Source organism: Zea mays, chromosome 6 (assembly GCF_902167145.1).
Source record: "Zea mays cultivar B73 chromosome 6, Zm-B73-REFERENCE-NAM-5.0, whole genome shotgun sequence".
Taxonomy (NCBI): domain Eukaryota; kingdom Viridiplantae; phylum Streptophyta; class Magnoliopsida; order Poales; family Poaceae; genus Zea; species Zea mays.
In genome coordinates, this window is record NC_050101.1 from 29,926,806 (window position 1) to 29,998,894 (window position 72,089).

A 72,089-nucleotide genomic window follows, 5' to 3' on the forward strand; every position below is an offset into this window, starting at 1 on the left:
ATCTGTGCCCCGCAGTAGTGACACTCCATTCCACATGGTGCAGACTGGATCCAATGTATACAGTCACGACACACTTCTCTGTGCCATGCTCGGCGAATTCACGACCATCATACTCTGGCTGACTCCTGATTCCGAGGCGAACTGTGCATGCTCTCAGCAACTTGGGGAAACCATCTTCATTCTGGCAGAAGCTGATTTGGCACCAAACCTTCATCTGACTTCTGAGAGAAGGAAAGGGGAAAACATTTTTGAAATGAAGGGATGAGAGCAAGAATTTTTTTTAAGAAAATAGTTTTGACTCAAAAACTTTTGATCAGGCTAAGGGTTACGTCCTGCGGCCAACCTAACAGCTCTGATACCACCTGAAGCGTCCCCAATCCTCTGGGACTCAAATGTGATACAATTACTAGTCCCAAGAGGCTAGTAAACACATTTATACATCAGATGATTCTAGATCTGCTTAAACGAGACAAACCTATAAAGGTGGCGATCAACTTTAAGAGTTGGTCCACAACTCGGGATATATCATCAGAGTGGGGCTGAAGCAGCCCGATATACGCAGCGAAGCAAATCAGCGGTCCAACAGCCACAGGCAAGGTTGGGAACAGTCGTAACTCTTACCCGATCTCCTTTTTCTGAAAAACAACAAATAAGCAAGGGTGAGTACAAACATACTCAGCAGCCCACCTTCACCCACGGAATGGGGAAATCAGATATAATGCATGGAATATGTGGAGCTCAGGATATTTTGCAGAAACAGCAATATTTTATGCAGAGTTGTTTTGAAAAACATTTGGTATTTTTGCAAAGCGCATCCTCTCCAAAAGGAGCAGGAAGTTTTTCAGTATTATAACAAAATCCCCTGGACTAAACCATCCAGGTATCTCAGCAGTTCCCACTGGTTTTCATTTTCAAAAACAGCTACTGGACTTCCCGTCCACCATAGCTCACGGCTCAACCGCCGAACCTTTTAAAAACCACTTTTCAAAAGCATCTCTTTTTTTTGGAAAACAAAACATTAATTGTCATACCATACCAGACTCGTCCATTCCTGTGGACACAGACTATTCGAATAGGTTTTCAAACTCTGCGCAGAGGTGTACACTTTACCCACTAGGTCGGCTCTGCGATCCCATGGCCAATGAGACCTGAATCCGACTCTCTTTCTTTCCCCGCACGTCCTAACCTTAACGTTTATCTGGAAGGATTCAGGCCACCACCATGTCCAAACCAGACCAAACTTTCCCCCTCCTTATCCTCCCGGTGCTCCCCAGCCTTCATAACCATGGGGCTGGACCGTACGAGTTCAGATTGAGTGACTGCCCACACAGTCTCGAGTGGTTGTACTATTAAAGAGTACATGTAGTGAAGTTGACAAACCGATCCTTATATGAGGGGACAATCCTTCTGCTCACGCCTAAACCAGCTGAGCCAACACCTTAGGCCCTCCCCTAAACCAGGGAGTCCCGGATTATCCCACTCACAAGGTGATAAGGGTGAAAACCCTTCATCACACACATTTTGAAAAGCATTTTCTTTTGAAAACTCACACCTGTTCTCAAATCATTTGGAACATATATATCAGGGATTGATTGCGGCAAGCGGCTGGGTGGCCATAATAACTTGTCTCAAAATCATATCATGCATAAAATAACAGGCTGAGGGTTGTGGTTGAAAAATCATAGGTAATTTATGCATCAAAGGGATCCAGTGAGCTTGCCGTGCTTATTCGGCGAAGGGGGAAGGGGAGCTCGCGGAACTGGCTTCTGGCTCCACCGCCTGGTGTAGACTTGCAGATCTGGCCTCCACGAGACGGCACGAACGCTCCGATAACTATGCAACATGAGCAAGCAAACATACAAACCAGCAAGTATACCAACAAATATTTAGTATAGTGGTCAGAATAGCGATATATGGATGGGTAGAGTCTTGAGTAGAATCTGTGTCATGTGGTGTTGTGATATTACTGGTGGTGGAGCGGAGGTGCTTACCAGGAGGGTGGACTGGAGGCGAAGCGACACTATGCGTGTAGCCGGCAGAGCGGAGTAACTGAGTGTGTGGGGTGTTTGCCTTGGCTGAGGGTGTTGAGTGTGTGTGGAGAGGGAGAGGGTAGCTGGGTGTATTTATAGCTGGGTGTATGTGGTGTAGCACAGTGAAGTTCACTGTTGGTGAGAATAGTGACGAATGAATCGTCTGACTTAGTATGAACATGAGAGTTATAGGCAGAATATGGGACAAGAGTATTTTGGGAGTTTTCTGGAATATGGACCATGCTTAAGGGATGACATGGTTGGGTAGGGAATAGTTTGATAAGAATTTAGAAACGAGAATTATTGGAATCTGAGTTTGGGAGCCTGGTTCGAAGGAATCTCAAAGTTAAGCGTGCTCAACTTGGAGAAACCTGGGATGGGTGACCAGATGGGAAGTTCCCACTAGAAAGAAAATCACAGTCACCGGAGTTCGTATGACTGGAATATGGGTCTGGCTGGTCTTAGGTGGACTAGACAACATGATGTATGAGTAGTTGAAATTTGGGGTGATCGGCTAATCGATGAATAGTAACGATGAATAGTGACGACGAAAAAGTTACTAGACATCATCGATGAGTAGTAACGATAATGAATAGTAACGATGATGAATAGTAACACTGAATAGTAACGATGCTGAATAGTGTCAGTGAATAGTAATGATGCATAGTAACGGTGAATAGTGATGGTGAATAGTCGTATGAACGAACGATGAACGATGAATAGGAACGATGAACGATGAATAGGAACTATGAACGAACGGACGAACGATCGAATGATCGGACGAACGAACGATCGGAATTTCGGCAGCATAACGGCAGGACAAAGATTATCTGGAAGAACGATGAATAGGGACCATGAACGAACGATGAACGATGAATAGGAACTATGAACGAACGATGAACGATCGAATGATCGAACGAACGAACGATCGGAATTTCGGCAGCATAACGGTAGGAAAAAGATTATTTTGACGAACGAACGGACGAACAATCGAACGATCGGACGAACGGACGAACGAACCATGAACGATCGGACGAACGATCGAACGATCGGACGAACGAACGAACAAACTAAGAACATGGGACGAACGATCGAAGAACGATCGAACGAACGAACAAACAAACTAAGAACATGGGACGAACGATCGAACGATCCTTGTGCTAGTGTGTGCTTGTGTGGAACATGGAGTGTGTGTGGGGGGGAAGAGAGTTGCCATGAAATGGCTTGGGGTGGGATGAGAGGAGGCCCTTGCCCAACTATTTATAGCCATGGTGGGGGGATTAGGGGGAGGGATGAGAGGATTAGTGGGAGGATGAGATGATTAGTGGGAGATTAGCATGTATTTGTCTTGTATAAGTGAGATTAGCTTGTAGAGCTCACCGTATGACACTGGAGGCATACGTATACGTATGGGCATGAGGAAAGTTATGAAGAAAATATTTATAGGGACTTGAAAAATGGTTATGAAGGTATTTCTTAGGAAGAAAATACTTGGAGATATATCGGTGGAATATTTGGACAATATTTCTGGACAGAACTTGAGGGGGATCACTGGGGAAATATCTGGGCAGTATTTCTGAAAAGAAATTGAGGGTGATCACTGGGAAATATTTGTAGAATATTTTGAGGAGGATTTTGGAGAGAATATAGACCACTACAATTTATTTGTTGATATCAACTTGCAAACAAACATTTTGAAACAAAATTTGAAATTCATTTTGAATTTAGAGGGAGTTTGAGAAAATTTCAGGATTTGAATTTTTGGGATGCTACAGGTTCGTAGGCTGGCCCCCGAAGGGTTCGACAGCCGCCTCAGAGCACGCAGAGCGAGGGATGACTCTGGGTACGTCCGATACATGGCCGAGGCTCGGGCTACGCTCCCGAGGTACCCTAGGACACTTCCGAGACCAGCAGGAGCGATTCTGTAACGGAATCCCACCAGAGGGAGGCATCGAGCCCTCGAACCCTATCAAACGGGACCGGGTCCGGAAAATCACCTGCAGGTACTTTTGGAGCGCGCCTCTGGGCCACTAGCCGACCCTTATCGAACGGGGCACGGGCGTCCACTCGGATCACCCGTTAGCAACTCACTGGAGACACCATGTTCGGCGCCCTCCGAGGGCAACATGGCGCTTTCCCCCCTCCTCCTTGCGGAAAGGCGACGCAGGGGCGTATGAAAAAAGCTGAGTCAATCCTTGACCGTCCTCTCGCTCTGTGCGGAGGCTCGGGGGCTGCTCTCACAAACCCGGCTCCGGCCAAACCGTTGACAGCGTCAACATACCAGCCCGAGAACTTGGAACCTGACTATGCACCCGAGCAACGACCAGTTCGCATGAGGGAACAACCAGACCGGCTGAGGCATCATGAAAGGCATTAAGACCTCGAAGGAGTCAAACCACTCCTCCGAGGCCTCGGGGGCTACACCCGGCGGGTGCGCTCGCGCGCACCCACCGGAACGAACTGCAACCGAGAAAGGCCGGTCCCCTTGCAAAAAATGCGACAAAAGCCTCCAAGCGAGTACTAACACTCCCTTCGAGGAAATGCAACCGAGAAAGGCCGGTCCCCTTGCAAAAAATGCGACAAAAGCCTCCAAGCGAGTACTAACACTCCCTTCGAGGCTCGGGGGCTACTGTCGGGGACCATAATTAGGGGTACCCCCAAGACTCCTAATCTCAGCTGGTAACCCCCATCAGCACAAAGCTGCAAAGGCCTGATGGGCGCGATTCCGGTCAAGGCTCCGTCCACTCGCGGGACACGATCTCGTCTCGCCCGATCCCAGCCTCGGGCAGGAACTTTAGACCAAGGCAGATTCATGCCTCGCCCGAGGGTCTCCTCAAGCAACGGACGCACCTTCGACTCGCCCGAGGCCCAGCTCGGGCAGGCTTCGCGGAGAAGCAACCTTGGCCGGATCGCTACGCCAACCGACCGTATCGCAGGAGCATTCAATGCAAGGATCGCCTGACACCTTATCCTGACGCACGCTCCTCAGTCGACAAGGCCGAAGTGACCGTAGTCACTTCGCCCCTCCACTGGCTGACCTGACAGGAAAACAGCGCCGCCTGCGCTGCTCCGACTGTTGTGCCACCCGTCAGGGTGAGGCTGACAGCCACCAAGACCGGCCTCAGGCGCCATAGGAAGCTCCGCCTCGCCCGACCCTCGGGGCTCGGACTCGACCTCGACCTCGGACGACGGTCTCCGCCTCGCCCGACCCTAGGGCTCGAACTATACCTCGACCTCGGAAGACGGTCTCCGCCTCGCCCGACCCCCAGGGCTCAGACTCAACCTCGACCTCGGACGACGGACTCCGCCTCGCCCGACCCCAGGGCTCGGACTCAACCTCGACCTCGGACGACGGTCTCCGCCTTGCCCGCCCCTAGGGCTCGGACTCTACCTCGACCTCGGAAGACGGTCTCCGCCTCGCCCGACCCCCGAGGCTCGGACTCAACCTCGACCTCGGACGACGGTCTCCGCCTCGCCCGACCCCCGGGGCTCGGAATCAACCTCGACCTCGGACGACGGTCTCCGCCTCGCCCGACCCCCGGGCCCGGACTCATCCTCGACCTCGGAGGAGCCTCCGCCCCGCCCGACCTCGGGCTCGGACCGACCATGTCACAGGGGGGGCCATCATTACCCTACCCCTAGCTAGCTCAGGCTACGGGGAACAAGACCGGCATCCCATCTGGCTCGCCGCGATAAACAAGTAATGATGGCACCCCGCGTGCTCCATGACGACGGCGACTCTCAGCCCCTTACGGGAGCAAGGAGACGTCAGCAAGGATCCGACAGCCCCGACAGCTGTACTTACACAGGGCTCTAGCGCTCCTCCGACGGCCACGACATCACATGAACAGGGCGCCAAAACCTCTCCGACAGCCACGACGGCATGTACATAGGGCTCTGGCTCCCCTTTGCTAGACACGTTAGCACATTGCTACACCCCCCATTGTACACCTGGGCCCTCTCCTTACATCTATAAAAGGAAGGTCCAGGGCTCTCGTACGAGAAGGTGGCCGCGCAGGAGAACGGGCTGGCGCACAAGGCTCTCGCTCTCTCTCTCTCTCTCCCACGCGAACGCTTGTAACCCCCTACTGCAAGCGCATCCGCCCTGGGCGCAGGACAACACGAGGCCGCGGTTTCCCCTTACTGTTTTCCCCCTTGTGTTCCGTCTCGCGCCGACCCATCTGGGCTGGGACACGCAACGACAATTTACTCGTCGGTCCAGGGACCCCCCGGGGTCGAAACGCCGACAGTGTTGGAGCCATAGATGGCAATCTGGATCAAGTCTTGGAGACTTAGAGTTTTGGAGTCCAACATCGACCCCAAACAAGCCAAAAGGGGCCAAACAATGACAAAGGTTAAGTATGCAGGGTTGAGTGTTCAAATATGTTGCATGCACCTTCTACTATGCTTATGGTACTTTGGTTTTGCTCTCTAACCATGTTTGTAGAGAAAGTGTCATTTGGAGCTCTATTTAAGGTGAAACAGAAAAGCAGGGAGAAGATATGAAAATAGGAATTCTTCTGAGACTTAGTCAATTGGTTGGTACTCTAAATATGTTTGTCTAAGTCATAGGAAGGCCCTCCCAAAAGTTGAAGTCAAAAGGAGAAGAAAAGGAGGAAAACACATAAGTGTGTTGTTGTATGGGAAGCACCGGACAGTCCGGTGCCTCCAGCCTCGAGTGTCTCTGTTGAATATGTCAGATAGTCCAGGCCCATGCGCCGGATAGTCTGGACCCTCCAACGGTTATCTTCAACGGCTATTAGGAGGCAACAACTAGCTGACACACCGGACGGTCCGGTGGTGCACCAGACAGTCTGATGCTCGTCATCATAAAAGGAAGGAGGCAATTAGATCCCATGACGAAAGGCTCTAGTGGAGCACCGGAGAGTCTAGTGCTGGCACCGAACAGTTCGGTGCCCCCACAGAAGTGGCGGGTTTTCTAGGATTGAGATCTTCTTTACAAGGAAAGGGGTAACGATTAGGGGCTCATTTGGGGCTATAAAAGGACCCCCTAGGTGCCCATTTGGAGTACACAAGTGCAGCCAACAAGTCCATACATCAAGTGAAAATATTCGTTCTTTCCCTCTCTTGTGTATCTCTCTAGTTTGTGTAGAGGCGCGGTTATAAGCCTTTAGAGAGAGGGGAAGTGCTGCTGAGAGAAAGAGCAAGATCTTGAGTGTTGTTACTCTGTCGAAGTGCTGTCAAGAAGACTGTAAGCAGCCATGACATCATTGTAACCGTCATCAATATAGTGGAAGGCTCTATCTATCACATTGACAGATCTAAGCAAACGGAGGAAAGAGTTAAAATAAACTTCAAGCCAATGTGTGACTAACTACAACGATGACTAGGCAAGAATTTCAGGCTTGGTCAAATCTCGGAATAAATCATTGTGTCTATGTGTTGTGCTCTGTGTTGCGTGTTGTTTCACTGTCTCAATTGCTTTTTATACTTGCACTTCAATACTTATCTATTGTCACACCCGGGCTTTAAGGGGCAAAGCCGGGTGCATCTCATACATGCGCCAAAGAAGACAACATATATAATAACAGAGTGTATAGAGATAAATGTCACATAAATCAGAGTATTTTATTACATAGCGGAAGTCTTACAAAATAAGAGATAAATATCGTAGGATCTAAAATCTATCCTTGGCGCCAGAAAGCTGACTGGGAGACGCCACCTAGATTAAGTCAAATGCCTTAGAGTTAGGCGGATCCTCTTCGACCACCTGTTCTTCTCCTGTGGGGGGTGTGAGACAGCAAGAGTGACCTCACATACGTTCATAGTTGAACAAGTCGTGGGGAATAATGTGGCATGAATTCACCAAAGGTGGGAGTTCATGTGAAGTGTAAGGCTGATCAACAAAGTAAGGGCTTAGGCTGAGCATTGCTTTTATAAGTTGGTCAAAATTTTATTAGCAGTTACTAAGTGTAAGTAAATACCACACCTTAATAATAATAAAGAAAAGTGATAGTAAAATAATCCCAAATGCGATGCAAATGTCAAATTGAGTTTAAGTTCCATAAATTAATCATGTGAGGGTCCGAGCTGCTCATGACCGTGAGCACGGCTAGTATACCAGTTTTACACTCTGTAGAGGTTGCGCATCTTTACCCACAAGTCATGTTACCCATCTGCCAAGAGATGGCCAATCCCATACACCTCTACCGAGGAGGCGAGGCACGGTAACACTACGAGGCCTTTACAAAGTTCCACTAGCTTCAGAAATCCCGCTACAGTTTATAGGAAGCTCCAGTGCAGGAATCCCTCGCCTGACCGCCATCGCAGCAAAATCAACCCAAGGACCTCCCTACACTGACCACTCCCCTACTGCCCTTGCCCCTTTCAGGTAAGAAAGTCATCCACTAGCTTTCCTAGTTAATCAGCCAAGGGCGTCCCATTATACCCTTGTGGTAGCACTGTTTTCCCGGGTGGTCGCTCCATGTTCCCATTAACAATAATGATCTTAACATGAGCAGTAATAATAAAAAGATAATAAAAGTCTAATTATGAATAAAGTATCTCCACACCCAAATCCACATAAAGCAGTAGCAGGTACTACCCAAAAATATTTCAGTGGTAAACAAGGTATAAAGATAACCAAAACTGGGGTAACCTATTAGGTCCCATAAAAATTAACCTATGCAGATCATTATAATTAATAAGAACATGGCTGGGAAAAGTAAGTGATCAAGGGCACAACTTGCCTTCAATGAGCTCCTGCTCAGCAGTCTCTACCAGCTGAACATCAGGATCCTCTGTGACTTGCTCATCTACTCGCATCAACACAATACATACATCATATAGCAAAAATTAACATCACACCAAACATGCAAATAAAATACACTGTAATAATCTAGACATTAAAATAAAATCCTAGGAATAGGAATCATAATTTTTGGAGTTATGCATATTAAATTATGAATTTCCCAAGGTTTTATGAGCTTGAAATAGGATTAAATGAGAGATTAATCTTCTTACTGTTTCCATGTTAAAACAGAGACACTAGATGGTAGACATTAATTTTAAAAAAATTAGAAACTGGAATGGATCAATTTGGATTAAAAATAAATTTTCTATGCATTTTACAAGTTTCTAGAATTTTTTTTATTAAAAAACTAAATTATATAATCATTTCTCGGTTTTTATTATCCCCTGGACTGGGCGTCAAATTTCAGGAAGGTCAGGGGCTCTAGTGTAATATATTTCCAGACACAGCGCACAGAAGTTCAAGACTGCGGGTTGATTTGTGTATTGGTTAGGGTCTTTTTAACAAAATATACCCGTGAAGTGGTACGGGTCAATATTGGCCGTTAGATTAGATCCGAACGATCCAGATTAGACCAGCGCGCTGCGAATCGGTATGCAACCAGGGACCCTGGATCCCGATCCGACGGTCGCAGTTTAATGAAATCCCGATCAGTTTTCCACCACCGGATTCTGCATCAACGGTCACGGTCCGCTTGGATTGAATAATTATCTAGTTCTAATCCTGATCGTAGATCGCCAAACCAACGTTCCAATCCAGCTCGGCCATCCACGGTCGGTTCTGGCGGCGTCGTCCGCCTGACCGCGGCGGAGCATCACCGGAGCCGAGCCCAATCCTAGCGTAAGCGATATGAACTCGAAAGGAAATAGTGCTACACGTTGGTGAAAGCAAGGCGAAACATATGGGGGCGTTTTACCTGCGGTACCGGTGCAGAGGGCCCCAGTGACGAGGACGTGCGGCCCACGGCAATCCGAGCAGCGCCGGCGAGCAATTCCCGGTCGTCCGCCGTGCGATCCGCCAAGCCGAAGTTCCGGTCGTGACCCGCCCGACCAGGAGAAGCTCCCGCACCCCAAACCGAGGCCTAATCGCCGGGGAATCGACCGATCGACGACGGCGGCCCGAATTTCTTCTCGTGCGGTGCGCGGCGGTGTGTTTTCGAGGTATGGGCTCGCGCGAGAAGACATAAGAGGGAGAACGAGTCACGGGGGCGTCCATTTATCCCCTGGGTCTCGGTTCGGAGAGGGGAAAAGATCTTCCGCGTCCCGGCCATGGCGGCGACATTTATGCCCGCCGTTGCGAAGGGGAAGGACGCACAAACGTGCGGAGCCCGCTTTCCAGTGCACGGCACGCGCGCGAGACTCGGTTACCGACCTGGCGGACCCACAACTCCACCAAAGCCTGCGAGAATTCCAGCGGCATCCCGTGGAAGTTTGTTAGTGCGGTCCGAGATTTGCGCCTGCGGAGGAAGACGGACCTGTCCAAGGGGTCCCACCGGCAGCGGGAGTGGCGGAGGAGAGCTGGCTACCGCGCGGGGAAGCGAAGAGGGAAGTGCACTGGCTGACGTGCGGGCCCGATATGTCGGCGCCGGTCACCAGGCAGGGCTGCGCGAGCTGAATGAAACAGTGGGCCGAAATCGAGATCAGGGCCCAGTTAGGGTTAGGTTCACTTTTATTCTTTTCTTTTTTTATTCATTTTACCTTTTATTTTCAAATCTAGGATTTAAATTCAAATTTTGTACTCAATTTATCCTCAAATCATATTGTGAATCCAAGGTACAAATTTTGGAGATATTTTTAGATATATATATATATATATTTATATCATTTCTCTTGTTCTTATTATCATACCCTAAATCCAAATTTAGGGTTTAATCCAACTTTTAGAATTATTATTTTATTATCATTATCCTTATTATTTTATTTAATGCACAAACATACAAAACTCCAACAAGATGCACTTTATTTTATTTTAATATCATTTGTTTTAATTAATCACTCTTAATTATATGTATGTTTTTTTATGATGCAAATATGGCACACAAAATGAGAAGACCTCTATATACTCCTTGTATACAATTTTGAGTATTACAAATCCTACCCCCCTTAAAAATAATCTCGTCCTCGAGATTTAGGAAGATCTAGGGAATAGGTGGGGAAAGTCTATGCGAAGCTCTTCCTCTCTTTCCCAAGTAGCTTCATCTTCTCCGTGGTGACTCCATTGAACTTTGCACATCTTTATAACCTTATTCCTCGTGACACGAGTCAGTGTATCCAGAATCTTGATGGGGTACTCAGCATAAGTCAGATCATCTTGAACACTAAGGTCCTCCATTGGTAGCTGCTCTTCAGGTACCCTGAGACATTTCTTCAGCTGAGATACATGAAAGACATCATGAACATCCGCAAGATGATCCGATAACTCCAATTGATATGCCACCCCTCCCACTCACTTTAAGATTGAGAAGGGTCCAATAAAGCGAGGGGACAACTTTCCTTTGACTTTAAATCTTCTCATACCCCTGAGTGGTGACACCTTCAAATAGACATAATCACCCTCCTTAAACTCTAGCTGTCTTCTCCGGGTATCAGCATAGCTTTTGTGCCTTGACTGTGCAGTTCTCAAATTCTCTCTTATTTGTTGAACTTGTTCCTCTGCTTCTTGTATAATCTCAGGCCCAAACAACTGCCTTTCTCCAGTCTGATCCCAATATAGGGGAGTCCTGCACTTTCTGTCATACAAAGCCTCAAACGGTGACATCTTCAAACTGGCCTGATAGCTATTATTATAAGAGAACTCCGCATATGGTAGACTCTTATCCCAGCTTCCACCATGTTTAAGAGCACAAGCTCTTAACATATCTTCCAGCACTTGGTTGGTCCTCTCAGTCTGCCCATCAGTCTGGGGATGGTAAGCTGAACTAAAATTCAATCTTGTATCCAAGGACTCGTGCAACTTCTTCCAATACCGAGAGGTAAACTGTGATCCCCGGTCTGACACAATCTTCTTTGGCACACCATGTAAGCAGACAATCTGTGCCATGTACAACTCTTCCAACTTGCCTCCTGAATACGTGGTCTTCACTGGAATAAAGTGGGCTACTTTAGTTAGCCTGTCCACAATCACCCATATAGAATCATACCCAGTAGATGTGTGGGGCAATCCAACAATGAAGTCCATGCCAATCTCTTCCCATTTCCACTCAGGTATCTTCAGTGGATGCAGTAGTCCGGCTGGCCTCTGGTGTTTAGCCTTAACTCTTTGACACACATCGCACATAGCCACATGTGCAGCCACATCTCTCTTCAATCCATACCACCAATATTTTTGCTTCAAATCCTGATACATCTTAGTGCTCCCAGGGTGGATAGAATAAACTGAATCATGTGCCTCCTTCAATATGGTTTCCCGAAGACTATCAATTTCAGGAACACAAATCCAATTCTTGAACCATATCGTGCCTTGCTCATCCTCCATGAACTCTGGGCCTCTACCCTCTGTTATCATATCCTTGATCTCCTGAATCTTAGCATCACCAATCTGACCTTTACGAATTTCTTGCTCCAAGGTAGGTTCCAATTCAATGGTAACTCCTTCTGTGTGTGTAACAATCCCCAGGTTGAGCCTCTCAAAATCTTTTGCCAATTCTTCGGGTAGCTGGACAACAATAGCGGAATGAACGTGCTCCTTCCGACTCAAGGCATCTGCAACCAAATTTGCCTTGCCTGGGTGATAGTGAATCTCCAAATCATAATCCTTAATAAGCTCCAACCAACGGCGTTGCCTAAGGTTGAGATCATTTTGAGTAAATATATACTTCAAACTGTTATGATCCGTGTATACTTGACACTTGGTTCCTATAATATAATGTCTCCAAATCTTAAGTGCATGCACAACGGCTGCCAGTTCTAAGTCATGAGTGGGGTAGTTCAACTCGTGTTTCCGCAACCGACGAGACGCATAGGCAATCACATGTCCTTCTTGCATGAGCACACATTCCAATCCTTGGAAACATGCATCACAATAAATGTCAAATCCCTTCTGTAGATCTGGCATAATCAACACTGGTGGTGACATCAATCTCTTCTTCAATTGATCAAAGTTGTCTTGGCATTTCTCGTCCCACTTGAATTCTCTTCCTTTCTCCAAAAGCGAGGTCATGGGCTTAGCAATTCTTAGAAAGTCCTTCAATAAATCTCCGATAATATCCTGCAAGTCCCAAGAAACTCCGAATCTCAGTAACTGTAGTGGGTACCCTCCACTCCATTATCTCCTTAACTTTAGCAAGATCCACTGATATCCCACCATTAGAAATGATATGTCCAAGGAATGGCACCTTGTCAATCCAAAACTCACACTTGCTAAACTTGGCGTAGAGTTGATTATCTCGTAGCTTCTGTAGCACCCATCTCAGATGTTCCTCATGATCACTATCACTCTTGGAATAAATAAAAATATCGTCGATGAAAACCACGACGAATCTGTCCAGATCATGAACACCTTATTCTTCAGATCCATAAAATAGGTTGGTGCATTAGTTAATCCAAACGACATAACGGTGAACTCATATAATCCATATCAGGTTGAGAAAGTTGTCTTGGGAATATCCGATGGCCTAATCTTCATTTGGTGATAACCCGATCGGAGATCAATCTTCGAGAATACCCTTGCACCTCTCATCTGATCAAATAAATCTTCAATGCGGGGTAATAGATACTTGTTCTTCATAGTGACACCATTAAGGGACCTTTAATCCACGCACATCCCTTGAAATCCATATTTCTTCTGTACAAACAAAACTGGTGCTCTCCAAGGTGAAGACTTGGACGAATGTACCCAGCCTCTTGCAACTCCGTTAAGTGCTTTTTGAGTTCTTTTAACTCTTCTACAGACATCCTATATGGCCGTTTAGAAATAAGAGCAATTCCAGGTAAGAGATCTATGACAAACTCAACTTCCGTATCTGGTGGCATCCCTGGTAACTCCTCTGGAAAGACATCCGAAAAATCCTTAACCACACGGATGTTGTCACCAACAAACTTCCCATCGACTAAGAATGCCGCTAATTTGGTGGCGATAGTTACTGCAATTCCAACTTTAAATCTTTCTCCTTTGGAACTGGTGAGTTCTATGGTTCCCTTAGTACAGTGTATATACAAGCTTTGCCTTTCTTAACCATGACATACCAAGGATCACGTCTATATTGTTTCTCTTTTAACAATATAGGGGTAGCCCATCTGGGTTAGAAACATAGGGTAAGAAAGGAAGAATTGTAGACAAGGCGAGTAATTACGAGGAATTGTTACTGCGGGAGATTTATTAGCTAAGTTGATTAGTGTGTCACCTACTAAAGCTAATATATTACCTTATGGTGGTACATGCTAAGATGCCCGTCTATACTATTTCAATCAATCAAAGAAGCAAATCAGGCATTGATCATCAGAACAATCAACAAACATTTTTAAATAGAGAAAATAATTTTAATTTTGTCTTAGGTTTCCAATCCCTTAAAAAGGTCATAAATGTAAGATTCCAAGTGTGAAATCCATCTTGTCTTGAATGATCAGAGTAGAACAGTAGAAGGTGAGACATGATCAAGATAAGTATAGAAAGAATCAGAGTAAGGTAAGTAGGTAAGGGTTTTATCCATTTCTATCTAGGTTTCGTCCTACAGTCAACATTTTCTCTGATACCACTTCTGTCACACCCGGGCTTTAAGGGGCAAAGCCAGGTGCATCTCATACATGCGCCAAAGAAGACAACATATATAATAACAGAGTGTATAGAGATAAATGTCACATAAATCAGAGTATTTTATTACATAGCGGAAGTCTTACAAAATAAGAGATAAATATCGCAGGATCTAAAATCTATCCTTGGCGCGCAGAAAGCTGACTAGGAGACGCCACCTAGATTAAGTCAAATGCCTTAGAGTTAGGCGGCTCCTCTTCGACCACCTGTTCTTCTCCTGTGGGGGGGGTGCGAGACAGCAAGAGTGACCTCACATACGTTCATAGCTCAACAAGTCGTGGGGAATAATGTGGCATGAACTCACCAAAGGTGGGAGTTCATGTGAAGTGTAAGGCTGATCAACAAAGTAAGGGCTGAGGCTGAGCATTGCTTTTAAAAGTTGGTCAAAATTTTATTAGCAGTTACTAAGTGTAAGTAAATACCACACCTTAATAATAATAAAGAAAAGTAATAGTAAAATAATCCCAAGTGCGATGCAAATGTCAAATTGAGTTTAAGTTCCATAAATTAATCATGTGAGGGTCCGAGCTGCTCATGACCGTGATCACGGCTAGTATACCAGTTTTACACTCTGCAGAGGTTGCGCATCTTTACCCACAAGTCATGTTACCCATCTGCCAAGAGATGGCCAATCCCATACACCTCTACCGAGGAGGCGAGGCAGGGTAACACTACGAGGCCTTTACAAAGTTCCACTAGCTTCAGAAATCCCGCTACAGTTTATAGGAAGCTCCAGTGCAGGAATCCCTCGCCTGACCGCCATCGCAGCAAAATCAACCCAAGGACCTCCCTACACTGACCACTCCCCTACTGCCCTTGCCCCTTTCAGGTAAGGAAGTCATCCACTAGCTTTCCTAGTTAATCAGCCAAGGGTGTCCCATTATACCCTTGTGGTAGCACTGTTTTCCCGGGTGGTCGCTCCATGTTCCCATTAACAATAATGATCTTAACATGAGCAGTAATAATAAAAAGATAATAAAAGTGTAATTATGAATAAAGTATCTCCACACCCAAATCCACATAAAGCAGTAGTAGGTACTACCCAAAAATATTTCAGTGGTAAACAAGGTATAAAGATAACCAAAACTGGGGTAACCTATTAGGTCCCATAAAAATTAACCTATGCAGATCATTATAATTAATAAGAACATGGCTGGGAAAAGTAAGTGATCAAGGGCACAACTTGCCTTCAATGAGCTCCTGCTCAGCAGTCTCTACCAGCTGAACCTCAGGATCCTCTGTGACTTGCTCGTCTACTCGCATCAACACAATACATACATCGTATAGCAAAAATTAACATCACACCAAACATGCAAATAAAATACACGGTAATAATCTAGACATTAAAATAAAATCCTAGGAACAGGAATCATAATTTTTGGAGTTATGCATATTAAATTATGAATTTCACAAGATTTTATGGGCTTGAAATAGGATTAAATGAGAGATTAATCTTCTTACTGTTTCCATGTTTAAACAAAGACACTAGATGGTAGACATTAATTTTAAAAAAATTTAGAAACTGGAATGGATCAATTTGGATTAAAAATAAATTTTCTATGCATTTTACAAGTTTCTAGAATTGTTTTTTTATTAAAAAACTAAGTTCTATAATCATTTCTCGGTTTTTATTATCCCCTGGACTGGGCGTCAAATTTTATGAAGGTCAGGGGCTCTAGTGTAATATATTTCCAGACACAGCGCACAGAAGTTCAAGGCTGCGGGTTGATTTGTGTATTGGTTAGGGTCTTTTTAACAAAATGTACCCGCGAAGTGGTACGGGTCAATATTGGCCGTTAGATTAGATCCGAACGATCCAGATTAGACCAGCGCGCTGCGAATCGGTATGCAACCAGGGACCCTGGATCCCGATCCGACGGTCGCAGTTTAATGAAATCCCGATCAGTTTTCCACCACCGGATTCCGCATCAACGGTCACGGTCCGCTTGGATTGAATCGTTATCTAGTTCTAATCCTGACCGTAGATCGCCAAACCAACGTTCCAACCCAGCTCGACCATCCACGGTCGGTTCTGGCGGCGTCGTCCGCCTGACCGCGGCGGAGCATCACCGGAGCCGAGCTCAATCCTAGCGTAAGCGATCTGAACTCGAAAGAAAATAGTGCTACACGTTGGTGAAGGCAAGGAGAAACTTATGGGGGGCGTTTTACCTGCGGTACCGGTGCAGAGGGCCCCAGTGACGAGGACGTGCGGCCCACGGCAATCCGAGCAGCGCCGGCGAGCAATTCCCGGTCGTCTGCCGTGCGATCCGCCAAGGCGAAGTTCCGGCCGTGACCCGCCCGACCAGGTGAAGCTCCCGCACCCCAAACCGAGGCCTAATCGCCGGGGAATCGACCGATCGACGACGGCGGCCCGAATTTCTTCTCGTGCGGTGCGCGGCGGTGTGTTTTCGAGGTATGGGCTCGCGCGAGAAGACAGAAGAGGGAGGAACGAGTCACAGGGGCATCCATTTATCCACGGGGTCTCGGTTCGGAGAGGGGAAAAGATCTTCCGCGTTCCGGCCATGGCGGCGACATTTATGCCCGCCGTTGCGAAGGGGAAGGACGCACCAACGTGCGGAGCCCGCTTTCCAGTGCACGACACGCGCGCGAGACTCGGGTACCGACCTGGCGGACCCACAACTCCACCGAAGCCCGCGAGAATTCCGGCGGCATCCCGTGGAAGTTTGTTAGCGCGGTCCGAGATTTGCGCCTGCGGAGGAAGACGGACCTGTCCAAGGGGTCCCACCGGCAGCGGGAGTGGCGGAGGAGAGCTGGCTGCCGAGCGGGGAAGCGAAGAGGGAAGTGCACTGGCTGACGTGCGGGCCCGATATGTCGGCGCCGGTCACCAGGCAGGGCTGCGCGGGCTGAATGAAACAGTGGGCCGAAATCGAGATCAGGGCCCAGTTAGGGTTAGGTCCACTTTTATTCTTTTCTTTTTTTATTCCTTTTCCCTTTTATTTTCAAATCTAGGATTTAAATTCAAATTTTGTACTCAATTTATCCTCAAATCATATTGTGAATCCAAGGTACAAATTTTGGAGATATTTTTAGATATATATATTTTTTATATCATTTCTCTTGTTCTTATTATCATACCCTAAATTCAAATTTAGGGTTTAATCCAACTTTTAGAATTATTATTTTATTATCATTATCCTTATTATTTTATTTAATGCACAAACTTACAAAACTCCAACAAGATGCACTTTATTTTATTTTAATATCATTTGTTTTAATTAATCACTCTTAATTATATGTATGCTTTTTTTTATGATGCAAATATGGCACACAAAATGAGAAGACCTCTATATACTCCTTGTATACAATTTTGAGTATTACATCTATGATACAAGTTGTCTTTGAAGTGCAGGGTATTTTGAGACAGGAATTTCAATTCCGCTGCGACCTACTTGAAATGTCTTTCGTTCCACTATGATCTAGTCATCGAGTAGAGTAAGAATTTCTAGTTTTTAAGTGTTATTTTTTATTCTTCTATTCACCCCACTCTAGATGACATCTAGATCTTGTTCGCGAGCAAATGGAACTTTTACATCCCTGTTCGGCAACTCTCACAACGACAACCCTTGAGTTTCTTTGGTGACTTCGAGTTAATGTGATTCGCCGGTTATTTGAAAACTGGTAAGTGATTCGAACGAGCAATTATTCTAAAGTCGTCATGTATTTAGCACATAATAAGATCCGTCGGTATAATTAAAGTACTAGAATATTTTTGAATGAATATGAAAAGAAATGGTGGACAATGCTCATTTGTGGAAAACTCACTCATGGCAAAACTGGTATGCGCGATGAGCACAAAGGATGTAGGTCACATTTTTTTTAAAAGGTCATCCTCAACAATAACAATGTCCTAACTAGATCACCAACGATGACAAAACAGATATGCACACACAAGATTACTACGGTATGTGAGATGATAGTCGCCATGAAAAGGTCAAATATACCACATGTAAATGTCTTAAGTATGCTTAAAACTAAATTGAAGGTTCATCGAACTTCTTATCTAAAAGTGACATTCAAAACATTCAGTAAGAATGCTGGAACTAGGAATGAATCCCGACACTTGTTCAAATATTATTTTTTTATTTTCCTTTTAGATTACAAATAAATATGATACATAATCTACTATACAAATATAAATATGTATTTTTTAGCATTACACTTAAGATTCATAAAAAATCAAACAACAAATTTGTCATATATTCTTAAATCATAGATATAAAATTCGAATGCAGATGTGGATTTAAATGCTTTTCATCTCTTATTTTTAGGGAACAAATAATACATAAAAAATACTTTCCTATTAATAATAATAATGACAGTTGACTTTTTTAAAAAAACTTTGACCACTCATCTTATTTAGAAAATAATGAGTTATTATTTATTTTATGATTTGTTTACACATCTTATTATTTTATCACTTAAGGTAGTTTGTGCTTGATTTAAAATTTTACATTTTTCAATAAATATCTTTGAACTAGACAAGTGGCCAAAGTTTTTTTTAAAAAATGTTCATATATTTGTAGGTAGTATATTATTGTTTTTTACAACATACTCGACAACATAACAAAAAATTAGCACAAATTCTATGCATACTTGTTTTAAGATATATTTATTGTAAAATATTAAATTTGGCCTACAATTCGAATGTCTAGAAGACCGACTCCTATTCAGCATCCATCGGATAACAATGCAGGGCAGGATTGTTCAATGGAACAGATTAATCCTTTGGTGTGATACCTAATGTCAATGCCGTACAGGCCCAGCAACATTTCACAAATAGTGCGCTAGAAGTACAATTGGAATGGATCTTCGACACATGCAATATAAGTATTAGTTTGCGACCTTAACCACCCTACATTACAGTAATCATACTACCCAGCGATGGTTGGACACAAGATAGTTTAAGCTCAACATAGGTAACTCATGATCAATATGACCAACATGGCTAAGTTCTTCATCATAAACGTAGCAGTCTTTACTAGCAGACTTCTGAACAAAACATCTAAATTACTGGAAATAAAACTACAGCCTCGCCTCTACCACATGGTCCATTCCCACCTGATTTCAGCGGTACTGCAACAAAAATATAGGCATTGCATTGGTTAAAGAGCAATAGTAAGTCAACCAAATTGGAGAAATTTCAAAAATATTGCCATGGGCAGCAAAATAATTGTAGGCACTTTATGTGCCATAGCCATACATTAATGTTTTCATGTCAACATGAAAAACATGTAACCACAATTCATTCTTTGAATAAAAAAAGACTACCAGCAAAGTGTAGGGCATGTTTCAACAAAATACCACAGCTGCACTTGCAAGAAAGGGAACAAAGTGCCAAAGAAACAGTCTAAATACATAGGAATGCCCTAAACTGCAAGATGTCGCCTAAAAGCTGGCAGTAACTAATTCATTAAAGAATTAAAGATGATAAAACAACAGATAAGTATCAGACACTTTACATCATAGAATCTTGGAGCCTTTTCCATGTTTACGATGGAGGCTAACTAAAAGCAGAATAGTGTCTAAATGGAGCTATTTCACAAATATTAACTAATGGATTTATCGGTCTTTCACTTTTTTCTTGTCGTGTTTTTTGATAGCAACTTTTCAGACTAAATATCCAATACAAAATCATAAAGCATTAATGATGCTAAGCATCATTCACACAGGAGTTTGAAGCTTATATTGCATACCTTGATGAAGCCAATGTCCTTGGCATTGCTGCGGAAGCACTGCCTGCAGCACATCAGCCCGTACTTCCTGATCAGTCCATGAGGGTTCGCACAGACACGGCTGTCAAAGTGAACAAGTTCCGCTAAGTACAACGCCACAATAAGGAGCATACCACTGCAGACTAAATAATAGTGCTTAGCTGAATTGTTGGAACTTATACTTGTGTGCCATACATGACAACAATGAACACAGACAAGTCCAGAATCAAACTGTCTGTAACCTGGGCAAACGATCCATAAAATTGGCTATAGTAAACCGCAATAATCAATTAACGTAACTAAGGAACCCTCGAATACACTACACAAACTCGAATCACATCGATCCAAAATCTAGTCCATAACTATCACCGATCGACGGAGGAACCTAAATCCACACAGAGCAAAAAATAAAAAGAAACTCCTACATCTATAAATTCGATTAAACGCATCAAAAAAAATATGTGCCGGTAAATGGAACACACGTACCAGACGCGGGATCCGGGCCCGTAGTTCTTGGGGTGCGAGTTCCAGACGTTGGAGTGCCCCATCGCCTCCTAATTCCGCCGCCGCCGCAAGCGTTCGTGGGGAAGAGATAGATGGAGTTCGGTGAGCACTGAGTAGCGGCGCCGTTGGGAGAAGCGGAATATATAGCTGACGCAGCGAGCGAAACCCTAAGCCAGGAGCAGACCCGATTGGGCCAAATGGCCCGTAGTTCCATAGTCCTGTAATTGGGCTGAAATGAACCTTCTGGGCCACATGGGCCATATGTGTCTGCGGTTTAGTCCAAGTCTCTCCCCACTCCCCAGGCTCGACGGCTCCGTTGGTTGATTCTGATTCGTCTCCTGTTGGCTGTTGCCTTCGACCGCCTCCACCTCGTCTCCGACGATGTCCTCCGTCGCCGGTGAGGGTACGTTGTGGTCCCAAATGGTGCGAACGTTCCGCGTAGCGCTGCACACCTCACACTCCAGGTTGTAGCTGCTTTTTTCTCTCTCTTTAACATCCGCTCGGTCGCGTCCGTGCGTTTCTGCCAGGGGAAGGAGAGGGAGGAGGACGGCGCCGACGGGAGGAGCCAAGGAGCCAACAACATGAGGACGGGGTCGAGGTGGCCGACGGAAAACTGGATTTGGGTGACCTTTACGGCGCGGCGGCGGGGTGGGTAGAGGCGCGGACCAGCTGCCCGCACCTCGGCACCATGCCGCCCGCTGGTGCTGAATTGCTGATGACCTTGCTCGCGTGCCTCCGCCCGACTCTCCGTGCTCCAGGTTCGGGGCACCTCCTTCCTGCTCGAATTCTCTGTAGATTCTTTGGAATTCCCCGCAGTTCAATTTTCCGGAACAACACTGAGATGATCAGTTTAACATGTAGAAGAACAAAGTTTTTTTAGTTGCTGACAAGGTGATTACTGATTGTGGATTGTCACTGAAAATGTTGTGGCCACACAATTGCATGTTCAGAATCTATCGATTGTTTCTTTGGTTCAACCAAAAGTATTATGTTATCAACTGATACAAATTGTAGTTCAGTTATGTTCATAAAAATCATTAGGTAATTTAGGTCTTCACGATTGGGTTGATCAGTGATTCACTGGGATTGGATGTTGATCTACCTGGGGCGAGCCATTAACTGTGCACTGCTCGGACTGGTGTTCATTGCATTGCTCTGCGAATTGCAAGATTGATAGCAGGATAGCTTAGCCTCTGCATAGCTCTTGCAATGCTTTCAGTGAGAGAATCTGCATTACTTGCTCCATTCATGGGAATGCACTTTGTGTCACTAAGACCGTTTTCAGCAGTTCACCTATATGGTAACCCAAAAAACACTGCTTTGCACCATAGACTGCACTGTTCGCAGAGCGGAGTATGGATATGGGGATGGGTAAGTTGCTGGAGATAACCTAAGGGATTGGTGATGGCGACTTTGCTTTAGGTTATCCTTCTGCTGATTAATTGCCTTGCTCACTAATGGTCAGTTTGAGTTGATATTAATAACTAAGTCTTGATTGAGAACCAATAAACCTGTCAAGAGGTTGCTGAAGAGGGTTCATATTCTTCTCTTGCAATGCTTTCAGCGAGGGAATCTGCATTACTTGCTCTATTCATGAGAATGCACTTTGTGTCACTAAGACCGTCTTCAGCAGTTCACCTATATGGTAACACAAAAAACACTGCTTTGCACCATAGACTGCACTGTTTGCAGAGCGGAGTATGGATATGGGATGGGTAAGCTGCTGGAGATAACCTAAGGGATTGGTGATGGCGACTTTGCTTTAGGTTATCCTTCTGCTGATTAATTGCCTTGCTCACTAATGGTCAGTTTGAGTTCATATTAATAACTAAGTCTTGGTTGAGAACCAATAAACCTGTCAAGAGGTTGCTGAAGAGGGTTCATATTCTTCTCTTGCAATGCTTTCAGTGAGGGAATCTGCATTACTTGCTCCATTCATGAGAATGCACTTTGTGTCACTAAGACCGTCTTCAGCAGTTCACCTATATGGTAACCCAAAAAACACTGCTTTGCACCATAGACTGCACTGTTCGCAGAGCGGAGTATGGATATGGGGATGGGTAAGCTGCTGGAGATAACCTAAGGGATTGGTGATGGCGACTTTGCTTTAGGTTATCCTTCTGCTGATTAATTGCCTTGCTCACTAATGGTCAGTTTGAGTTCATATTAATAACTAAGTCTTGGTTGAGAACCAATAAACCTGTCAAGAGGTTGCTGAAGAGGGTTCATATTCTTCTTCTCTGCCCCCCTCACCCCCACACACACACACCCCACCCCACTCCATGGCCCCAACCCCTACACATTTTGCCGTAAGATTTCTTGCCATAACTTGCATACCAGTAGGGTGCAATGTAAGTGCACCTAACCTTTCGAGCGTATCTGGCAAGCCAATGGTGAGTGAAAATATTGTTATACTCTATATGTAAGATGTAGATATAATTGTTCATCTATTCTTGAATTTAAAATGTAGCATTTTAATATTGATTGGAATTGATTAACATGAGCTTCAGTTCAAGAATTTTTCATTCCTTTATTTGAGTTCTGGTTGAAGAATTTGTTTTCTTCCATTATTTTGCACTGTATGCGCTGCATTGTCTCATAATGAGCCATGTGTTATGGCCCTTGAAAAAAATTTCTTTGATACACCACCAATGCTCCAATTGTTTGGAGATGGTTAGGGTATTAGGTTCATTGATTTTTGAGATACATATTTTTTCATTAACACAATAATTTGGTTGAACTGGCATCTGCCTGAAGACTTGTTCCTTATTTCAAGTGCCGAAACATCTATTGACTAGTGAGATCTGAGATGGTGATGCATTGATCCATGGTTCACTCATCACGATAATGAAAAAGTTTGTATGTTGTTTGTGCATGGATGGCATGTGTAAAACGTATCCCATTTGGACATTTTGCTTTTCTAAAAAAAATATGTTCCTTACTTGAAGTGCTGAAACACCTAGTGACTAGTGAGATCTGAGATGGTGATGCACTGATCCTGTGATCCATGGTTCACTCATCGCAATAATGTAAAAGTTGTACGTTGTGTGTGCATGGATGGCATGTGTAAAATGTATCCCATTTGGGCACGGTATATTGCTTTTCTAAAAAAATATGTTTCTTATTTGAAGTGCTGAAACATCTAGTGACAAGTGAGATCTCAGATGGTGATGCACTGATCCATGGCTCACTCATCACAATAATGTAAAAGTTTTATGTTGTGTGTGCATGGATGGCATGTGTAAAATGTATCACATTTGGGCACAGTGTCTTGATTTCTAAAAAACATATAAACTTGTATTGTTTCCCTCAAAATGTGTGTTAAGTGTACACTCGAAAGCCTGTCAAACATGATGTTGACATCTCCCGGGCTTCATTGTATATCAACTACTTGTATACTTGTTCACTAACCACAGCCACCAGAAAAATCTGGTCATGGGTTGTTACTTGCGAGTCAGGATCGAGGGGCGCTGGTTGCCGATGTCTAAAAGTGTGGGTCGGATGGTTGTTTGGAACATGTGACCCTAGTTAATCGAGGTCGATGAACAAGCTAGTTATAGAAGATCAATACGAAGTAATAAAGGCAACAAAATAAGAAGTAAAGGAAAAAAATGGGTTGGCGTATGCTTGCCCATCCCTGCATGCTACCCACATTAGGATGCCCTAGGGTAACCCTCTTCTAGTCTGAGGACTAGTTCATGCAGCCGCCTTCTCTCCCTTTCTTCTTCTTTCAAGATCCTCTCTCATTTTTATTGGAGATTTGCTTAATTTTTCGTTGTCTGCTGCTGCTCCCCATGCTGCATGGTTCTGTCCTCCAGTGGCAGGAAATCATCTTCAATGCCGGCTGCCGCCCACTTCCCAGCAATGACAAACCTCCATCATCTCCCCCTCCCCTGTTCCTCAATACGACCTATTCAATCTATGATATGTCCCTGTATCAGCAGAGCCCTAGCCAAGCAAAAATCTGGCCCTACTCAACCGTGACCCATAATTTGGAATGACTTTCTTGGGCTATGAATGATCCATTGACCCTGACTCCTGTGATCATGGCACTAATTCCATTGAGATGAATTGCCGCATAAAGGCAGTAGCATGTGGTGTCAACATTTTCGTGTGCTGAAAGTTGGCTCATGCAGTCCAGATTGAGTGCATGAGCCCCTAGTGGCACCACAGATTTATAAACGTTGAGTACAATGTACTTAGTATTAATGTGATTTTTCTCATGAGGGTATTTTTTTTCATGCAGATGTCATGACCCTGCTGAAAACTGATTATGCTTGATATGCAAAGATGTGATGTGCAGTCGTTTTATCAACAAACATATGTTGTGCCATCATGAAGAAGAAACTGGTCACTGTCTTGCTTTGAGCTTCAGGTAATTTGGTTGAGCTTGCTTTGATTAATTGTTATTTTTGTTGAAAATAAATAGTATTCCTTAATTCCACATAACATTGTATCATCCCAGCTTCATGACTATGCATGATCTCAGCCTTTACCTACCACTAAGTCAGAATAAATTCTCTAGTGTGTATCCCTACATATATGATTTCTTGTGAGAAATAATATTATCTCAGTATCACCTGCATGACTACATTGGCTCAACAGGTGGGCTGCTGATCAGACCAGTGACCACTGGACCACTAACCTCAATGGTCTGTGGCTTCTATCTCTATGCTTTTGAAAAGCCATTGCAATTCAAATGCAGCCTTTTGTGGTGCTAGGATTCATTGTTTCAAGCGATCACTCATTGAATGCATGATCAATCGATTCACTTGCTGTTGAGCCATTGAACAGTGAAATAATTAATCCTTGTTACTAGAAAGAACATAAAAACAAATTTCTGAAGTTGCTACATCTGCATTTTTTATCACAAACATGAATTTTTAAACTCTGTACGGTGACTAGTTCACAAAAATTATTACGCAAAAATACACAAAAAAATGCGGCTGCTCTTTTTTTTTCCACAATGGAAAATCCAAATTTCATTACCAAAACACTACTACATTACAAAGTAGTTTGAGTAACAGGCAAACTGAAAACCATAGATGTCCACAAAACCAACACATCTAAGCACCCACGGCTAAAGAGTGTGTAACAAAACCCCATACTATCTTAGATTATACTATATTATTCTTCTACGGAGTTGCTGAACTTGTCGATGTGTACTGAAAATTTTCTCTTATGTTTCTAGCCATGCTTTAATTGATTCTTTGTCAGATTGTGCAGCTTGTGCAAACCATATGATTGATTACTTAGTATTGTGTATATTATGTTTTGCAGTGATCTTTCAGTTTGGTGTTTCTCATGTGACTCGTACCTAGATGTTCAAGCCATTTTAGAATTGCGCCCAAGTTGCACATTTGTTGAAGTTTGGAGAACACCTTTTCAATCACTTGAAGTACTGGATTTCAGCACTGGTGAAAGTGGAAGTTCATCAAGGACTTAGTTGTTTGTATTCAAGTGATGAGTTTCTTTTCATGATGCTTCAATCAGATCAAGACAGACAGTTGTGTAGTATCCTGGCACTTTTTAAGCTTCAGTGCGATATAATTCATTTGAGAAGCCCTTGTTCTTTTCCTTTTTACCTTCAGTTAGTATATTTCAATAACCCAAAGCTTCCTTAGATAGTTATCACGACAGGTGTAAATCCCTGTGCACCATAGGAGATTTGAAGGCATTATTATTGCTTTGATATGGACATCCAGAAAAAATATTCAACTTCGAATATCTTTGGCTTTGGTGACTGGTGAGTGATGTACTTAAGCTTATCCACTAAAAAACATGAAAGTCTAGGTATGTGTCATTTGACATTAGGTTTTGTGATGTAACACTTGACTCAACATCCTCTGACAGGTCGTGATTGTGCACTTCTATATGCAGAATTTTAAATTAGCATGTAAGCTTTTTTTCTCGAAAGCACAAGAGAACTGTGCGAATATATATTAAGAAGGAGAAAAAGGTCTAATAGGACCCTAAGATACAGATAAGGAGGCCCCCCTACGACGGCCAGTAACAAGCATAAATGAACCCATCCATGATAAAAAATACTGCTACAAAACAGCACTACAGCTATCTAGCTAGCAGGGAGACCTGGGACGGGGACAGTAAGCAAGGACAGCTTCTTTGCATGGAAGCTTTTTGTGATCTCAAAAGAACTCATGTCTAGGAGAAAATTTAGGTCTGCATGTCATCCTCATGGAAGCTGTCTACTTGTGTAAGCTTTAGAAACTAATTAAGTTTTCCCTTAGATATTATCTAGCTCCATGATTTAAAATTGAACATTCCACATAAGCATAAATGTATTTGTAAATCCATTGTACTTCAGGAACTGTCTGAGCTCCAAGGCCAACTAGGGCACTTTGTGATAAGCATGTGGTTCTTAAGGCGGTAAGGCGAGATAAGACGCTGGACCACCGCCTAGACGCCTAAGGCGAGCACGTGGTTTTGTGGCATTTTTCTTGAGTACTAAGAAGCAATGGATGCACCACTGTGTGCTGCCATTGTCATGTCTCTTGGTAGTTGGTGCATGCACGATCATTATTGCGATCAATAATCATCCTAAGCTCTGTGGTTCTCTTGGCTTTAAATCTAACAGGTTGCCTTACAATCTATATTTGTTTGTGCCCCTGCTGTATATAGTTAGGAAACATCCTAGTTCTATTTCCTAGTTGTCCTTTTTGAAACGGGTTGACCGTCGTAGTGGTTGAACAGGCTAACTCTTCAACTAGTGAGATATGTTTCTGTAATGTGTATGACAGGACCAGTTGAAGCATCTGTTGCATGTATGGTTGCTGCATTGTATTAGTACTTGATCAGTTAGGAGAAGTGTCTATTCAGTAGATGGTATTGGACTGAATTGCTGTCACTGTTATGAGAAGGAAAAAGGGAGAGGGGTTGCTTACCAAAGGTCTCCAATTGTTTGGTCAGATGTCCATGTCACCTATTAAAACTGTTGAATGTCAACATCAATGGAATCAGATGCTCACTTGAACATCTGCGGCATGCCTTTCATCTTGGCCGCCGTTTGGTTATTATTTGGACGGACGACGTCGAGAAGCCTTCTGTCTTTCGTGTATGCGTCAATGCGTGTATACATCTGATGAGAACTTGGGATTTCATGTGTTTTTATTTCAAGTCAGATTACTCTTGTTGCTTGTGCCATAGTTACAGCGGATACACGCGTTGGGAAGTAATGACGAAGCGCATAATATTTACATCAATTATGCACAAGGGAGCATGTTCAACTCCGTATATGTTGTCTTAGCATTTGTTGGTGCAGCATAGCCTGGTCCTAAGTCAGAGGGTTTGCGTTAGGCGTGGTTAGGCGTGGTGAGCCAGCTATAAAAGCTTAGCCACTCAAAAATGGAGATGAAATCAAATAGAAAACCGTTGGGACGTAACCCTCTTAGCGACGCGCCATATCGGAACCCGGGTATGGTGTTAAATGGGCAAGGACCGGGACGCCACCCCATTAGTGGTATGCCGTGTCGTGATATGGATACGGTGTCAATTGAGCAAGGATCGGGTCGTCGCTTCCTTAGTGGTGTGCTACATTGGCGTTTGGGTGTAGTGACAAATGTGCAAGGGTCTTCGCATGTCTCAACGGGTGTGAAGGGTAAGGAAGCTAGTTGAGCCGACTAGGATATGTGTAGATAGTTAGAACGTAGGGTCCCTTACAAGTAAGCTAAGAGAGTGTTGGCTATCACTACAACCTAGTGATAGCCAACACTTTCTTCAGAAAAGAGATATTCTCATTTGGTGACTAGTAGTGGCCATCGTTCGAGCCAGATCGACTTCGTGCTCACAAGGAGAGAAGATAAACAAACTTGTTTGGATTGTAAGGTGATACCTGGAGAGAGTGTTGTACCCCAACATAATCTTGTGGTGGCGGACTTCTGTTTTTGGTTCAGTGCTCATAGGGTTAAACAAGCCAAAATTGCGAGGACGAAGTGGTAGAAACTCAAAGGGGACATTGAAAGGGAATTAGGCTTACACCTATTTCTTAAATAATTTTGGTGGTTGAATTGCTCAACACAAATAATTAGACTAACTAGTTTGCTCTAGTCTATAAGTTATACAGGTGCCAAAAGTTCACAAAAAGCCAATAAAAAGACCAAGAAAAGGGTTCAACAAAAAGAACAAGGGATAACCGAAGTGCTCCCTGGTCTGGCGCACCGGACTGTCCAGTGTGCCACCGGATAGGGTCCGGTGCACCAGGGGACTCCAAGCTGAACTCCACACCTTCGGGAATTCTCAGAGACGCTTCGCTATAATTCACCGGACTGTCTGGTGCACCACCGGACAGTGTCCGGTGCCCCAAGGGAGAGCGACTCTAAACTCGCCAGCTTCTGGAATCTGCTCCGCTATAATTCACCGGACTGTCCGGTGAGTCACCGGACAATGTCCGGTGCACACCGGACTGTCCGGTGTGACAGCGGAGCAACGACTACTTCGCGCGCAACGGTCGACTGCAACGCATTAAATGCACGCCTGCGCGCGCAGAGGAGCAGAACACGCGCGGGTGGCACACTGGACAGCCTACAGGGCCTGTCCGGTGCACCACCGGACAGCCAGGCGGGCCCACAAGACAGAGCTCCAACGGTCGGAACCTAACGGCCTGGTGACGTGGCTGGCGCACCGGACACCCGTCGATTGCAGCCTTCACCAACGGTCAAGTTTGGTGGTTGGGGCTATAAATACCCCAACCACCCCACATTCAAGTCATCCAAGTTTTCCACCTTCCAACTACATTACAAGAGCTAGCATTCAATACAAGACACACCAAAGAGATCAAATCCTCTCCCAACTCCACACAAAGCTTTAGTGATTAGAGAGAGTGATTTGTTGTGTTCATTTGAGCTCTTGCGCTTGGATTGCTTTTTTCTCTCATTCTTTCTTGCGATCATCTCATTTGTAATCGAGGCAAGAGACACCAATTGTGTGGTGGTCCTTGCGGGAACTTTGTGTTCCGATTGATTGAGAAGAGAAGCTCACTCGGTCTAAGTGACCGTTTGAGAGAGGGAAAAGGGTTGAAAGAGACTCGGTCTTTGTGACCACCTCAACGGGGAGTAGGTTTGCAAAAACCGAACCTCGGTAAAACAAATCTTTGTGTCACACTCTTTATTCGCTTGCGATTTGTTTTCACGCCCTCTCTCGGACTCGTTTATATTTCTAACGCTAACCCGGCTTGAAGTTGTGATTAAGTTTGTAAATTTCAGATTCGCCCTATTCACCCCCCCTCTAGGCGACTTTTAATTGGTATCAAAGCCCGGTGCTTCATTAGAGCCTAACCGCTCGAAGTAATGTTGGGAGATCACGCCAAGAAGGAGATGGTGACCGGCGAGAAGCCCGCTACAAGCCACGGGAAAGCTCCATCGGGAGAGTCCCACATCAAGGGGAAGGAAAAGGAATCCCCTTCACACAAGTCGCGTCGGAGTGGTGACAAGAAGAAGAAGATGAGGAAAGTAGTCTACTACGAGACCGACACCTCATCGCCATCCACCTCCGGCTCCGACACGCCATCCGTAACTTCTAAGCGCCATGAGCGCAAGAAGTTTAGTAAGATCCCCCTACGCTACCCTCGCATTTCTAAACATACACCTTTACTTTCCGTCCCATTAGGCAAACCACCAACATTTGATGGTGAAGATTATGCTAGGTGGAGTGATTTGATGCGATTTCACCTAACCTCACTCCACAAAAGTATATGAGATGTTGTTGAGTTTGGTGTACAGGTACCATCCGTAGGGGATGGAGATTATGATGAGGACGAAGTGGCCCAAATCCAACACTTCAACTCCCAAGCCTCAACTATACTCCTCGCCTCTCTAAGTCGAGAGGAGTATAATAAGGTGCAAGGGTTGAAAGGTGCCAAGGAGATTTGGGACACACTAAAGACCGCACACGAAGGAGACGAGGTGACCAAAATCACCAAGCGGGAAACGATTGAGGGGGAGCTCGGTCGCTTCCGACTTCGCCAAGGGGAGGATCCACAAGACATGTACAACCGGCTCAAAACCTTGGTGAACCAAGTGCGCAACCTCGGGAGCAAGAAATGGGATGACCATGAAATGGTCAAGGTTATTCTAAGATCCCTCGTTTTTTCTTAACCCTACGCAAGTTCAATTAATTCGAGGAAATCCTAAATATACACTAATGTCTCCCAAGGAGGTAATTAGGAATTTTGTGAGCTTTGAATTGATGATCAAAGGCTCAAAGAAGATCAACGAGCTTGATGGCCCTTCCACGTCCGAAGCACAACCGGTCGCATTTAAGGCGACGAAGGATAAGAAGGAGGAGTCTACATCGAGTAGAACACCCATCGACGCCTCCAAGCTCGACAACGAGGAAATGACACTCATCATCAAGAGCTTCCGCCAAATCCTCAAGCAAAGGAGGGGGAAAGATTACAAGCCTCGCTCCAACAAAGTTTGCTACAAATGTGGTAAGCCCGGTCATTTTATTGCAAAATGTCCATTATCTAGTGACAGTAACAAGGGCGACGACAAGAAGGGGAGAAGAAAGGAGAAGAAGAGGTACTACAAGAAGAAGGGGGGCGATGCCCATGTTTGCCGGGAGTGGGACTCCGACGAGAGCTCCACCGACTCCTCCTCCGACGAGGACGCCGCAAACATCGCCATCACCAAGGGTCTTCTCTTCCCCAACGTCAGCCACAAGTGCCTCATGGCAAAGGACAGCAAAAAGAAGAAGGTAAAATCAAGATCCTCCACTAAATATGAAACCTCTAGTGATGAGGATAATGCTAGCAATGAGGAGGATAACTTGCGCATTCTTTTTGCCAACCTAAACATGCAACAAAAGGAAAAATTAAATGAATTGATTAGTGTTATCCATGAGAAGGATGATCTCTTGGACACCCAAGAGGACTTCCTTATTAAAGAAAATAAGAAGCATGTTAAGGTTAAAAATGCTTACGCTCTAGAAGTAGAAAAATGTGAAAAACTATCTAGTGAGCTAAGCGCTTGCCATGAGACTATTGACAACCTTAGAAATGAGAATGCTATTCTAATAGCTAAGGTTGATTCAAATGCTTGTGATGTTTCAATTCCCAATCTTACAAATGATAATGTTGATTTGCTTACTAAGATTGAAGAATTGAACATTTCTCTTGCTAGCCTTAGGAATGAAAATGAAAAATTGCTTGCTAAGGCTAAAGAATTAGATGTTTGCAATGCTTCCATTTCCGACCTTAGAAGTAAAAATGATATATTTCATGCTAAGGTTGTAGAATTAAAATCTTGCAAATCCTCTACATCTATCATTGAGCATACTTTCATATGTACTAGATGTAGAGACATTAATGTTGATGCTATCCATGATCACCTAGCTTTAATTAAGAAACAAAATGATCACATAGCTCAACTTAATGCTAAGATTAGCGAGCATGACTTAGAAAATGAAAAGTTTAAATTTGCTAGAAGCATGCTCTATAATGGGAGACGCCCTGGCATCAAGGATGGCATTGTCTTCCAAAAGGGAGACAATGTCAAACTTAATGCCCCTCCTAAAAGATTATCTAATTTTGTTAAGGGCAAGGCTCCCATGCCTCAGGATAACGAGGGTTACATTTTGTACCCTGCCAGTTATCCCGAGAGCAAGATTAGGAGAATTCATTCTAGGAAGTCTCACTCTGGCCCTAATCATGCTTTTATGTATAAGGGTGAGACATCTAGTTCTAGGCAATCAACCCGAGCTAAATTGCCTAAGAAGAAAACTCCTAGTGCATCAAATGATCATGACATTTCATTTAAAACTTTTGATGCATCCTATGTTTTGACTAACAAATCCGGCAAGGTAGTTGCCAAGTATGTTGGGGGCAAACACAAGGGATCAAAGACTTGTGTTTGGGTACCCAAAGTTCTTGTATCTAATGCCAAAGGACCCAAAACCATTTGGGTACCTAAAGTCAAGAACTAAAATTGTTTTGTAGGTTTATGCATCCGGGGGCTCAAGTTGGATCATCGATAGCGGGTGCACAAACCATATGACAGGGGAGAAGAAGATGTTCTCCTCCTATGAGAAAAACCAAGATCCCCAACGAGCTATCACATTCGGGGATGGAAACCAAGGTTTGGTTAAAGGTTTGGGTAAAATTGCTATTTCACCTGACCATTCCATTTCCAATGTTTTTCTTGTAGATTCTTTAGACTATAATTTGCTTTCTGTTTCGCAATTATGTCAAATGGGCTACAACTGTCTTTTTACTGATGTAGGTGTCACTGTCTTTATTAGAAGAAGTGATGATTCAATAGCATTTAAGGGAGTGTTAGAGGGTCAGCTATACTTGGTAGATTTTGATAGAGCTGAACTCGACACTTGCTTAATTGCTAAGACTAACATGGGTTGGCTCTGGCATCGCCGACTAGCCCATGTTGGGATAAAGAATCTTCATAAGCTTCTAAAGGGAGAGCACATTTTAGGATTAACAAATGTTCATTTTGAGAAAGACAGGATTTACAGCTGTAACACCCACTTTAAAAGAAAAGTCTAGAAAGATAAATTATATTACCTTATATCTATATGTGTTATCTATGTTTCTCATTTCGTGTGAGCACCACAATTAAACAAATAAATAGTTAAGAAAAGACACTCAAATAATACATGCATCATGCTGGTATTTTATTTTGTGTGCATTTTGTGACAACATAGAATAATGTGAAAAGAAATATATTAATGCCCAAATGGGAATTTAAGGTCTAAAGGAAATTCTAGGGTTTGAGAAAGGAGAAGGAAAATATTATATAAAGAAAATAAATATGTAAATAAACCTATTCATTTTATATTAGTATTTGAAATTATGCATTTAGACCCAAGGTTAAACTCACAACAATATTTGAATTCAAATTTGAAATTTACAAATAAAGAGGGAGAAATAAAGCAGGAAATATAAAAGAAAAGAACAAACCCTGATCGTGGGCCGCACACACCCATTTCGGCCCACTAGGGAATCACCTCTGCGCGGCCCATCCACTGCGCACTTGCGCCTGCACCTGGGGCCCATTGCCCAGCCTCCCACTCACGGTGTGGCTTCGCCTCGTTGACGCGCGCTCAATGACATGTGGGACCGCCTCGTCGGGTCGGTCTTCTCCGACTTCTTCGCGGCGCGGAGTGTGATCCCAACGAACCCGCCGCAGCTGTGCGACTACCGCGATATGCGCAACAACCTTCGCCGGATTTCTGGGCGCAACGACCTCCGCCATGATCGGGATTGACGGTAACTGCGTCTGCCCCTATATAACCCTGCCGCTCCCGCTCCCCCATCCATCTCGCCGAACCGAACCATGGACGCCAGGAAGGAGAGAGAACCGAGAGCAGGGTGTGCTGCCAGCGTCGCCCTCGTCCGCGCCTGGTGGTCGGGGGTCTGTGACGTTCCGGGAAGCTTCGTGTGGTTGCGGGTAGAACGCCAGTGGCCGGATTGGGAGGAAGAATTGCCGCTGCGATGACCTGCGTCGCCGCCGGGCCAAGATACTGTGACCAGTCCTCGTTGTCGGCGCTTAACTCCAATTTGGTGCTCTAGGAGTGTCACCGGTGTATGTAGAGGGCGTACGAATCATCAATTCGTGGGCGGAGGCACCTAATCGTCGATGATTTCTCGCCACCGCCGCCATCCCGATTTGCACCGCGGACCAACCCCGACACGCCATTTGCACTGGTGAGTTCCCGGCTACCGCGTTCGCTCTGCCCCACTCATTGTGTTGAGCCAAGCAGCGATAGAGTTAGGCCTTTGCGGTGTCGGGTGCGTCATCCACCGGCGAGTGCCGCCGTGTGGGTGAACAGGGGTGCTGTCGCGCCGCTGTTCTGCTCGGAAGCGTGGGGAAGAGAAGGGCGTGGCCGTTTGATCCATAATCAACGACCACGATTGGAAAGGCTGGGAACCGTTAGATCTGTGTCTGCGGCCGAGATCGAACCTGGCGAACGATTTGGGTGGAGTAACCGGCTCCGTTCAGATCCGATCGAATGGATCGGATGACTCCGGTTAGAGATATGATCTGCACCGTAGGATTCGGATCCTATGGCCTCGATCCCGTATCGGCTCAGGCGATGGTTGATCTAATCGGGCCATCTGCGGTTGATCGGACGGCTGAGAACCGATGATACCCCTTCGGCCTGGACATTTTACTTAAGAGCCCTCGAGAAAAATACGAATCAACCCACCGTCCATGTCTGGGGTTTTCTGAGTCTTGGGAATGTTGCACCGTAGCCCCTGCACTTTCCATAATTTGAGGCCCAGTCCAGAGTATTATAAAACCCGAGAAATTGAATTATAAAAGGATTTTTAATGTGAAAATATATGCTAGAACTTTGATAATTCATAGAAAATTCATATGAGCTCCAAATTACTCCATTCCAGTTTCTAAAATTTTGTACTTTTATTCTCCATCACTTAGAGCCTCTGTTTGGTCATGAAAACAGTAAGAAAATTTATTCCTCATCTAATTCTATTTCAAACACATAAAACCTTTGAAAATTCATAACTTAAAATCTGTAACTCCAAAAATTATAATTCCTGTTCCTGTGATCTTATTTCAATATATAGATCATTATTATGTATTTTGCATATATGTTTGATGTGATGTTAATTTTGCCTATGCCATGTTTGTTTGTATTGCTACGACTAGCGCGAGGTTACGAGCCACCTGAAGATCATCCTGGTACCTGGAATCTCAAGTCCCAGGCAAGTTGTGCCCTTGATCACCTCTTTTTACCCAGCCATGTTCTAATTAATCATAATGATCTGCATAGGTTAATTTTGATGGGACCCAATAGGTTACCCTAGTTTGATTATCTTTATACCTTGTTACCACTGAACTTTTTGGGTAGTACTTGCTAGTGCTTTATGTGGTTTTGGGTATGAAGATACATTACTCATGATTATACTTTTGTTATCCGTTGTTATTTATCGTTCATGATAAGATCATTATGTTAATTGGAACATGGAGCGACCACCCGGGAAAACAGTGCTACCACAAGGGTATAATGGGACGCCCTTGGCTGATTAATTAGGAAAGCTAGTGGAGGACTACCTTACCCGAAAGGGGCAAGGGCAGTAGGGGAGTGGTCAGTGTAGGGAGGCCCTCGGGAGGATTTTTGCTGCGATGGCGGTCCTGCAAGGGAATTCCTGCATTGGAGCTTCCTATAAACTGTAGCGGGTTTTCTGAAGCTAGTGGAACTTTGTAAAGGCCTCGTAGTGTTACCCTGCCTCGCCTCCTCGGTAGAGGTGTATGGGAAGTCGCTATCCCTTGGCAGATGGGTAACATGACTTGTGGGTAAAGATGTGCCACCTCTGTAGAGTGTAAAACTGGTATACTAGCCGTGCTCACGGTCATGAGCAGCTCGGACCCTCACATGATTAATTTATGGAACTTAAATTCAATTTGTCATATGCATTGCATCGCAGGTGATGTTGTTACTTCTGTTCTACTATTTAATTGGGTTGGTATTTACTTATACTTAGTAATTGCTAATAAAATTTTGACCAACTTTAAAAGCAATGCTCAGCTCTAACCATCCTCTTTGGTAAGCCTTACACTTCACGTGAGCTCCCATCTTTGGCGAGTTCATGCACATTATTCCCCACAACTTGTTGAGTGATGAACGTATGTGAGCTCACTCTTGCTGTCTCACACCCCCCCACAGGTCAAGAACAGGTACCACAGGATGAGGCGCATGAAGGATGCTGTGACGAGTTCGTGAGAGGTCTAGGTCGTCGTCTCCCAGTCAACTTCGGGTTGCTGGACCGTTGTCTCCATATAATGTAATTATTTATTTATTTTGTACAGAACTCCGATTATATAGTAAAGATGTGACATTCGATCCTGTGCCATGATTCATCATATGTGTGAGACTTGGTCCCAGCACACCTGGTGATTATGTTCGCGCCCGAGCTTTGGACCCCTAAAACCCGGGTGTGACAGAAGTGGTATCAGAGGAATGTTGACTGTAGGACGAAACCTAGATAGAACTGGACAACCATTATCTACTTACCTTTGCTACTCTGATTCTTTTCTAAACTTCTCTTAATCTTTCTCATCTATTTCCGCTTACTCTGATTATTCTTACCTTTTCTTTCTAAAGACAAATGTGGGTTTCACACTTTGAAATCCCGTGCCCAAAGTGACCTTTAGGAATAGGAGACCTACTCTTAGGAACAAAAAAAAACTATGTTTTTATCTATATGCTTGAATGTTTGTTCTTGTGATACATGTCTGATTTGGATCTTTGATTGATTGTGATGAGTTGTGGAGTAATGTCCACAATCACATCTGCATATACATATATAAAAAAAACGGTTATAAAAACATCTAAATGAACTAGGTCATCCCTCATCAAAGAATCTAGCCTAGCAAAATCCATCTTATCTTGAAAAAGTCTATCCTACACTCATAGATCCATCTTATCCTAAAAAAAAATAGATTCTCATCTTATCTTGAAAAGATTTTATCCTAATAGATCTAACTGACCTCAAAAGATTCTACCTTATCCTTATGGATTCATCTTGGCCTAATTAGCATATTTATCCCATTTTAGAAAAACAACCATGAGCTAATCCAGAATTTATTTAGAACTTATCGAGTCTAAAAATAACCATATCAATTTATTCTAGATCTGATCCAATCTAAAGTGAGTTACTTAATGCTAGTACAAGGATTAAGCCATACTCTTAAGTCACTTAAGCCTAAGTTAGTGCCATAGATCAACTCAGCCATACACTCCCAATAAGTTACACAATCCATTTATGTGAACCTATTGATTAAAAAAATGTCCTACTCATAGACCCAGCTATCTTAACTATATCTCCCTAACTCAGATGAAGACACCGAGATTGGAGACCGAAGATGATCAACCTCATTAAGAAAGGATAAACACCAACTCAAGTCTTCAAAGGATCAAGCGGGATCACCAGATGAGTCAAAAGCCACAATCTAGGATGGAGTCTTTTCTTACCCTACACTTTCTTAACCAAACCTATCTATGCTCTAAAGACATCTTTTATCCTACGTAATAAAATGACTATACATATAGATACACATGCTCTCCTAATCACTCACTAATAAAAAAAAGAGAGGCTTTTCATTTTGAAATAATCAGAAACTGAAAGCTAAATTGCAAACCACTCTTCCTACATCCTTTCTCTTACAAATCTCGAGGACGAGATTATTTTTAAGGGGGGTAGGATTTGTAACACCCACTTTAAAAGAAAAGTCTAGAAAGAGAAATTATATTACCTTATATCTATATGTGTTATCTATGTTTCTCATTTCGTGTGAGCACCACAATTAAACAAATAAATAGTTAAGAAAAGACACTCAAATAATACATGCATCATGCTGGTATTTTATTTTGTGTGCATTTTGTGACAACATAGAATAATGTGAAAAGAAATATATTAATGCCCAAATGGAAAATTTAAGGTCTAAAGGAAATTCTAGGGTTTGAGAAAGGAGAAGGAAAATATTATATAAAGAAAATAAATATGTAAATAAACCTATTCATTTTATATTAGTATTTGAAATTATGCATTTAGACCCAAGGTGAAACTCACAACAATATTTGAATTCAAATTTGAAATTTACAAATAAAGAGGGAGAAATAAAGCAGGAAATATAAAAGAAAAGAACAAACCCTGATCGTGGGCCGCACACACCCATTTCGGCCCACTACGGAATCACCTCTGCGCGGCCCATCCACTGCGCACTTGCGCCTGCACCTGGGGCCCATTGCCCAGCCTCCCACTCACGGTGTGGCTTCGCCTCGTTGACGCGCGCTCAATGACATGTGGGACCGCCTCGTCGGGTCGGTCTTCTCCGACTTCTTCGCGGCGCGGAGTGTGATCCCGACGAACCCGCCGCAGCTGTGCGACTACCGCGATATGCGCAACAACCTTCGCCGGATTTCTGGGCGCAACGACCTCCGCCATGATCGGGATTGACGGTAACTGTGTCTGCCCCTATATAACCCTGCCGCTCCCGCTCCCCCATCCATCTCGCCGAACCGAACCATGGACGCCAGGAAGGAGAGAGAACCGAGAGCAGGGTGTGCTGCCAGCGTCGCCCTCGTCCGCGCCTGGTGGTCGGGGGTCTGTGACGTTCCTGGAAGCTTCGTGTGGTTGCGGGTAGAACGCCCGTGGCCGGATTGGGAGGAAGAATTGCCGCTGCGATGACCTGCGTCGCCGCCGGACCAAGATACCGTGACCAGTCCTCGTTGTCGGCGCTTAACTCCAATTTGGTGCTCTAGGAGTGTCACCGGTGTATGTAGAGGGTGTACGAATCATCAATTCGTGGGCGGAGGCACCTAATCGTCGATGATTTCTCGCCACCGCCGCCATCCCGATTTGCACCGCGGACCAACCCCGACACGCCATTTGCACTGGTGAGTTCCCGGCTACCGCGTTCGCTCTGCCCCACTCATTGTGTTGAGCCAAGCAGCGATAGAGTTAGGCCTTTGCGGTGTCGGGTGCGTCATCCACCGGCGAGTGCCGCCGTGTGGGTGAACAGGGGTGCTGTCGCGCCGCTGTTCTGCTCGGAAGCGTGGGGAAGAGAAGGGCGTGGCCGTTTGATCCATAATCAACGACCACGATTGGAAAGGCTGGGAACCGTTAGATCTGTGTCTGCGGCCGAGATCGAACCTGGAGAACGATTTGGGTGGAGTAACCGGCTCCGTTCAGATCCGATCGGATGGATCGGATGACTCCGGGTAGAGATATGATCTGCACCGTAGGATTCAGATCCTATGGCCTCGATCCCGTATCGGCTCAGGCGATGGTTGATCTAATCGGGCCATCTGCGGTTGATCGGACGGCTGAGAACCGATGATACCCCTTCGGCCTGGACATTTTACTTAAGAGCCCTCGAGAAAAATACGAATCAACCCGCCGTCCATGTCTGGGGTTTTCTGAGTCTTGGGAATGTTGCACCGTAGCCCCTGCACTTTCCATAATTTGAGGCCCAGTCCAGAGTATTATAAAACCCGAGAAATTGAATTATAAAAGGATTTTTAATGTGAAAATATATGCTAGAACTTTGATAATTCATAGAAAATTCATATGAGCTCCAAATTACTCCATTCCAGTTTCTAAAATTTTGTACTTTTATTCTCCATCACTTAGAGCCTCTGTTTGGTCATGAAAACAGTAAGAAAATTTATTCCTCATCTAATTCTATTTCAAACACATAAAACCTTTGAAAATTCATAGCTTAAAATCTGTAACTCCAAAAATTATAATTCATGTTCCTGTGATCTTATTTCAATATATAGATCATTATTATGTATTTTGCATATATGTTTGATGTGATGTTAATTTTGCCTATGCCATGTTTGTTTGTATTGCTACGACTAGCGCGAGGTTACGAGCCACCTGAAGATCATCCTGGTACCTGGAATCTCAAGTCCCAGGCAAGTTGTGCCCTTGATCACCTCTTTTTACCCAGCCATGTTCTAATTAATCATAATGATCTGCATAGGTTAATTTTGATGGGACCCAATAGGTTACCCTAGTTTGATTATCTTTATACCTTGTTACCACTGAACTTTTTGGGTAGTACTTGCTAGTGCTTTATGTGGTTTTGGGTATGAAGATACATTACTCATGATTATACTTTTGTTATCCGTTGTTATTTATCGTTCATGATAAGATCATTATGTTAATTGGAACATGGAGCGACCACCCGGGAAAACAGTGCTACCACAAGGGTATAATGGGACGCCCTTGGCTGATTAATTAGGAAAGCTAGTGGAGGACTACCTTACCCGAAAGGGGCAAGGGCAGTAGGGGAGTGGTCAGTGTAGGGAGGCCCTCGGGAGGATTTTTGCTGCGATGGCGGTCCTGCAAGGGAATTCCTGCATTGGAGCTTCCTATAAACTGTAGCGGATTTTCTGAAGCTAGTGGAACTTTGTAAAGGCCTCGTAGTGTTACCCTGCCTCGCCTCCTCGGTAGAGGTGTATGGGAAGTCGCGATCCCTTGGCAGATGGGTAACATGACTTGTGGGTAAAGATGCGCCACCTCTGCAGAGTGTAAAACTGGTATACTAGCCGTGCTCACGGTCATGAGCAGCTCGGACCCTCACATGATTAATTTATGGAACTTAAATTCAATTTGTCATATGCATTGCATCGCAGGTGATGTTGTTACTTCTGTTCTACTATTTAATTGGGTTGGTATTTACTTATACTTAGTAATTGCTAATAAAATTTTGACCAACTTTAAAAGCAATGCTCAGCTCTAACCATCCTCTTTGGTAAGCCTTACACTTCACGTGAGCTCCCATCTTTGGCGAGTTCATGCACATTATTCCCCACAACTTGTTGAGTGATGAACGTATGTGAGCTCACTCTTGCTGTCTCACACCCCCCCACAGGTCAAGAACATGTACCACAGGATGAGGCGCATGAAGGATGCTGTGACGAGTTCGTGAGAGGTCTAGGTCGTCGTCTCCCAGTCAACTTCGGGTTGCTGGACCGTTGTCTCCATATAATATAATTATTTATTTATTTTGTACAGAACTCTGATTATATAGTAAAGATGTGACATTCGATCCTGTGCCATGATTCATCATATGTGTGAGACTTGGTCCCAGCACACCTGGTGATTATGTTCGCGCCCGGGCTTTGGACCCCTAAAACCCGGGTGTGACAACAGCGCATGCCAAGCAGGGAAGCAAGTTGGTGTTCATCATCCACACAAGAACATCATGACGACTGACAGGCCACTGGAGCTCCTACACATGGACCTATTTGGCCCGATAGCTTATATAAGCATCGGCGGGAGTAAGTACTGTCTAGTTATTGTGGATGATTATTCTCGCTTCACTTGGGTGTTCTTTTTGCAGGAAAAATCTCATACCCAAGAGACCTTAAAAGGATTCTTGAGACGGGCTCAAAACGAGTTCGGCTTAAGGATCAAGAAAATTAGAAGCGACAACGGGACGAAGTTCAAGAACTCACAAATCGAAGGCTTCCTTGAGGAGGAGGGCATCAAGCATGAGTTCTCTTCTCCCTACACCCCACAACAAAATGGTGTAGTGGAGAGGAAGAATATAACTCTTTTGGACATGGCTAGAACCATGCTTGATGAATACAAGACTTCGGATCGGTTTTGGGCCGAGGCGGTCAACACCGCTTGCTACGCCATCAACCGATTGTATCTACACCGAATCCTCAAGAAGACATCATACGAACTCCTAACCGGTAAAAATCCCAATATTTCATATTTTAGAGTCTTTGGTAGCAAATGCTTTATTCTTGTTAAAAGAGGTAGAAAATCTAAATTTGCTCCTAAGACTGTAGAAGGCTTTTTACTAGGATATGATTCAAACACAAGGGCATATAGAGTCTTTAACAAGTCCTCTGGACAAGTTGAAGTTTCTTGTGACGTTGTGTTTGATGAAACTAACGGCTCTCAAGTAGAGCAAGTTGATCTTGATGAGATAGGTGATGAAGAGGCTTCGTGCATCGCGTTAAGGAACATGTCCATTAGGGATGTGTGCCCTAAGGAATCCGAAGAGCTTCCAAATGCACAAGATCAACCATCCTCCTCCATGCAAGCATCTCCACCAACTCAAAATGAGGATGAGGCTCAAGTTGATGAAGGAGAAGATCAAAGAGATGAGCCACCTCAAGATGACGACAATGATCAAGGGGGAGATGCAAATGATCAAGACAAGGAGGATGAAGAACCAAGACCGCGACACCCAAGAGTCCACCAAGCAATCCAACGAGATCACCCCGTCGACACCATCCTCGGCGACATTCATAAGGGGGTAACCACTAGATCTCGTGTTGCTCATTTTTGTGAACATTACTCTTTTGTTTCCTCTATTGAGCCACACAGGGTAGAGTAAGCACTACAAGATTCGGATTGGGTGGTGGCGATGCAAGAGGAACTCAACAACTTCACTAGGAATGAGGTATGGCACTTAGTTCCACGTCCTAACCAAAATGTTGTAGGAACCAAGTGGGTCTTCCGCAACAAACAAGATGGGCATGGTGTGGTGACAAGGAACAAAGCCCGACTTGTGGCCAAGGGATACTCCCAAGTCGAAGGTTTGGATTTCGGTGAAACCTATGCACCTGTAGCTAGGCTTGAGTCAATTTGAATATTATTAGCCTATGCTACTTACCATGGCTTCAAGATTTACCAAATGGACGTGAAGAGTGCTTTCCTCAATGGACCAATCAAGGAAGAGGTCTATGTTGAGCAACCTCCCGGCTTTGAAGATAGTGAGTACCCTAACCATGTTTACAAACTCTCTAAGGCGCTTTATGGGCTCAAGCAAGCCCCAAGAGCATGGTATGAATGCCTAAGAGACTTTCTTATCACTAATGGCTTCAAAGTCGGAAAAGCCGATCCTACTTTATTTACTAAAACTCTTGACAATGATTTGTTTGTATGCCAAATTTATGTTGATGATATCATATTTGGGTCTACTAACGAATCTACATGTGAACAATTTAGTAGGATCATGACACAAAAATTCGAGATATCAATGATGGGGGAGTTGAAGTACTTCTTAGGATTTCAAGTGAAGCAACTCCAAGAGGACACCTTCATCAGTCAAACGAAGTATATTCAAGACATTCTAAAAAAGTTTAGGATGAAGGATGCCAAACCCATCAAGACACCCATGGGAACCAATGGGCATCTCGACCTCGACACGGGTGGTAAATCCGTAGATCAAAAGGTATACCGGTCGATGATAGGCTCTTTACTCTATTTATGTGCATCTCGACCGGATATTATGCTTTCCGTATGCATGTGTGCAAGATTCCAAGCCGACCCTAAGGAAGCTCACCTTACGGCCGTAAAACGAATCTTGAGATATTTAGTTTATACTCCTAAGTTTGGGCTTTGGTATCCTAGGGGATCCACATTTGATTTAATTGGTTATTCGGATGCCGATTGGGCGGGGTGTAAGATTAATAGAAAGAGCCCATCGGGGACTTACCAGTTCTTGGGAAGATCCTTGGTATCTTGGGCTTCAAAGAAGCAAAATTCCGTAGCTCTTTCTACCGCCGAAGCCGAGTATATTGCCGCAGGCCATTGTTGCGCGCAACTACTTTGGATGAGGCAAACCCTTAGGGACTATGGTTACAAATTAAACAAAGTTCCTCTTCTATGTGATAATGAAAGTGCTATCCGCATGACGGATAATCCCGTTGAGCATAGCCGCACTAAACACATAGCCATTCGGTATCATTTCTTAAGGGATCACCAACAAAAGGGAGATATCGAGATTGCATATATCAACACTAAAGATCAATTAGCCGATATCTTTACCAAGCCATTAGATAAACAAACTTTTAACAAACTTAGGCATGAGCTAATGTCACACCCGGATTTCGGGGCACCAAGACCCGGGCTCGAACATAATCACCAGGTGTGCTGGGACCAAGTCTCACACATATGATGAATCATGGCACAGGATCGAATGTCACATCTTTACTACATAACAGGAGTTCTATACAAAATAAGTAAATAATTACATTATAAGGAGACAACGGTCCAGCAACCCAAAGTTGACTGGGAGACGACGGCCTAGACCTCTCACGAACTCATCACAGCATCCTCCATGCGCCTCATCCTGTGGTACCTGATCTTGACCTGTGGGGGTGTGAGACAGCAAGAGTGAGCTCACATACGTTCATCGCTCAACAAGTTGTGGGGAATAATGTGCATGAACTCGCCAAAGATGGGAGCTCATGTGAAGTGTAAGGCTTACCAAAGAGGATGGTTAGAGCTGAGCATTGCTTTTAAAGTTGGTCAAAATTTTATTAGCAGTTACTAAGTATAAGTAAATACCAGCCCAATTATACATTGGTAGAACAAAAGTAACAACATCACCTGCGATGCAATGCATATGACAAATTGAATTTAAGTTCCATAAATTAATCATCAGAGAGTCCTGAGCTGCTCATGATCGTGAGCTCGGCTAGTATACTAGTTTTACACTCTGCAGAGGTGGTACCCTTTACCCACAAGTCATGTTACCCATCTGCCAAGGGATCGCGACTTCCCATACACCTCTACCGAGGAGGCGAGGCAGGGTAACACTACGAGGCCTTTACAAAGTTCCACTAGCTTCAGAAAACCCGCTACAGTTTATAGGAAGCTCCAATGCAGGAATCCCTTGCAGGACCGCCATCGCAGCAAAATCCTCCCGAGGGCCTCCCTACACTGACCACTCCCCTACTGCCCTTGCCCCTTTCGGGTAAGGTAGTCCTCCACTAGCTTTCCTAATTAATCAGCCAAGGGCGTCCATAAACCCTTGTGGTGGCACGTGTTTCTCAAGTTAAGCTCTATGTTCCAATTAACATTAATGATCTTGACATGAACAGTAAATAACAACGGATAACAAAAGTATAATCATGAATAATGTGTATCTCAATGCCCAAAACCACATATAGCACTAGCAAGTACTACCCAAAAAGTTCAGTGGTAAACAAGGCATAAAGATAGACAAACTAGGGTAACCTATTAGGTCCCATAAAAATTAACCTATGCAGATCATTATGATTAATTAGAACATGAGTGGGTAAAAGAAGTGATCAAGGGCACAACTTGCCTGGGACTTGAGTTTCCAGGTACCAACTTGCTTTTCAGATGACTCGTGACCTCACGCTAGTCGTAGTAATACAAACAAACATTGTATAGGCAAAATTAGCATTACACCAAACATATATGCAAAATACATATTAATAATCTACATATTGAAATAAGATCATAGGGACAGAAATCATTAATTTTGGAGTTATAGATTTTAAGTTATGAATTTATGAAGTTATCAAGTACTTAAAATAGGATTAAGTGAGGAATTAAATTTATTACTGTTTTCATGACAAAACAGAGGCTCTAAATGCTAGAGAATAAAATTACAAAATTTTAGAAAGTGGAATGGATTAATTTGGACTAAAAATGGATTTTCTATGATTTAATCTAGTTCTAGCAATTATTTTCATGTTAAAAATCCATTTTTCCAATTTATTTATTCAATTTACAACAGCATGGACTAGGCCCAAATATATGATAACAGCAGGGTTTAATCTACAAAAATTCCTGTGACTCAGACTCAACCCACGCAGGACTGCGGGTTGATTTCCGTATTGGTCAGGGTTTCTTATGAAAAAGGCTTCGGCCGAAGGGGTACGGGCGATCACGAGCCGTTGGATCAAATCCGGATGGCTTCGATTAGATCAAACCCCCGCGAGAACCAGTAAACGATGGTGACTGCCAGATCCAAAACCAACGGCCCCCAACTACCCGCGTCACTAATCAAACCCAGCCCTACGATCTGAGATCTACGGTCGCAATTTAATGTCATGAAGGGGTATTTTCCTGCTTCTAATTAGAGTCGTTCGCGCTTGGATGGACGGCCCTAGTTGCGTCTTCTCCGGCCGACGGCCTCGCACGGCGGGGCGCCCAGGTTGCGACGGCGCACAACCGGCGAGAGTCGTCCCAGCCGGTGGTGAAGCCTTTCCCAAACCCGATAGCCGTAGATGCATGGAAAGACAGAGCGAATCGACTGGAAGGGTCCTTACCGCGGATTAAGCTCCCAGGAGTCCCGCCCACGGCGCGAGTCTTCTCCAATGCGGCAATGGCGTCCGCGCGTAAGCAGTGGAAGGGAAACGAGGCGGGAGAAGGTATTGGTGGCCCAGCGAGGACGATGATGGCCGGCAGCGGAACCCCGCGGCGACGGCAATAGGGCGGTTGTGCACCAGAGGAGGTGCGGTGCCGGGTTCTTGGCGGCGGATTCGGCGCTCAGTTTTCTGGTCGCGGTGGTTCAGCCATGGGGGACTAGAGGGGCGCGGCAAGAAATATATATGGTCGAGGTGGAGGTCCGAGCGTCGAAACGGCCCTAGATTCTAGGTGGCGTTTGTTACGGTGTCTGTTGGCCGGGGCGGGCGCGTGATTTCCTTCGATGTCCGAGAACGCAGGGAAGTAGATGAAGCTGCCCGCACAGAGGGGATGGAGCTACCATGCGGGTCCCACCTGCCATCGACTTGGAGCAGCGCAGGCGCACACACGTGAGGCTGACGGGGTAGGCTCAAATGACAGTGGCTGGCGCAGATGTGGAAGTTGGGCCAGTGCGCGGGTTGAAAGGGGGAAATGGGCCAAAAGGGGAGGAAACGGCCCAGGAGCGATCATGTTTGTTTTTCCCCTTTTTTTATTCTATTTTATTTCCATTTGAATTTTAAATCTACACAAGTTTGAATTTTTCAAACCATTAGTTTAGATACACATATAGAACTTTTGCATGATGTGCAAAACATATTTTATATATTTATTTAATTTTAGTTTTCTTTGGACATGCTTCCAATTATATAATAGAGAATAGTCCACACCTTATTAATTCTAGGGAATATAATTTATATTGTAGATTATATATATTAAGAAATAGTTTAATCACCATTCCTCTATATAACCTAATCAAAAAGCAATTTAGTTTATCTAAGTATCTTTAATTATTTACTTTTTTTTAAAATATATTCATTTTGGGAGCAGTAACTTCCAAATTATGAATATCTTTAAGGAAAGGCGTTTTGATTTAAAACCTTTTGGGGAATTTTCCTTATTTTCGCCAAATTGGACTTTACGGTGTTACAAATCCTACCCCCTTAACAAAAAATCTCGTCCTCGAGATTTGTAAGGAAGAGGATACAACAAAATTAGCTTGTAGTCTAGATTTCAGTTTCTAGTTAGTTAAAAAAATCAAGAGTCTCCCTTTTTTTTAGTGAGTGATTTGGAGAGCATGGGTATCCAGCTACTTATCATGTAGGATATAAAAGATGGATAGGTTAGGGCAAGAATAGCTAGGGGTAAGCAAGTTTATGGTAAGGAAGAACTCCGTGTTGAGAGGTAATGCATCTGAAGATCAAGTTTGACTTCTCTATCTTTCTTGATTTGATGAGGTCGATCATCTTCGATCTTCGGTCTTGGAGTCATCATCTTTGTTGGAATAACAATTGTGGGTACATGGGGTAGGTAGGCTAAACGGAGTTTTTCTTTGCTTTTGGGATAAATGGATTAGACATCATGTGTTGTAGGTTAGGTTGTTGTTCACGGACGAGTTGGTATAAGGCACCAATTTAGGTTCATGTTTTATCGGAGTGGGGTCTAATCTATTTCACCAGGATTAACTAACTGGTTAAGCAACTCACTTTAGATTAGATCATAGTAGCTTAGATGGGATCTACATTAGATTGATATGACTAGCTTAGAGGGATAAGATCTAGTTAATTTTGGATTAGATCGTGGTTGTTACTTCATGATGAGATAAGCGAAGTGGTGGGGTTGAGATGGGCGGATAAGATAGAATCTTTTTAAGGTAGGATGTATCTTATTAGGATAAGGTATCTCTACTAGATGAAAATGGACCTATTAAGATAGATATATTTTTAATGGGGAATAATCTAGGTTGGCTAGTTATCTTATAACACATTTTTATGCCTAGATATATATGCAGATGTAATTGTGGACATTGATCCACAACCCATCACACTCAATCAAAGATCCAAATCAAACAAGTATCATAAGAACAAACACTCAAGCGCATAGATAAAAATAGTTTTTTTTGTTCCTAAGAGTAGGTCTCCTATTCCTAAAGGTCACTTTAGGCACAGGATTTCAAAAGTGTGAAATCCACATTTGTACTTAGAAGAAAAAGGTAAGAATAATCAGAGTAAAGCAGAAATAGATGAGAAAAGATTAAGACGAGTTTAGAAAGAATCAGAATAGCAAAGGTAAGTAGATAATGGTTGTCCAGTTCTATCTAGGTTTCGTCCTACAGTCAACATTCCTCTGATACCACTTCTGTCACACCCGGATTTCGGGGCACCAAGACCCGGGCGCGAACATAATCACCAGGTGTGCTGGGACCAAGTCTCACACATATGATGAATCATGGCACAGGATCGAATGTCACATCTTTACTACATAACAGGAGTTCTATACAAAATAAGTAAATAATTACATTATAAGGAGACAACGGTCCAGCAACCCAAAGTTGACTGGGAGACGACGGCCTAGACCTCTCACGAACTCATCACAGCATCCTTCATGCGCCTCATCCTGTGGTACCTGATCTTGACCAGTGGGGGTGTGAGACAGCAAGAGTGAGCTCACATACGTTCATCGCTCAACAAGTTGTGGGGAATAATGTGCATGAACTCGCCAAAGATGGGAGCTCATGTGAAGTGTAAGGCTTACCAAAGAGGATGGTTAGAGCTGAGCATTGCTTTTAAAGTTGGTCAAAATTTTATTAGCAATTACTAAGTATAAGTAAATACTAGCCCAATTAAATGGTAGAACAAAAGTAACAACATCACCTGCGATGCAATGCATATGACAAATTGAATTTAAGTTCCATAAATTAATCATCAGAGAGTCCTGAGCTGCTCATGACCGTGAGCTCGGCTAGTATACTAGTTTTACACTCTGCAGAGGTGGTACCCTTTACCCACAAGTCATGTTACCCATCTGCCAAGGGATCGCGACTTCCCATACACCTCTACCGAGGAGGCGAGGCAGGGTAACACTACGAGGCCTTTACAAAGTTCCACTAGCTTCAGAAAACCCGCTACAGTTATAGGAAGCTCCAATGCAGGAATCCCTTGCAGGACCACCATCGCAGCAAAATCCTCCCGAGGGCCTCCCTACATTGACCACTCCCCTACTGCCCTTGCCCCTTTCGGGTAAGGTAGTCCTCCACTAGCTTTCCTAATTAATCAGCCAAGGGCGTCCATAAACCCTTGTGGTGGCACGTGTTTCTCAAGTTAAGCTCTATGTTCCAATTAACATTAATGATCTTGACATGAACAGTAAATAACAACGGATAACAAAAGTATAATCATGAATAATGTGTATCTCAATGCCCAAAACCACATATAGCACTAGCAAGTACTACCCAAAAAGTTCAGTTGTAAACAAGGCATAAAGATAGACAAACTAGGGTAACCTATTAGGTCCCATCAAAATTAACCTATGTAGATCATTATGATTAATTAGAACATGAGTGGGTAAAAGAAGTGATCAAGGGCACAACTTGCCTGGGACTTGAGTTTTCAGGTACCAACTTGCTTTTCAGATGACTCGTGACCTCACGCTAGTCGTAGCAATACAAACAAACATTGTATAGGCAAAATTAGCATTACACCAAACATATATGCAAAATACATATTAATAATCTACATATTGAAATAAGATCATAGGGACAGAAATCATTAATTTTGGAGTTATAGATTTTAAGTTATGAATTTATGAAGTTATCAAGTACTTAAAATAGGATTAAGTGAGGAATTAAATTTATTACTGTTTTCATGACAAAACAGAGGCTCTAAATGCTAGAGAATAAAATTACAAAATTTTAGAAAGTGGAATGGATTAATTTGGACTAAAAATGGATTTTCTATGATTTAATCTAGTTCTAGCAATTATTTTCATGTTAAAAATCCATTTTTCCAATTTATTTATTCAATTTACAACAGCATGGACTAGGCCCAAATATCTGATAACAGCAGGGTTTAATCTACAAAAATTCCTGTGACTCAGACTCAACCCACGCAGGACTGCGGGTTGATTTCCGTATTGGTCAGGGTTTCTTATGAAAAAGGCTTCGGCCGAAGGGGTACGGGCGATCACGAGCCGTTGGATCAAATCCGGATGGCTTCGATTAGATCAAACCCCCGCGAGAACCAATAAACGCTGGTGACTGCCAGATCCAAAACCAACGGCCCCCAACTACCCGCGTCACTAATCAAACCCAGCCCTACGATCTGAGATCTACGGTCGCAATTTAATGTCATGAAGGGGTATTTTCCTGCTTCTAATTAGAGCCGTTCGCGCTTGGATGGACGACCCTGGTTGCGTCTTCTCCGGCCGACGGCCTCGCACGGCGGGGCGCCCAGGTTGCGGCGGCGCACAACCGGCGAGAGTCGTCCCAGCCGGTGGTGAAGCCTTTCCCAAACCCGATAGCCGTAGATGCATGGAAAGACAGAGCGAATCGACCGGAAGGGTCCTTACCGCGGATTAAGCTCCCAGGAGTCCCGCCCACGGCACGAGTCTTCTCCAATGCGGCAATGGCGTCCGCGCGTAAGCAGTGGAAGGGAAACGAGGCGGGAGAAGGTATTGGTGGCCCGGCGAGGACGATGATGGCCGGCAGCGGAACCCCGCGGCGACGGCAATAGGGCGGTTGTGCACCAGAGGAGGTGCGGTGCCGGGTTCTTGGCGGCGGATTCGGCGTTCAGTTTTCTGGTCGCGGTGGTTCAGCCATGGGGGACTAGAGGGGCGCGGCAAGAAATATATATGGTCGAGGTGGAGGTCCGAGCGTCGAAACGACCCTAGATTCTAGGTGGCGTTTGTTACGGTGTCTGTTGGCCGGGGCGGGCGCGTGATTTCCTTCGATGTCCGAGAACGCAGGGAAGTAGATGAAGCTGCCCGCACAGAGGGGATGGAGCTGCCATGCGGGTCCCACCTGCCATCGACTTGGAGCAGCGCAGGCGCACACACGTGAGGCTGACGGGGTAGGCTCAAATGCCAGTGGCTCGCGCAGATGTGGAAGTTGGGCCAGTGCGCGGGTTGAAAGGGGGAAATGGGCCAAAAGGGGAGGAAACGGCCCAGGAGCGATCAGGTTTGTTTTTCCCCTTTTTTATTCTATTTTATTTCCATTTGAATTTTAAATCTACACAAGTTTGAATTTTTCAAACCATTAGTTTAGATACACATATAGAACTTTTGCATGATGTGCAAAACATATTTTATATATTTATGTAATTTTAGTTTTTTTTGGACATGCTTCCAATTATATAATAGAGAATAGTCCACACCTTATTAATTCTAGGGAATATAATTTATATTGTAGATTATATATATTAAGAAATAGTTTAATCACCATTCCTCTATATAACCTAATCAAAAAACAATTTAGTTTATCTAAGTATCTTTAATTATTTACTTTTTTTTAAAATATATTCATTTTGGGAGCAGTAACTTCCAAATTATGAATATCTTTAAGGAAAGGCGTTTTGATTTAAAACCTTTTGGGGAATTTTCCTTATTTTCGCCAAATTGGACTTTACGGTGTTACAGCTAAATATTCTTGATTCTAGGAATTTCTTTTGACGTCTTGCATACATAGCTCATAAATATACCTTTGATCATATCACTTTTATATGCTATGACTAATGTGTTTTCAAGTATATTTCAAAACAAGTCATAGGTATATTGAAAGGGAATTGGAGTCTTCGGCGAAGACAACGGCTTCCACTCTATAACTCATCCTTCGCCGTCGCTCCGAGCAACTCTCCGTATTTGGTTTAATCTTCACTCATATTATTTGCCAAAGGGGGAGAAAGTAGTTAGAAAGGGCTCTAATGATTCCGTTTTTGGCGATTTATGCCAAAGGGGGAGAGAGCATGAGCCCAAAGCAAAAGGACCGCACCACCACCAATTTCAAAAATTTTAATCTTTCAATTTGGTTTTAAAGAAGTATTTTTTCAAATTGGTATCCTATTTGTGATTGTAACACTCAAGTTGTATACAAAGAATAATAGAGAGATCTCCTCAATTGTCTGTGCCCCATTTGCATTATAAAAAGAGCATACACAAAATTTAGAAATGAATTAAACAAATGATAAAAAAATAATACAATGCATCTTGTTGGAGTTTTATATGTTTGTGCATTAATAAAATAATAAGGATCATAAGACAATAAATACTAGAAGTTAAATCAAACCCTAAACTAAAAATAGGGTTTTTGAAAATGAGAAAAAGAGAGGAAAATACTACGCAAATGAAATAAAATAAATATATAAATAGGAATACATTTACCTCCCAGTAATATATGAATCAATACATTTCTTGATCATGGATGAATTTCATATCCGAATTCAAATTCAAATTTGAATTGTGAAAAAAAAGAGAGAAGAAAACTTAGATTGGGCCAAGTCACCCTCTTTCAGCCCATCTCAACCACACTCCTGCGTGGTCCAGTTTGGGATCTTGCGCGCCGATGCGTGGGCCTGGGCGCCTGTTTCTTCACTGACGACAGGGCCCCAAGTGTCGATCTCCGAGCCGCGTGCACAAGCCCTAGATGGGTGACTGACTAGTGGACCCGAGAAGTCAGCCTAAAAACCTCAACAACCATGGCCGCGCATGGCGGGTGCGCCGACGTAGCTAGGAGCGGACTCGGGGTCAAATCCTTCTCCACCTCGCCTCTATAAGATGCGCCGCAAACCCTAGACAACTCCTCTTCCACCTCCGTGATAGCCATCGACCAATAGCGCCGTGAGCGAGAGTGCACGCAGTGGAGTGAATTCGCCGCCGCCATCGAACGTTCGCTGCTCGGTCACCACCTCCCCGGAATACTGCCCAGGAGAGTTCGCCTGTGCCTAGGAGAGTGGTCCGCGGCCGCAATTGCAAGGAATCACCAGCGGGCTAGGCGAATTGCTCGTCGGAACAGTGTTCGTACCGCGCTTCCGCCTCGTGCCGTGGCGCGGCTCTTCCACCTCGCCATTGTCGGTAATAAGCACTCCCCTATGTCCGCCGCACTCTCAATTTTGCATTGCACCTTGGTAATCGTGGTTTGGTGCCCGGAATCGCTGGAGGGATCGCGGGCGTGCTCTGCCGCCGGGGGGGGGGGGGGGGCTGAACGCGCCGCCGTGGCTCGGTCTGGGAGAAAGAGAATCGACCGCGAACCGTTGTATCGGGTGCGTGCGGCTCTGATTAGATTGAGTAGATACTGATTCGGTGGAGTTGTGCGCAACCGTTGGATTCGATCTGCGCGGGGGAGATTTAATCTCGTGTTTTTAAATCACGACAGTCGATCCCCGATCGGAGGGCCTATAGCGCATACCGGTTCGCGTAGTGGGCGTTGTAATCTGGGCGGTTGAGAGTTGATCCAACGATCAAAGTGAGCGCGTACCCCTTCAGCCTGGCATTTTTGCATAAGTGACCTCCTGTTTCTACTGAAACAACCCGCAGTCCATCGACAGGGAGATTAGACTCTCGGAAACTTTTGTAGAATAACCCCTGTGGTCTCTGGTTATCTTGTGCCCAGTCCATAGAATTATAAAATTCAGTAAAAGTGATTAGAAAATGATTTTTAATGTGAAAATAAATGCTAGAATTTGTTTAATTCCTATAAAATTCATATGAAGTCCAAATTTACCTATTCCAGTTTCTATAATTCTATAATATTATTGTTTATCACATAGTACCTCTGTTTTGACATGAAATTCACATTAAATTTTACATCCTATTTAATTTTGTACAAAACACATAGAATCTTTAGAAATTCGTAACTTAAAATCTATAACTCCGTTTTGATCCAGTCTAGTTGCATTAGTCTCACAATAATATTTATTATCATCTAGTAACTTTGTTTTGTCATAAAATATAGGTTAAAATGTTGAACTTAGTATATTCTATATTTAACCACATAAACCTTCGAGAAACTATAACTTCTTAACCGTAGCTCCGAATTTAGCGATTCTCGAACCCACTATCTCGTAGCTTCGCGTAGATTATTATTATATAATTTGTTCTTATGTTTGATGTAATGTTAATTTTGCCTATACTATGTTTGCCTATATTGCTACGACTAGCGCGAGGTTATGAGTCACTTGAGGAGCAAGTTGGTACCTGGAATCTCAAGTCTCAGGCAAGTTGTGCCCTTGATCACTTCTTTTTACCCAATCATGTTCTAATTAATCATAATGATCTGCATAGGTTAATTTTGATGGGTCCCAATAGGATACCCTAGTTTGTCTATCTTTATACCTTGTTTACCACTAAACTTTCTGGGTAGTACTTGCTAGTGCTATATGTCGTTTTGGGTATGGAGATACCTTTTATTCATGATTATATCTTTGTTATCAGTTATTATTTATTGTTCATGTTAAGATCATTATGTTAATTGGAACATGGAGAACCAACCGAGAAAACAGTGCTACCACAAGGGTTTATGGACACCCTTGGCTGATTAATTAGGAAAACTAGTGGATGACTACCTTACCCGAAAGGGGCAAGGGCAGTAGGGGAGTGGTCAGTGTAGGGAGGCCCTTGGGATGATTTTGCTGCGATGGCGGTCATGCGAGGGATTCCTGCATTGGAGCTTCCTATAAACTGTAGCGGGTTTTCTGAAGCTAGTGGAACTTTGTAAAGGCCTCGTAGTGTTACCCTGCCTCGCCTCCTCGGTAGAGGTGTATGGGATTGGCCGTCTCTTGGCAGATGGGTAACATGACTTGTGGGTAAAGATGTGCAACCTCTGTAGAGTGTAAACTGGTATACTAGCCGTGCTCACGGTCATGAGCAGCTCGATTAAAGATGCGCAACCTCTGCAGAGTGTAAAACTGGTATACTAGTCGTGCTCACGGTCATGAGCAGCTCGGACACTCACATGATTAAATTATGGAACCTAAATTCAATTTGTCATATGCATTGCATCGCAGGTGAGGTTGTTACTTTTGTTCTACTACTTAATTGGGTTGGTATTTACTTATACTTAGTAATTGCTAATAAAATTTTGACCAACTTTAAAAGCAATGCTCAGCTCTAACCATTCTCTTTGGTAAGCCTTACACTTCACGTGAGCTCCCACCTTTGGCGAGTTCATGCACAGTATTCCCCACAACTTGTTGAGCGATGAACGTATGTGAGCTCACTCTTGCTGTCTCACACCCCCCACAGGTCAAGAACAGGTACCGCAAGATGAGGCGCATGGAGGTTGCTGTGATGTGTTCGTGAGAGGTCTAGGCCGTCGTCTCCCAGTCAACTTTGGGTTGCTGGACCGTTGTCTCCTTATAATGTTACTATTTATTTTGTACAGAACTCCTATTATATAGTAAAGATGTGACATTCGATCCTGTGCCATGATTCATCATATGTGTGAGACTTGGTCCCAGCACACCTGGTGATTATGTTCGCGCCCGGGTCTTGGTGCCCCTGAAATCCGGGTGTGACAGAAGTGGTATCAGAGGAATGTTGACTGTAGGATGAAACCTAGATATAACTGGATAACCATTATCTACTTACCTTTGCTACTCTGATTCTTTCTAAACTTATCTTAATCTTTTCTCATCTATTTCCGCTTTACTCTGATTATTCTTACCTTTTCCTTCTAAAGACAAATGTGGATTTCACACTTTGAAATCCTGTGCCTAAATTGACTTTTAGGAATAGGAAACCTAATCTTAGGAACAAAAACAAAACTATTTTTATCTATGCACTTGAATGTTTGTTCTTATGATATTTGTCTGATTTGGATCTTTGATTGAGTGTGATGGGTTGTGGAGTAATGCCCACAATTACATCTGCATATACATATAGGCATAAATAAAATTCATAAGATATCTAAACAACTTAGATTATCCTCCATAAAAGTGTACCTATTTCATATATATCTCTCCTATCTTAAAAGACTCTCTCTTAATAAGATTCATCTTGTCTTAAAAGATACTCTCTTACATTAATAGATTCATCTCATCTTGAAAAGATTTTCATCTGATCCCAATAGATCTAACTGACCTCAAAAGATTCTACCTTATCCTAATGGATTCATCTTGCCCTAATAAGCATATTTATCCCACACTAGTGTAACCACCATGATCTAATCCAAAGTAATTAGATATTGTCTAGTCTAATCTAGTCATATCCAACCTAATCTAGATTTTATCTAATCAATTATGATCTAATCTAGAGTAAGTTACTTAATGCTGGTACAAAAGATAAGGCCATACCCCTCATGCACTTAAAAATAAACTAGTGCCTTAAACCCACTTAGCTACATGCATGAGATCTGATCCAACCAATAGAGTCATGAAGAATTGCATAATCTGTCTATCCCCACCTAACAACAAACAAACCTTTGACCTACATCATGTAGTCCATCTCACCCATAACTATTCTAACCATATCTCCCCAACCCTGATGATATACACTAACCTCAAATCAAAGAGACCAAGACCGAAGAAGAAAAGATCAACATCGACAAGGAAGGATATAACAGTCGAAGTGAATCTCAAGATGAATCAGGACTTAAACATTTTAGATGAAGTCTTTTCTTTGTCATAATCTTTCTCGCCTTAACCTGTCCAGCCTATATCCTACCTAATAAGCAACTGTATACCTATGCTCTCCTAATCACCCACTATTGACTAAAAAGAATGAGACTCTGTATTTTGAACCAATTATAGACTAAAAGCCGAATTACAGACCAATCCTTCTGCATCCCTTGCTTACAAATCTCGAGGACGAGATTATTTTTAAGGGGGGTAGGATTTGTAACACTCAATTTGTATACAAAGAATAATAGAGAGATCTCCTCAATTGTCTGTGCCCCATTTGCATTATAAAAAGAGCATACACAAAATTTAGAAATGAATTAAACAAATGATAAAAAAATAATACAATGCATCTTGTTGGAGTTTTATATGTTTGTGCATTAATAAAATAATAAGGATCATAAGACAATAAATACTAGAAGTTAAATCAAACCCTAAACTAAAAATAGGGTTTTTGAAAATGAGAAAAAGAGAGGAAAATACTACGCAAATGAAATAAAATAAATATATAAATAGGAATACATTTACCTCCCAGTAATATATGAATCAATACATTTCTTGATCATGGATGAATTTCATATCCGAATTCAAATTCAAATTTGAATTGTGAAAAAAAAGAGAGAAGAAAACTTAGATTGGGCCAAGTCACCCTCTTTCAGCCCATCTCAACCACACTCCTGCGCGGCCCAGTTTGGGATCTTGCGCGCCGACGCGTGGGCCTGGGCGCCTGTTTCTTCACTGACGACAGGGCCCCACGTGTCGATCTCCGAGCCGCATGCACAAGCCCTAGATGGGTGACTGACCAGTGGACCCGAGAAGTCAGCCTAAAAACCTCAACAACCATGGCCGCGCATGGCGGGTGCGCCGGCGTAGCTGGGAGCGGACTCGGGGTCAAATCCTTCTCCACCTCGCCTCTATAAGATGCGCCGCAAACCCTAGACGACTCCTCTTCCACCTCCGTGATAGCCATCGACCAATAGCACCATGAGCGAGAGTGCGCGCAGTGGAGTGAATTCGCCGCCGCCATCGAACGTTCGCTGCTCGGTCACCACGTCCCCGGAATACTGCCCAGGAGAGTTCGCCTGTGCCTAGGAGGGTGGTCCGAGGCCGCAATTGCAAGGAATCACCAGCGGGCTAGGCGAATTGCTCGTTGGAACAGTGTTCGTACCGCGCTTCCGCCTCGTGCCTTGGCGCGGCTCCTCCACCTCGCCATTGTCGGTAATAAGCACTCCCCTATGTCCGCCGCACTCTCAATTTCGCGTTGCACCTTGGTAATCGTGGTTTGGTGCTCGAAATCGCTGGAGGGATCACGGGCGTGCTCTGCCGTCGGGGGGGGGGGGGGCTGAACGCGCCGCCGTGGCTCGGTCTGGGAGAAAGAGAATCGACCGCGAACCGTTGGATCGGGTGCGTGCGGCTCTGATTAGATTGAGTAGATACCGATTCGGTGGAGTTGTGCGCAACCGTTGGATTCGATCTGCGCGGGGGAGATTTAATCTCGTGTTTTTAAATCACGACCGTCGATCCCCGATCGGAGGGCCTGTAGAGCATACCGGTTCGCATAGTGGGCGTTGTAATCTAGGCGGTTGAGAGTTGATCCAACGATCAAAGTGAGCGCGTACCCCTTCAGCCTGGCATTTTTGCATAAGTGACCTCCTGTTTCTACTGAAACAACCCGCAGTCCATCGGTAGGGAGATTAGACTCTCGGAAACTTTTGTAGAATAACCCCTGTGGTCTCTGGTTATCTTGTGCCCAGTCCATAGAATTATAAAATTCAGTAAAAGTGATTAGAAAATGATTTTTAATGTGAAAATAAATGCTAGAATTTGTTTAATTCCTATAAAATTCATATGAAGTCCAAATTTACCTATTCCAGTTTCTATAATTCTATAATATTATTGTTTATCACATAGTACCTCTGTTTTGACATGAAATTCACATTAAATTTTACATCCTATTTAATCTTGTACAAAACACATAGAATCTTTAGAAATTCGTAACTTAAAATCTATAACTCTGTTTTGATCCATTCTAGTTGCATTAGTCTCACAATAATATTTATTATCATCTAGTAGCTTTGTTTTGTCATAAAATATAGGTTAAAATGTTGCACTTAGTCTATTCTATATTTAGCCACATAAACCTTCGAGAAACTATAACTTCTTAACCGTAGCTCCGAATTTAGCGATTCTCGAACCCACGATCTCGTAGCTTCGCGTTGATTATTATTATATAATTTCTTCTTATGTTTGGTGTAATGTTAATTTTGCCTATACTATGTTTGCCTATATTGCTATGACTAGCGCGAGGTTACGAGTCACTTGAGGAGCAAGTTGGTACCTGGAATCTCAAGTCCCAGGCAAGTTGTGCCCTTGATCACTTCTTTTTACCCACTCATGTTCTAATTAATCATAATGATCTCCATAGGTTAATTTTGATGGGTCCCAATAGGATACCCTAGTTTGTCTATCTTTATACCTTGTTTACCACTGAACTTTCTGGGTAGTACTTGCTAGTGCTATATGTGGTTTTGGGTATGGAGATACCTTTTATTCATGATTATATCTTTGTTATCAGTTATTATTTATTGTTCATGTTAAGATCATTATGTTAATTGGAACATGGAGAACCACCCGGGAAAACAGTGCTACCACAAGGGTTTATGGTCACCCTTGGCTGATTAATTAGGAAAACTAGTGGATGACTACCTTACCCGAAAGGGGCAAGAGCAGTAGGGGAGTGGTCAGTGTAGGGAGGCCCTTGGGATGATTTTGCTGCGATGGCGGTCATGCGAGGGATTCCTGCATTGGAGCTTCCTATAAACTGTAGCGGGTTTTCTGAAGCTAGTGGAACTTTGTAAAGGCCTCGTAGTGTTACCCTGCCTCGCCTCCTCGGTAGAGGTGTATGGGATTGGCCGTCTCTTGGCAGATGGGTAACATGACTTGTGGGTAAAGATGCGCAACCTCTGCAGAGTGTAAAACTGGTATACTAGCCGTGCTCACGGTCATGAGCAGCTCGATTAAAGATGCGCAACCTCTGCAGAGTGTAAACCTGGTATACTAGTCGTGCTCACGGTCATGAGCAGCTCGGACACTCACATGATTAAATTATGGAACCTAAATTCAATTTGTCATATGCATTGCATCGCAGGTGAGGTTGTTACTTTTGTTCTACTACTTAATTGGGTTGGTATTTACTTATACTTAGTAATTGCTAATAAAATTATGACCAACTTTAAAAGCAATGCTCAGCTCTAACCATTCTCTTTGGTAAGCCTTACACTTCACGTGAGCTCCCACCTTTGGTGAGTTCATGCACATTATTCCCCATAACTTGTTGAGCGATGAACGTATGTGAGCTCACTCTTGCTGTCTCACACCCCCCCCACAGGTCAAGAACAGGTACCGCAAGATGAGGCGCTTGGAGGTTGCTGCGATGTGTTCGTGAGAGGTCTAGGCCGTCGTCTCCCAGTCAACTTTGGGTTGCTGGACCGTTGTCCGGTGCGCAACAGCCTGGCCCATAAGACATAGCTCCATAAGACATAGCTCCAACGGTCAGAACCCAACAGCCTGGTGACGTGGCTCCATAAGACATAGCTCCAACCGTTGTCCGGGCCCATAAGACATAGCTCCAACGGTCAGAACCCAACAGCCTGGTGACGTGGCTAGCGCACCGGACAGTGTCCGGTGCGCCCGTCCATTGCAGCCTTCACCAACGGTCAAGTTTGGTGGTTGGGGCTATTAATACCCCAACCACCCCCACATTCAAGTCATCCAAGTTTTCCACCTTCCAACTACATTACAAGAGCTAGCATTCAATACAAGACACACCAAAGAGATCAAATCCTCTCCCAACTCCACACAAAGCTTTAGTGATTAGAGAGAGTGATTTGTTGTGTTCATTTGAGCTCTTGCGCTTGGATTGCTTCTTTCTCTCATTCTTTCTTGCGATCATCTCATTTGTAATCGAGGCAAGAGACACCAATTGTGTGGTGGTCCTTGCGGGAACTTTGTGTTCCGATTGATTGAGAAGAGAAGCTCACTCGGTCTAAGTGACCGTTTGAGAGAGGGAAAAGGGTTGAAAGAGACCCGGTCTTTGTGACCACCTCAACGGGGAGTAGGTTTGCAAAAATCGAAACTCGGTAAAACAAATCCTTGTGTCACACTCTTTATTCGCTTGCGATTTGTTTTCACGCCCTCTCTCGGACTCGTTTATATTTCTAACGCTAACCCGGCTTGAAGTTGTGATTAAGTTTGTAAATTTCAGATTCGCCCTATTCACCCCCCCCTCTAGGCGACTTTTAGGCATCCGAAGTTTCTAGGGAAAGTGTTTTTGTGGAGGGCGCTTGGTCCGAAGAAGAAGATGCAAACATCATGTGGGTGAAGATGGCAACTTGTGTTAGAAAGGTGGCGTCAGAGGTGTTTGGAGTGACTAAAGGGAGTAGTGGTAAATCTAAGGATACTTAGTGGTGGAATGAGGATGTTCAAAAGGCAATTGAAAGTCGCCTAGAGGGGTGGTGGATATGCGGAAAACTGAAATTTACAACTTTAAACACACTACAAGCCGGGGTTAGCATTAGAATAAAATCCGAGTCCGAGAGAAAGTGGAAAAACAAATCAACCAAGAAATAAAGCGGATGACACAGTGATTTGTTTTACCTAGGTTCGGTTCTAAAGAACCTAGTCCCCATTGAGGTGGTCACAAAGACCGGGTCTCTTTCAACCCTTTCCCTCTCTCAAACGGTCACTTACACCGAGTGAGCTTGCTCCTTAATCAAATGGGTCACTTAGACCCCACAAGGATCACCACACACTTGGTGTCTCTTGCTTTGATTACAAGTTACTTAGAGAACAAGAATGAGGAAGAAGAAAGCCAAGCCAAGCAAACAAGAGCAACAAAGAAACACAAATGATTCTCTCACAAGTCTAAATGTGCTAGAGTTGAATTGGAGACTTTGAGAGGATCGATCACTTCAATTATGTCTTTGGAGAGGTGTCTATTGCTCTTGTATTGAATGTGAAGTAGTGAATGCTTGGATGGTTGGAGTGGAGGTGGTTGGGGGTATTTATAGCCCTCAACCACCAAAACAACCGTTGGGGGTGGCTGTTGTCGATGGGCGCACCAGGACAGTCCGGTGCGCCAGCCACATCACCCAACCGTTAGGGTTTTGACGGTTTCGACCGTTGGAGCTTTGTCTTCTGGTGGCACCGGACAGTCTGGTGCCGCACCGGACAGGTACTGTTCACTGTCCGGTGCGCCTCTGGCAGCTGCTCTGACTTCTGCGTGAACTGTCCGCGCACTGTAGCTTTGCAGGCGATCGTTGCGCTGGTTAGTCGCTGCTTCGCTGGTGCACCGGACAGTCCGGTGGCACACCGGACAGTCCGGTGAATTATAGCGGAGCGGCGCTTCTGAAACCCGAAGGTGAAGAGTTTGGACTTGTACGGCCCTGGTGCAGCGGACACTGTCTGGGTCCGGTGCGCCAGACCAGGGCATCCTTCGGTTTCTTTTGCTCCTTTCTTTTTGAACCCTAACTTGATCTTTTTATTGGTTTGTGTTGAACCTTTATGCACCTGTAGAATATATAATCTAGAGCAAACTAGTTAGTCCAATTATTTGTGTTGGGCATTCAACCACCAAAATCATTTATAGGAAAAGTTTAAACCCTATTTCCCTTTCAATCTCCCCCTTTTTGGTGATTGATGCCAACACAAACCAAAGCAAATATATAAGTGCAGAATTGAACTAGTTTGCATAAGGTAAGTGCATAGGTTGCTTGGAATTAAACCAATTTTTACTTTTACTAGATATGCATGGTTTGCTTTCTTTTATTTAATATTTTGGACCACATTTGCACCACTTGTTTTGTTTTTGCAAATTCTTTTGGGAAATCGTTTCAAAGTCTTTTTGCAAATAGTCAAAGGTATATGAATAAGTGTGGCGGAACTGCCCGAATTATTCCAACTTAAGTGTCTAAGTCCCGCCTTAGAGGCTAGACCACACTTAAATAGGAATAACCTGTCAATCCCTCGGATCTAGTCCGACTAGGCCACTGACAAGATCAAGTACCACGTACTCACTCGATGGTGAGGCACAGAGCAAATACAATAAAACATAAACCATACATTAAGGAGTATTAAATTTATTACATCATCATCAGAGTTTTTGCAAAAGTAGTCGTCATTGTTCGGAATGCAGCGGAATAAAACTAACGGTAAATAAACAGAGAGATGGGGAAGCCTGTCCCATCACTCCTCATGCTCCTCCTCAGCCGAGATAGGGTCCCACTCGACTGTCCAACCCGGTGGCAAGATGGACGGCCAAGTCACTCCAGCAACCATGTCCTCCAGAGAACCTGTAAAAATATGCCACAAGCAAGGCTGAGTGTTGGGGACTTGTTCTCAAATGCTATGAATTAAGAACAAGACAACATAAAATGTTAAATATTAATGCCCTTCGTCCGCTGAAGCATTATCTCCCCAAGGATTTAATGAGCTTCGGACGAAGACCATGAGTAAAATATCACGAAGGTCACACCTTCGTGATCAAACTTACAGAATAATATGAAATAAAATATAAAACATGAAACATGAGAGAAAATGTACCAAAAATAGATAACATTATTCACATATTTTATTATATGAATCTAAATATTAAAACATAATGTTTAGGTACATTTATACCTTCGACTTGGCAGAAAACTATAATTCTAGAGCAATGCGTTTGCAATTACAGGATTGCGTGAACAGTAAAGGAGTACTGTTCACTATTTATAGGCACAGGACGCAGCCTGTAAGGAATTACAATCATACCCCTTATAAAAGTTTACAACAATGACTCAGACCCTTATGGACTAAAAGGTCATTCCATCTTTAATTCAGTTCGATCCTTCATCTTCGAATACGCTATAACATCGAAGCTTCATGAGTGGTAGCTTCGGCATCACGTATAAGCAGCTTTTGCCGAAGCTGTTTCTTCCTGCAGGACCTTCGGCGACGAAGCATGGTCCCAACAGTAGCCCCTTCACGGTGCTAGATCGTTTTTCGTAATGAGCTTGATCCGTGAAAAAAGTCTCTTAGGCTTCGGGAAGCCGAAGGTCCGAAAAACACCTTCCCTGAGCTCGTTGCCGGGAAACGATACAATTTCCGAGCGCGGAGCGGTCCCACCATGCAGGTTCACTTTCTCGGTTTTTGCGGCCCACCGTTCAGTGGGTGCGAGCGACTGTTTGTCCGGTGTAAAAATCTTGACGATTCACCTTCTTACCTGCAGCACTATATAAACAGACAGGTAGGTGTGAAGTTACCACAACATTCATTGCTATTGCATTGTTTTGATGCCAAAAATTTAACCATAGCCGAAGCTTGACTTTTGCATTCAAACGGAGCTCCACTTTGGATTCTGCTTCGTCACAAGAAGAGCTTCGGAAAAAAGGTTATTAATTTCCAAGGAATTTTCAAGAAATTTTAAATCAAATGGCCAGAGTACGCTCCACTGCTAGGGTTGAGCGTGATGGGGACGAGACCGAAGCCACTGAAACTGTTCCGATTTCCGAAGCAATGAGGCGCTCTGGTCTGGTTTCATTAGAGGACACACCTGCTACCGAAGCAACACAAGCTAATGTTGAAGAAGCTGATTCCGAAGATGAGTACAACTGCGGGGTGCCAAGTAAACCTAGTCATCTGGACTTTGGAAAGTCCACCATCTCTGAAGCTGATTTTCCTAAAATGGTGAAGCTGGGCTATTTTAGTGAAGCCAAGAAGGGATTAATTCGTTTTGGTGGAGAAGAAACTATCCCAAAACCAGGAAAGGATGAGGTGGTAGTCTTCAAAAGTTTCCTTAAAGCTGGTTTAAGATTCCCCCTAAACAAGATGATCGCTATTGTACTGAAGAAGTTTGGGATTTACCTTCATCAGCTGACCCCTAATGCTATCGTTAGGTTAAGTGTTTATATTTGGGCTCTTCGTAGCCAGGGAGTGGAACCGTTCGGTGAAGATTTCTGCCGAGTTCATGAACTACACTATCAGACTAAAGCCAGAGGAGATGGTCTGCACGAGAATTTTGGCTGTTACAACTTCGCTTATCGTAAGACTTCGAAGTTTCCAGTAATAAGTTACCGAAGCAAATGGCCAGACGGATGGAAGTCTGAATGGTTTTATGTTAAAGTTGATGAAGATGAAGATAAACTGGTCCAGAGCCCGCTAGAATTAACCTTCGGAGAGACGAGGCCCCGATGCAACATGATAATGGGGAGCCCGAGTCAGACTGCTTTGGCTGAATTTCGAGTGATTTCAGATCATATTGGCACTAGAGACTTAGTGCAGAAATTTTTGGCTTTTATGGTGTTCCCAACACTCAGGGAGTGGGAACTGCCGAAGCTAGTGGGAGAAAAGAAAAAGGGAGAACTTGTTCGATTGCCTTATCACTACAAGTTTAAGAAACATTTTAAAGCACCCTGCCAAGAGTGGTTGAACACAATTGAATTATGTGCAACGAGATCCTCGGCAATTACTCTAAGAAAGAAGATCAATTAATGACTGCAGCCTTCGGCACACGTCCGAAACGAAGATTGAATCGTGTGCTGGATGCCTTGAATTTTGATTACCCTGACTATGAGCAATTGGTCGGAGGTGCCGAAGGCTAGAAAAGAAAAAGGATTGCGAGCGCCCTTGACAAAGAAAGCACCAAATTGGCTAAAAAGGATAAGGAAATTTCTGAAAAACTGAGCCCTGAGCCGAAGATAGCTACTCCGAAGAAAAGAAAAGCTGCATCCCCAAAACCAAAGACGTCGGCCCGAGAGGAGGAAGCTCCTGCAACACCTTCTGCTGCCGAAGTGGAAGAGATTCTGAAGGTAATGACTGAACCTTTGCCTATCAGGCTAAGTCCGCTGGCGCCAGAACTGACGAAGTTTTTTCAGAAGGACAAAGAAGCTTCGGCAACAGAAAGTCCCGCAAAGCCGAAAAAACGAAGAATTATCCAAGTGGCCGATGTCATTCATCAGACACCGCCACTGACATCGGCGTCAAAAATTGTCACTGCCAAAACCACAGCCACCGGAGCCGAAACCACCGGAGCCGAAGCCACCGGAGCCGAAACCACCGGAGCCGAAGCCACCGGAGCCGAAGCTACCGGAGCAACCACTGAAGCCGAAGCCACCGGAGCCGAAACCGGGACCATCGAAGATCCTAGTCTAGAAACCACACTTGGTGATATTGACAATATACTTCTGAGAATGGCTGAAGAAGAAGCTGCTGCGATTGCGGTGAACACGACAATTGAAAAAGGAAAAGAGCAAATTGAAGACACTTTGGAAGAAGAAAATTTTAATTTTCAAGATATACTTGGACAAGAGTTAACAGACACTGAAAAAGAAGAGCTAAAGAAATATGCTATATCCTGCGGATACACACCAGGGTCTCTGCTATTTGGTGGTGTCAATGAAGGGAAACTAAGGTGCCTTCGGAATCGAACCGAGGCCAAGGTTGTTAGGACTTTCTCAAAAAGCGTTGGCCTGCCGAAGATAGAAGCGGACCTCTGCAGGTACCAACGACAGCATATTGCCGGTAGCTTGTTCTATGCTAATTTCAAGGTAAAAACTCAACTTTTTATTGTTTTTTGAATTAATATGTTTTCTAACGAAGGTTGTTTTGGCAGAGTATACTACTAAGTAAAGTGCTGAGAATGCAACAAGATTTTGAAGAGGAGAAAAACGAAGCTACCATCAAAGATCTAGAAAACAAAATCGAAAATTACGAAGCTGCTCTGAAGAAAAAGGACTTCGTTATTCAAGACCTTGAAATCAAAGTTAAAGATCACGAAGCTGCCTTGGAAAAGAAAGACTTCGTCATTCATTCTATGGAAGGTTCACTGGCTGAAGCCCAAGCCAAAAATGACAAATTAAACAATGAATTACTTATAAAATCAGAAAAAACTGAGCAGGAAAAGAAGAATCTCGAAACAAGTCTCAAGACCGAAATCGAGAAGAATTCAAATTTGCAAAAATCATTGAAGGAGCTTCAGGAGAAATGCTTAGATTTCGGCAACCGATGTGTGCAGCGGCTAAAGGATGTGTTTCACTCAATTGGAGCTAGCTCTGATAAGTTTACACCTTCAGCTGAAAACCTGCCAAGCACCTTGGAATACATTGAGGGCGAAGTTGATGCACTTGACGAAGTTATCGCTAGGCATGCTGATTTCTGCGCCCTGCTACCTTCTCGAGGCACGGCTACCGCTTTCCTGAAGGCTTGCTGTACGCACGGGAAAATTGTAAATAGGCCAAACTTCAGTTTGTCACCGGCAGATTTGGTTGACATCCCAAGCCTAGCCCAAAGCATAGTAAACAAGTTTATGACCCAGATTTGGATAAACGGCGGGCGAAAAATGGCTGGTGACGAAGCTCGGAGCCACCTTAAGCCAGTGATAAACTTATACTTATTACTTTTACCTTCTCCTTGAATTCTGCACCTTTCTAATTCCGTTTTAATATGTACAGGATGATGAAGCTGAAGAATGACGAGCTGAAGCTTAACAGATGCTGCAAAAGACTTTTCTGCAAAAAATTCTAGAGAAATTTTTGTAATATAATTGTAAAGAAACTTATGTAATTTTGTGTGTACCTTGTAATATATTTCCCCTTTATCCGTGTACGATCTGCTTTGCTGTGGACGAAATTTTATTTTTGAGCCGAAGGCGAAAAACACCTTCCCTTCTTTTCGTACACAACGAAGCATGAAAATTTCTTCCTTCTCCGAAGCTTTATTCTCGTAGCCGAAGGATCTGCCTTTTTGTATGATATGATGATAATGATCCTATGTATGTCTAAATGAATGTTTATGAATGCAAATGTCATGATGTAATGTATCGTGCAAATGAATATCCGAATATATATTCGAAGCCATAATCATAACCTTCATTCCCTTAGGAATGACTCAAATCTTTTTGTCGCATATTTTTCGGCTTCACCGTTTATTTTTCGGTGTATCAGCGCTGACTTTTCGCTGTAAGCCTCCCTTAGGAGCTTCTTCGCCTTTTACTTCGGCGGAATCAGCGTTTATTTTTTGCTGTAAGCCTCCCTTAGGAGCTTCTTCGCCTTTTACTTCGGCGGAATCAGCGTTTATTTTTCGCTGTAAGCTCTGCATTCCCTTAGGAACGACTTTTGAGCTTCTCCCTATTTTCTTTTCTTTTTGCTTTGCACTCGATGGTGCGTTCTCAGCTTTTACATTTACATTTTTTGGGGGATATTGCTCTTATAGAATTGAAAAAAGAAAAATTACATGTTGTGGCCCCATTAAAAACCTTTCTCCCCCTTTGGAAAGGAAAAGGGTACCACAAGAAAGAATAGAAAAAATTACATCAAACTAAACATAATATCGCCGAAGCTCATCCGCATTCCATGATCTAGGAATGTCGTTGCCGTCCATATCCTTCAATCTGTAGGAACCGGGTCTTGATGAAGATACTACAAGAAAAGGTCCTTCCCACTTCAGCTGTAACTTGCCTACTGTCTCTGGGTTGGCTACTCTTCGAAGCACCAAATGTCCTGGCTTAATATTCTTTAGCCGAACCTTTCTATCACGCCATTTTATTGTTTCAGCTTGGTATTTATTGATGTTTTCCACAGCTTGAAGCCTGATCCCTTCTATAGCATCTTTTTCCACAGAGTAATCGGCTTCAGCTTCGCCTTCTGCCGAAGTTACTATTCTTATTGATCCTGCTTTTGCTTCTTCCGGAGTTATTGCTTCGTCACCAAACAATAATTTGAATGGTGTAAAACCTGTCGATCTTGATATTGTTGTGTTGTGGCTCCACACCACTTTGATTAATTTGTCTGGCCACTTTCCCCTGGGCTGATTGAAGATTAACTTCATTATTCCTGTCATTATGATGCCATTAGCCCTTTCAACAAGTCCATTTGACTTCGTGTAATACTCAAAGTTGTATACAAAGAATAATAGAGAGATCTCCTCAGTTTATGTGCCTTATTTGCATCATGAAAAGAGCATACATGTAATTAAGAGGGATTAATCAAAACAGATGATTCCAAGATAAAAAAATATGCATCATGTTGGAGTTATATGTCTGTGCATTAAATAAAATAATAAGGACGATGATAATAAAATAATAATTCTAAAGGTTGGAATAAACCCTAAATTAAAAGTAGGGTTTTTGAAAATGAGAAGAGGAGGAATGATATAAAATATAAATAATATAGTTATATCTCCAAAGTTGGTATTCTTAATTTCACAATATAATTGAGGATAAATTTGGAACAGCTTTGAATTTAAAATTCGGATTCAAATTAAACTTAGAAATAGAGAAGAAAAGAAATAGAAAGGAAAAGAATAAAACAACAACCGACTTAGGTGGGCTCACGAGGCGATTTTCGGCCCACTTCCGATCTCACTCGTCTCGGCCCAACCCCGACCGGGCGCAGCGCGCCGACAAAGGGGCCCCACCGGGCAGCCTCCCGCGCGCGCTTGCCTGCCCTCCCCTTTACGCCGACCTGCGGGGCCCGCTTGGCAGACCCGTCTCCTTCACGGACTCGGTCTTCGCGGCGATGAAATCGCGGGCGCCGAAGCTGGGGGAAACGCGAACCGCAACGATAAGCTCGGGTCGTACACCCGTTTTGACCCTCTCCTTTGCGTATAAGTGCCGGCCGCAACCTCTCTCCTCTCTCCTCCTCAATTTCGCGTGCTCAACCGATTAGAACCCGACGCGTGCGATTTGGAGCGTGCGGCGGAGGTGTGAAGTTCGCCGCCGTGACTGCCCTCACCAACACCGCGACAGGTCCTCTCCACTAGAACCTGGGTACCTACTTGGCGCGGCGAAGCTTCGGCCGCCGTCAATTTTCCCCGCCGGTGCCCTGCGCAAGCTCAATTCGTCACCGTGATTTCCTCCTCCGCCGTGCGTCGCGGGCGACTTCATTTGGCTTCCCTCCTCGGTGAGTATGCACCACATCGTGTTCGCCCGATCTTTATGATTGCGTAGCACCCATGGGCGTATAATTTCAGGCGCTAAATCACCGCGCCCGGAGGTCCGGCCATGGCGCCACCGCGCCTGGTGCCCGCGCCGCCGGTTGGGCGGTCGATGGTAGGCGGATAGGCGTCCTCCGTCCGATCGCGATTCGGCGGTCAGGATTAGTTAGGCCGATACCCCTTCACCTGATTGATCCTGCGCCATTGATGTCTGATCTGGTGGTTGTAGGCTCGCGTTACTCAAGATCCTTTTGGGCCGTTAGATCGAGATCTCACACGTTAGATTAGATCGCGGCACTTCAAAGTCGGAGCCATAGGATCTAGATCGGGCGGCCGAAATCAAAACATACCCCTTCGGCCGCAAGTTTTGTAAAAGAAACCCTGGGTTTAAAGGATATCAACCCGCCATCCAGAGAACCTTATTCACTGAGTCTCGGAAAACTTACGCCAGACCCCCCTGACTTTTCCAGAAATTGGCGCCCAGTCCCGAGCGCGTTTAAAATGTATAAATGAATTAGTAAATGTATTTTTAATACAAAAATAATTCCTAGAACTTAGTTAATTCATAGAAAATTCTTATGAACTCCAAATTAATCCATTCCAGTTCCTAAAATTTTGTAATTTTATTCTCCATCACCTAGAGTCTCTGTTTTGTCATGAAAACAGTAAGAAAATGAATTTCTCATTTAATCCTACTTAAATCACATTAAACCTTAGGAAATTCATAACTTGAAATCTATAACTCCAAATTTAATGATTCCAGTTCCTATGATCTCATTTTAATGTGTAGATTTCTATTGTATATTTTATTTATCTGTTTGATGTAATGTTAATTTATGCTATACTATGTATGTATTGTGTTGATGCGAATAGACGAGCAAGCCACTGTGGATTCTGAGGTTCAGCTAGTAGAAGTAGCTGAGTAGGAGCTCATTGAAGGCAAGTTGTGCCCTTGATCACTTCTGTTACCCAATAATATTCGTTATTATCACTATTCAATGCATAGGTTTAATTTGATGGGACCCAATAGGTCTCCCTAGATTGTTTATCTCATTACCTTGTTTACCCCTGAATCACTTGGGTAGTTTGCTATTGCTTTACATGGATTTGGGATAATTATTTATCATATCTATGTTCCAGTTATTTTGTTATTCTATTTATGTTCATGTCAAGATCAGTAATGTTAATTGGAACATAGAGCTTAACTTGAGAAACACGTGCCACCACAAGGGTTTATGGACGCCCTTGGCTGATTAATTAGGAAAGCTAGTGGAGGACTACCTTACCCGAAAGGGGCAAGGGCAGTAGGGGAGTGGTCAGTGTAGGGAGGTCCTTGGTTGATTTTGCTGCGATGGCGGTCAGGCAAGAACCCTGCATTGGAGCTTCCTATAAACTGTAGCGGGTTTTCTGAAGCTAGTGGAACTTTGTAAAGGCCTCGTAGTGTTACCCTGCCTCGCCTCCTCGGTAGAGGTGTATGGGAAGTCGCGATCCCTTGGCAGATGGGTAACATGACTTGTGGGTAAAGGGTACCACCTCTGCAGAGTGTAAAACTGGTATACTAGCTGAGCTCACGGTCATGAGCAGCTCAGGACTCTCTGATGATTAACTTATGGAACTAAATTCAATTTGTCAGATGCATTGCATCGCAGGTGATGTTGTTACTTTTGTTCTACTACTTAATTGGGTTGGTACTTACTTATACTTAGTAATTGCTAATAAAATTTTGACCAACTTTAAAAGCAATGCTCAGCTCTAACCATCCTCTTTGGTAAGCCTTACACTTCACGTGAGCTCCCACCTTTGGCGAGTTCATGCACATTATTCCCCACAACTTGTTGAGCGATGAACGTATGTGAGCTCACTCTTGTTGTCTCACACCCCCCACAGGTCAAGAACAGGTACCGCAGGATGAGGCGCATGGAGGATGCTGCGATGAGTTCGTGAGAGATCTAGGCCATCGTCTCCCAGTCAACTTTGGGTTGCTGGACCGTTGTCTCCTTATAATGTAATTATTTATTTATTTATTTTGTATAGAACTCCTGTTATGTAGTAAAGATGTGACATTTGAACCTATGCCATGATTCATCATATGTGTGAGACTTGGTCCCAGCACACCTGGTGATTATGTTCGCGCCCGGGTTTTGGACCTCTAAAATCCGGGTGTGACAGAAGTGGTATCAGAGGAATGTTGACTGTAGGACGAAACCTAGATAGAACTGGACAACCATTATCTACTTACCTCTGCTACTCTGATTCTTTCTAAACTTT

The 72,089-nt window shown here is 43.8% G+C and overlaps 1 protein-coding gene and 1 long non-coding RNA gene across 3 annotated transcripts; one reads left to right on the plus strand and one right to left on the minus strand.

Annotated features, from left to right (window-relative positions):
• Positions 1–19,419: 19,419 nt before the first annotated feature.
• LOC100282513 (40S ribosomal protein S29-like) lies at positions 19,420–21,015 on the minus strand. 2 transcript variants are annotated; one of them, NM_001159462.2, is made up of 3 exons: positions 20,769–20,872; positions 20,265–20,364; positions 19,420–19,644 (listed from the first exon to the last, which is right to left on the minus strand). In NM_001159462.2, the coding sequence occupies exons 1-3, from the start codon at positions 20,828–20,830 to the stop codon at positions 19,636–19,638; spliced, it is 171 nt and encodes a 56-aa protein (NP_001152934.1). In that variant the 5' UTR covers positions 20,831–20,872; the 3' UTR covers positions 19,420–19,635. The 2 variants fall into 2 exon arrangements, with proteins under 2 accessions (NP_001152934.1, XP_020394559.1); XM_020538970.2 differs by lacking the exon at positions 19,420–19,644 and having other exon boundaries at positions 20,143–20,425; positions 20,769–21,015.
• Positions 21,016–21,080: 65 nt separating this feature from the next.
• Positions 21,081–26,513, plus strand: LOC103630926 (uncharacterized). The gene is made up of 4 exons (XR_002262999.2): positions 21,081–21,189; positions 21,314–21,544; positions 25,033–25,161; positions 26,067–26,513. It is a non-coding gene; the product is annotated as an uncharacterized lncRNA (long non-coding RNA).
• The last annotated feature ends 45,576 nt before the right edge of the window (positions 26,514–72,089 follow it).

Bases quoted from the DNA above. Each gene is read 5' to 3' on its own strand.
- LOC100282513 (XM_020538970.2), bottom strand. From the start codon at position 21,000: ATGGAACTACGGGCCATTTGGCCCAATCGGGTCTGCTCCTGGCTTAGG. The intron at 20,426-20,768 runs GTACGTGTGTTC...ACTATTATTTAG, and splicing joins GGGCCCGGATCCCGCGTCTG to TCTGCAGTGGTATGCTCCTT.